The sequence below is a fragment of the Eschrichtius robustus genome, chromosome 7 (genome assembly GCF_028021215.1).
Source record: "Eschrichtius robustus isolate mEscRob2 chromosome 7, mEscRob2.pri, whole genome shotgun sequence".
NCBI classification, from domain to species: Eukaryota; Metazoa; Chordata; class Mammalia; order Artiodactyla; family Eschrichtiidae; genus Eschrichtius; species Eschrichtius robustus.
In genome coordinates, this window is record NC_090830.1 from 93725264 (window position 1) to 93797352 (window position 72089).

Consider the following 72089-nt stretch of genomic DNA (forward strand, 5'->3'; position numbering starts at 1 on the left):
TGGTCACCTCATCCAGGTCGCCTTCCGCGCCCCGGCAGCGCCCAGCGCGCGCCCTGCCGCGGGGGTCCCGTCTGGCGGCCTCTGGGCATGCTCAGTAGCGGCGGCGGCCGCGGGTCGCGCAGTAGGAAGCTCGCGGCGGAGGCGGCGGTGCTGGCGGCGCTGACGCGCGCGCGGCAGCTAAGGGGACTGGAGGACGGCGGGAGGGGGCGGGGGCACGGGAGGTGGGGCCGCCGTCGCCGTCAAGGCCCCAGGGAGCGCGGGGCGCCACCGCCGCCGCCGCTTATCCGCTGGGGTCAGTCTCCTGGGCTGCGCCCGGGTCGGCGGCCGCGGCGGCTGAGCAGCGAGAGCCGGGAGCCGGGAGACGCGCTCCGCCGAGAGTTGGGCAGGGCAGAGCCCGCGCCTTCGCGGCGTCATGGGCCCCCTCCTCGGGCCACAGAGGGCACCAGCCGCAGGAACCCCCGGGCCTCCTCGCGGCCGAGCCTGAGCGACCCCCGGGTTCTCCGGCGTCCCCTCCCTCCGCCTTATTTTCTTCCCTGCTCTCGCTGCTGCTGCCGCTTCAGCTCTCCGTTATGGCAACGGAGCCGCCATCCCCTCTCCGGCTTGAGGCGCCCGGCCCCCCAGAAATGCGGACCCCACCGGCGGGCGAGACCGCCCGCGAGGGCACCCCGAAGCCGGCGGGCGGCAGGCTCCGCTTCCTCAACGGCTGCGTGCCCCTCTCGCATCAGGTGGCCGGGCACATGTACGGGAAGGACAAAGTGGGTAAGTGGGGGTGGCGCGGAGCTCGCCGCACCCCTTCCGCCTTACGCGAGCCCCGGGCCGGTCGAGGTAGCCTGGGGCCCGCTGGCCGGGCCGGACGCCCCTCCGGGTGTGTACGCCGCACCCCCGGTCTCTTCCGCTTTCCCCCAGAGCTTCGCGACCCGTGCAGCAGGGGCTCGAAAAGTGGTACGATTTCTGGGGTGTGGGGCGTCAGGCGGGCAGCAGGAGGTGGCGGGGAGAGGAGTGTCTGGTCTCCGCAGGGAGGGTGGGTATTGATTGAAGACGGCTTTCGTTGTTAGTGAAAATAAGGAACTTCGTTTTTACTGGACGGGGAAGTAAATTCTCCCCTGAGCACAAGGTCTGTTTATTATAGGCGGGCAGCTAGTATTGCAAAAGAAAAGGAATGAAATGCAGATGATGCTAATCTAGTGCTTCTCTTTTGGGTGCAGCTGCATAGCTGGAGGGGAAGAAACAAGTGTTTTTTTGTTTTTTGTTTTAAAATGTTTGTTTGTTTGGGTTTTGGTTTTGGTTTTGGAAGCTTGTCCTGGTTTATCCGGGATCTCTCTGCGCCCCCTTGAGAGGTTTTTCTGATATCTCCTGGATTTCTCCGGGAGGCGTGGTTTCAGGAATGCTGAAACTCGGATTCACGTTAGGAAATACACCCTACTATTGTACTAGGATGGTACACAGATAAGACAAGCAGTTATTCTTGATCATCTTTATAAGATTGTGTCATGGTCTGTGTAGTACATTTTTTGAGTCACGGCGTTTAAAGCACAATCCAGGGCCTTTTTATTCTCTTGGTGATGTAAAAGTTCGGTTTAGAAACTGGAATTCACCTGGCTTACACTGGTTCCTAGGCCATGATTACTTGGGGAATCAGATGGAGGCGTATGTGAGTTACGCGGATCTTAGACCTGGAAACCATTGAGGACAATTTGGTTTGTGCTGATAAGATGATTCCGGTTTAGGCTGGTAAGATAATACTGACATTTTTAGGCGAGGTTACTGAAGCCAAGGCTGGTTAAGTGACAAGCCTAAAGTCACAAAGCTACTGTGTGTAGAATCTGGAAACCAAGGGTCCTGCTTCAGAGCACTGTTTTTTTCCCACCGTGTATTGTGCTTGTAGAAAACCACTCAAACAAGGATTTTTGAAAATGGATGAGATTGAATGTATGTTATTTCCGAAAGAACAACATTTCCCACTACTTTGATCTTTACCTACTCCTTTTCTCTTTTTCAAAATTAGGGGTTAATGATGTGTCAGTTGCGTGCCTTTCTACCCATTAAATTGTTAGTTAACTTGTTCCTTGAAGTTAGCTCTCTCTATATATTGATACATACATAATTTGTTTTTTTCTGAACTATTTGAGAGTAGGTTGTATATATCATGCCCCTTTACACAGTAATACCTCAGCGAGTATTTCCTAAGAATGTACTTTAGTGTGTATTTCTGTACCCACAGCACATTTATCAAATATGGAAAATTTAACCGTGATACAATGCTTTAATCTGTAGTCCATATTCTGATTTTGTCAACTCTTCCAATAATGTCTTTTATCATATTTGGTTTTTTTGGCATAGGAACTAGTCCAGGATCATTTGTTGCATTTAGTTGTCATGTCTCTTGGAATTCTTTAATTTGTAAGTTTCTCAGCCTTTCTTTGTGTTTTTTTTTTTATGATATCAATTTTGAAGAGTACAGGCTAGTTATTTTATAAAATATTGTTTAATTTGGATTTCTGATGGGTTCTTATGATGAGATTCAGGTGATACGTTTCTGGCTGGAACATTATAAAAGCTTGTCCTTCTTAGGGTATCACGTCTAAAGTCCACAGTGTCTATCTGCCCATTATTAGTGATATTAACTTGATCATCTGGTCCAAGTGTGGTCTGGCTTCTCTACTACGTAGTTAATATTTTCCACCTTGCAATAATAAGCTGTCTACGGAGAGATGACTTAAGGTCATGCAGATATTGGGATCCTCATACTTTACCCCTAGATTAGACATCTATTGATGATTCTTGCCTGAAGCAGCCTTTACTCTGATAGTTGAAAAATTGTGATTTTTCCAATTCTACCACTCCCTCTATTTTAACAGTCAGCATTCTGTTGTAAGAAATAGCCCTCAGAGAGGAAGAAAAAAAAAAAAGCCTTCCACTCACAGATACAGAGAACAAACTAATGGTTACTAGAGGGGAGGGGCAGTGGGAGGAGCAAAATAGGTGAAGGGGATTAAGAGGTACAAACTACAAACTATGAGGTATAAAATAAGTTACAAGGATGTTATGTACAACACAGGGAATATAGTCAATATTTTATTTATTGAAGTATAATTGACTTTGTAAGAAAAGGAAAAAAAAAAGAAATAGCTCTCCATTACTACTATGCATATGTGTTCTTTTTTATGATCACTTTGGAGTCGTGGATTCTTATTTTATAAAGTGTCATAACCCATTATAGAGCTTGTTTATTTTGCTGTCCCAATTGTCCTAGATTTGGCCAGTTGGGAGCACTTCCTTCCTTTCTGTCACAAGTTATTTTTGCCTTATCTCGTGCCTTCCCTTCCCAGCTCTGGAACCAGCCATTTTCTCTAAGGAGCCCTGGTTCATTTTTAGTGGGAAATGGTATTTAGAAACCAAGATCTGGGTGCAGGTTTGCTCATTGCCACTAGGGTGTTATTGCTTCCAGGTCTTTTCAATACCCGTAACTAAAAAGTATGTATAAATATTTTAGAAATCGTAAGTACATACTGATACTTCCAGTTTCATTCCAACTCCACAGAGTTGTTTTCCTTTTCCTGATTTCTAAATTTGTTTCCCATTTGCCTCAGTGAGAACCTGGCTCCCATCAATATTAATTTTTTTTTCTTAATCCTATAATCTTCAGGATTTCTATACCCATACTACTCTAGAAAACAAACCTAGAATAAAGAGTGCAAGATGAGATTCCCTTTTACTGAAGGTATGTGGTTGGAAACTCTTCAAAAGTTATTTGGATTAGGATTTTTTTGGTGTGTGTGGTTATTTTTACCCCCTCTTCTCAATGGTAATATTATTCATTTGAAATACAGTTGGATTCATTTGTTTCTGTTTAAATTCAGTTCCCTTCCTTCAGTGATATATCAATATTTTTGAATGGTTATAAAATTACTATGCTTCCAAAAGTCAAAACTTTACAAAAAGGTATATCAGAAGTGTCACTCTATTCCCTATCACTCCATCCCATTTCTCAGCATCCCTTGTAGGTAACCAATTTCATTGTTTTCTGATTTATCCTTTCTGAGTTTCTTGTTGCAGAAATAAGCAGATCTCTGTAAGTTTTCTCATTTTCCCTTCTTTCTGACACAAAAAGTGGTATGCTATATATACTGTTTTGGACGTTGCTTTTTAAACTTACCATCTCCTAGAAATCAGTATTATCAGTTCATAGAGTGCTTCCTCATTGTTTCTTACAGCTCATTTGTACTGTATTGTGCATATACCCCAGTTATTTCAATTTCCTGCGTTTCCTTTTGGACTTTTGTTTCACTGATTTGTTTATCCTAGCAATAATACCTCATTGTCTTAATTTAAGCTGCTGTATAATAAGTATTGATGTATGGTAGAATAAACATCCCACTTTTTTTTTCAAGATTATCTTGACTATTTCTGGCCCTTTGCATTTCTGTATAGATTTTAAATCAACTAGCCATTTTCCCCAAGAAACCTGATAAGATTTTGTGTCTGCTTTTAATCTATAGATTGCTTTGGTGAGATTTGATTTCCTTATAATCCTGAGTCTTCCAGTATTTGAATATGGTCTATCTCTCCATTTATTTAGGCCTTCTTTAATTCTCTTAGACATAGTTTTCAGTGTAAAGGTCTTACACTAGATTTTCTCTAGGTATTTGATGCTACTGTAAATCATGCTTCCTTTTTAAAGAATTTGTGTGTGTGGGAACATTTCAAACTTAGAAAAGTTGCAAGTATAGTACAATGAACTGAATGAATGAATGAATGAATGAATATATTACCATTCATCTAGATTTACCTTTATTAATGTTTTGCCACATTTGCTTTATTACTCTCTGCATATGGTAATGATTTTACAGAACCATTTTAAAAAAATTGCAGGCATCATGACCCCTTTCCTCTAAATAATTGTGTATCTTCTCAAAATAAGAATATTTTCTTACCTAACTATGGTAAAATTATCAATTCCAGAATATTTCCATTTGGCTTTTGCCATTATTCCTATAGTATTCTTTATAGCAATTTTCCCCTAATATTCTTTATAACAGTTTTTCCCCTTCTAAGGCTATATACATTGCATTTAGTTATTATGAGCCTTTAGTTGCCTGTCATATGGAGCAGTTTTTAAATTTTTTCTTTATGTTTCATAACTATGAAATATTTGAAGAGTATAGGCATTTGGCTTTTTAGAATATTCTTTAAGTTTGTCTAATTATTTCCTCATGCTTAGAATCAGATGAATGCATTTTTGGTAAGAATACTTATGAATTATATTGTTTTCTTGAGGCATCATATCATAAAGCACAGGATGTCAGTTGCATTACTGGTGATATATTGGGATGGCCAAAAAGTTCCTTTGGTTTTTAAGGAAAAACAAAAGACACATTTTTCATTTTCACCAAGAACTTTATTGAACATTGTATTCACCATTTTCTTCTAATAACCTTCTGCCATTTTTCAGGCAACTTCTTAATTCCATCTTCCCAAAACTTTTTATCTTTTTGAGCAAAGAACTGTTCCAGGTGCCTTTTACAGTCTTCCAGGGAATTGAAATTTTTCCCATTAAGAGAATTTTGTAAAGACCGAAATAAATGGAAATCCAAAGGTGCAATTTCTGGTGAATATGGCAGATGAATCAGAACTTCCCAGCCAAGCTGTAACAGTTTTTGCCTGGTCATCAAAGAAACATGCGGTTTTGCATTATCCTGATGGAAGATTATGTGTTTTCTGTTGACTAATTCCAGATGCTTTTCGTCGAGTGCTGCTTTCAGTTGGTCTAATTGGGAGCAGTACTTCTTGTGATTAATCGTTTGGTTTTCCGGAAAGAGCTCATAATAGAGGACTCCCTTCCAATCCCACCATATACACAACATCACCTTCTTTGGATGAAGACCAGCCTTTGGTGTGGTTGGTGGTGCTTCATTTCGCTTGCCCCACAGTCTCTTCAGTTACACATTATTGTACAGTATCCATGTTTCATCACCCGTAACAATTTGTTTTAAAAACGGAACGTTTTCGTTATGTTTAAGTAGAGAATCGCATGTGGAAAGAAGGTTTTTTTCGCTTAATTTATGTGGAATCCAAACATCAAAGCGATTAACATAACCAAGCTGGTGCAAATGATTTTCAACCCTTGATTTGTATATTTTGAGTATGTCGGCTATCTACCACGTGGTATAACGTCGATTGTTCTCAATTAATGTCTCGATTTGATTAATCACTATCAATTTCAACTGGTCTGCCTGACCGTGGAGCATCGTCCAGTGAGAAATCGCCAGCACGAAACTTTGCAAACCACTTTTGGCACGTTTGGTCAGTGACAGAACCTTCTCCATACACTGCACAAATCTTTTTTTGCATTTCAGTTGCGTTTTTACCTTTCTTGGAATAATAAAGCATAATATGCCAAAAATGTTGCTTTTTTTCTTCCATCTTCACTATTAAAATGGCTACACAAAAATTCACCAATTTTGATAAGTTTATTTTTAGTCTACGCTGATATGACAGCTGTCACAATATAATCTAACAAAATTGTTTCGAATGAAGTTAAAGACAACTAAGTGCTACTAGAGCCAGCTTACGGAAAAAACCGAACGAACCTTTTGGCCAACCCAATAACTGATCACCTGATTAAATGATATCTGCCAGATTTTTCCACTGTGAAGTTTTATTTTTCCTATTGTAAGTAAATAATTTGAGAGGAATATTTTGAGACTGTTAAAATATCACGTTTCTCATCAAAGTTTTCATCAAATGTTGTAAGCACCCATTGATGGTATTTGACCAACTCACTAATTACTGTTAGTTGGAAAATGGTAATGTTCTAACTCTCTTATTCCTACTACATTTGTTAGTTGTCATTCTTCTTTTTTTTTTTTTGGCCGCACATCATGGCAGGCAGGATCTTGGTTCCGGGACGAGGGATCAAACCTGTGCCCCCTGCAGTGGAAGCGCAGAGTCTTAACCACTGGACTGCCAGGGAAGTCGCTATTTTTTTTTTTTTTTTGGCATTCTTCTATAAGGAATATAGATTTCCCTCCTCTCTGTCTCTGTCTCTGTCTCTCTCTGTCTCTCTCTCTCTTTAATTAGTAGGATGGAGTAATGGATTTTTCAAACTTCAGTGAATGGGTCTTATCCATTATTGTTGCTACTTATTTTGATGCTCACTTGTCCCAGACTTCGGCAGTGGGAGCTTCTTCAAGCTGGCTCCTGTGCCTTTTTTTTTTTTTTTTTAAATAGTTATTTATTTATTTATTTTGGCTGTCTTACCCACTGAATCACCAGGGAAGTCCCTCCTGTGCCTTTTTAACATTTCCATATTTTCTTTTAAAGCATTTTCTCACATTGTGGCATAAAAAGATGTCCCATGTTCATCTTGTACTTTCCCTGTCCCAGTCCTAGAATGAACCACTATCTTCCTCAAGAACCTAGTTACTTTGGGGGTAAATGGTATTGAAAAACCAAGATCTGGGCAACAGGTGTATTCATTGCTCCTTTAGTGTGGTTGCTGTTTGTCCTTTCAGCAATTAAGAAATAAATAATTTCATATTCTTAAAAAATAGAGTTCATATTCATACCTATAATTAAAATCTAATATCACAGGGTTCTTTACCTCCCCCTGTTCTGTATTCATATCTCCCTTTTTTCTCACAGAGAACTGTCTCCCCAGACATGAGTATATTTACTCATTTTGGAATATTTATTTATTTATTATTATTTTTTAAAGGTTATTATTATTTATCTTTATTTTTGGCTGTGTCTGGTCTTAGTTGCGGCACACGGGATCTTCATTGTGGCGGGAGGGTTTCTTTCTAGTTGTGGCGTGTGGGTTTTCTCTCTCCAGTTGTGGCACGCGGGCTCCAGAGCACGGGGGCTCTGTAGTTGTGGCTCGAGGGCTTAGTTGCCCCACGGCATGTGGGATCTTAGTTCCCTGACCAGGGATCGAACCCGCATCCCCTGCATTGGAAGGTGGATTCTTTACCACTAGACCACCAGGGAAGTCCCCTGAAGTGTACTATTTTTTGTTTTGTTTTTGTTTTGTTTTGCTCCACATAGAGTATAAGCCCTTCCCTCTGTTTAGGGTGAGGGGCTGATAAATCATATTCCCCCTTGAATTTAATTGAGCTGGTGTGGGCTGCAGTCTTAGATTCAGTTCATCTGGTATTCGTTCAGCCTTCCAAGATGCTTCCTTTCTTATCATGACTGTTTTTTGGCTGTGAGGTATTTGGCTGCAGTATAAGGTACTATTGGTTTACTTTTAGATCCTGGAATTCATTCACTGGGAGAATGTCTGGTATTACTATCTTCTACTCCATGTCTGCTTTCTCTGAAAACTTGGAGGGGGTGTTTTGCAGAGTGAGTAGTGTGGGAGAATTGCTGGACCAAGCAATCTATTTTTGTGTTAGGACTATTGTCTCTAATCCATCCTGCTACCCCCCACTGTTGTCTACAGTCTGGCTGATTTCTGCTTGCCTGCTAAAATATTTGTCTAATGGCAGGTTCACCTGTCTCTAGATGAGGTGTCTGCCCCAAGGTAGGGAAGCTTCATGGTTCTCTTCTCACTTATGAATGCTCCATCCCCCCCCCCCCACCCCCAACCACAGTTCTGTTCATCAAGGAGTTTTTACATCTACCATTCTTCATTAGCCTATTGAAAATGTCTATTACCATGGGAGTGAAGGCCTTTCTTGTTCTGCATCCCAGCCTTTGGGAATAGAATTTCTCTTTAGTAACTTTTAGCTATATTAGACTGCTTCTTGAAGTCCCAAAAACCCCTACCAACCAATCTTATCCATATGAATTAATGTTTACCTTCCTTCTAGTCTATAACTAGGACTTAAAACAAATAAACTTGATTACTGTTTCTCTTAAGTTGGTACTTTCTGCCTCTGTTGATTAAACTCTGCATTTTTGTCATGATTAAAAATTCCTGGCATTGCCAAAAGAAATAGAAACTTAAGTGGTGTATTTTACCAAAATTGTAAATAGATTTATTTGAGCTATGTTGTGTTCTAACTAGTGTGATTTTATGAAATCTCAATATCTGAAAATTTAAGATTTTAACATATAAACTTGGGAATGAATCTTCATGGCATAGTGACAGGGGCAGTGCTAGTATATATATATGATGACTTTAGAAAAAGTTTTTCCCTTTGAGTGGACATATTATAAAAAGTTACCCCTTCCTGCTCCAGGCTTGGCCCCTGATTTCAGCCCCCACTTTTCCCATTGCCTAGGTGCCCTCATGCTATCTGTACAGCTGTACACAGTGCATCTGAATCAGGAAAAATTTTAGTTGCTTTCTTATAACAGATGAGAGAAACAAAAAGACTACAAAGTAGGAAATTCATATAGAACCATTGTTAACATTTTTTTGTTTGCTTATTAAAAGGGGGATCAATTTATGCTACTGCTTTTAACTTGCTTCTTATTTAACTATAAATTAACATCTCCTGGAAAGTCTATTACTGAAGAATTTCTGTAAAAATTTACATGTGTTCTATTTATTAGAAAGTCTGAGGGGGCTACAAGGGAAACAGTGGTTGGAGACAATAAAACCAAGCTGTTCAGAATTTGTGTTCTGGTGCTTTGCATATAATAAGCACTGAAATATGTTGGTTGAATGTTAAAATTTCTGAAATAAGTATAAGGAATCCCTTAAATTTATGAAAGTGGTTTATCTCTAACTTTAGGAACAAATCTATGATGCAAGATACACTATTATTTAAACCATTTTAAAATATGTGACTTCTGTTCTGTAGGTATACTGCAACATCCAGATGGCACAGTTCTGAAACAGTTGCAGCCACCTCCAAGGGGTCCAAGAGAGCTGGAATTCTATAATATGGTAAGTGAGGTAAGATTTGTTTTGTTGTATTCAGAGTGTTTTTCATAGTCTTCTGGTGATGACTCAGTAAAAAATACATTTGACGGCATGTCTTAGTATACTGTGTATGTGACTGAAACAAAAGCTTCAAGAAATACAATGCTTATCTTTACCGATGCATTCTAGTATTTTCTATTCTTCTTCATTTTTTAAAGATTTGATCTACTAAATTGATTTCAATTGATGGGTTGTGACCTACATTTTGAAAAATGCTTAGCTGAGAGACTGTATTTCTCAGAAATGCTGAGTTTAAATAGGTGTTTTTTTACTACAGGATTTCTTAGAGCCTTGAATGTGCTAATGTGTACTGTGCAACTCCAAAGGAGGGTAGGGGTGAAGGGGGGCACGTAACATCTAATTAACCATATTACTAGGAGTACTTTTTGTTAAACTTATTTATTTATTTAATATCTTTATTGGAGTATAATTGCTTTACAGTGGTGTGCTAGGAGTACTTTTCAGAACATTCACAGTGTTTTGCAACTGCCACTTCTATCAGTTACAGAACATTTTTATCACATGAAAGAAAACCCTGTACCCATTAAGCCATGATGCCCTCTTCCTCCCTCCCCCCAATCCCTGCCAACCACCAATCTGCTTTCTATGGACTTACCTATTCAGGGTATTTTGTATAATTAAGAGTTTCACAACATATGACTTTTTGTGTCTAGCCTCTTTTGTTGAGCATGTTTTTCAGGTTTGTGGTATGCATTAGTACTCTGTTCCTTTTTATGGCTGAGTAATACTCCATTATACTTACATACCACATTTTGTTTATCTATTTACCCACTGAAGGACATTTGGATTGTTTCCATCTTTTGGCTTTCATAGATAGTGCTTTTATGAACATTTATGTATAAGTATTTGTTCGAGTACCTGTTTCCAGTTCTTTTAGATATATACCCAGGAGTGGAATTGCTGGGTCATATAGTAATTCTACACTTAACTACTTGAGGAACTGTCAGAAGTGTTTCCCAAAGTGGCTGCACTATTTTACATTTTCACCACTGATGTATGAGGGTTCCGGTTACTCCATATCCTCACCAACACTTGTTAGTTTTTTGTTTTTTGTTTTTTTTAATGGGCATTCAAGTGAGTATGAAGTGTTAATCTTATTGTGGTTTGTTTTGATTTTCATTTCCCTGATGGCTAATGATGTTGAACATCTTTTCATGTACTTACTGGCCATGTGTGTATCTTCTCTGGAGTAACATCTAGTTAGATCTTTTGCTCATTTTTTCATTGGGTTGTCTTTACCTTTTTTCCATATTTTATATACAAATCCTGTATCAAATATGTGATTTGTAAATATTTCCTCCTGTTCTTTGGGTTATCTTTTCACTTTCTTGTTAGTGTCCTTCGAAGCATAGACTTTGTGTCATATTTAAGGTCATGAAGGTTTATGCTTATATTTTCTTCTAAGAATTTTATAACTTTAGCTCTTAAATTTAGTGCAAGTAAAAAAACGATGCAAACCAAAACAAAAAACAAGTACTGCTATAATGCTTTACCACCATTAGCTCATTTAACAACAACCTGTGAGTTAGGTACTATTCTTATCCTCATTTTATACTAAGGCATAATTAGTTTAAATAATTTGACCAAGATCATTCAAACAATTAATCATGGCCCCTGCATTTGAACATAGGCAGTCTTATCTCTAGAATATGCTTTTAACTGCTAACACTGCTTCTTTTTTGAGGAAAGTATTTTATATTTACTCTGTAAAAGTCTTGCACATAATTTGTTGGATTTATTCTAGGTACCTTATTTTTTGTTTCTATTGTAAATAGTATTTTTTTGAATTAAGTTTTCCAACGATTGCTAATACACAAGAATGAAATAGATATTTGTATAGTGTTCGTATATATAGTAATCTTGCTGAACTCTTTTTTTTTTTTTGCCCGCCCTGCGAGGCATGTGGGATCTTAGTTCCCCGACCAGGGATCAAACCCGCATCCCTTGCAGTCAGGGACTTTAGTTCAGTGCCTAATTGAAGCAATGGTGGGGGCATCTTCCTCTCATTTAGTAGAACTGCTTCTAACATTTCCCCTTTAAAGCATGACTTTCAATCTAAGTTTTTGAGAGGTGCTTCTCCCCAGGTTAAGGAAATTGCTTTCTTTGTGAGTCAAGATTCTGTCAAGGAACAAATGGTGCACTCTGTCAGTTTAATAAAAGGACTGTAGTCAGAGTTTAAGGCCACCTGCAAGAGATAATGCCATACCATCCCTGGGCCTAATCGGCAAGGAGAGGGAGTGCTTGCTGGAACTCAGGGAAGGTAACTTTATGAGAGGACTTGAACTGACAAGGAGGGAACTAGAGAAGTAAATAAGCTGACCTCAAGTCTTCTCCTACCCTCCAGTCTCTTGTACCAGGAAGAGACAATGGCAAGAGGGCAAGGAACCCTCCTTGATGCAGTCGATTCATATGAGCTTCTTGGAGAAGGAGAAGAAGATACATAACATCCTTCCTATTTTTATTTCAAGAAACAATTCAAAATACGAATGGGTATTGAATATTTTTCAGCTGCCTTTCTGTATCTATTGAAAAGGTCATATGAGTTTCCTCTTTTAATCTGTTAACGTGGTAAATGCCATAATAGATTTCTAACATTACACTACCTTTCATTTTTGAAATAAAACCTACTTGGACATGTCTTTTTTAATTTGTTTTTTAATAATATGCGTTACTGGATTTTGTTTGCTAGTGTTTTATTTAAGATTTTTTTTCCAGCTATACTCATAAGTGAGATTGGACTATTATTTCTTCACATATTGTCCTTGCCTGGTTTTGATATCAAGTTTCTTTTAGCGTCATAAAATGAGTTGAGAAGCATTTCTTTCTCTATTTTGTGGAAGAATTTGTATCAGATAAGGATTTTGTTCCTTAAAGGCTTGATAAAACTTAACCTATGAATTCATCAGAGTGGCCTGTTGTCTCTTTTTCTTCCTTTCCTCCTTTCCATCCATCTTTTTTTCTCTCATTCTTTCCTTGGAAGGGATGTGTGTGTGTGTGTGTGTATATATATATATATATATATATTTCTTTTTTTTTAAACATCTTTATTGGAGTATAATTGCTTTACAATATTGAGTTAGTTTCTGCTGTATAACAAAGTGAATCAGCTATATGTATACGTATATCCCCATATCCCCTCCCTCTTGCACCTCCCTCCCACCCTCCCTATCCCACCCCTCTAGGTGGTCACAAAGCACTGAGCTGATCTCCCTGTGCAATGCTGCTGCTTCGATCTACTTTACATCTGGTAGTGCGTATATGTCAGTGCTACTTTCTCACTTAGTCCCAGCTTACCCTTCCCCAAGGGATGTATTTTTAAACTAATGATTCAGTTTCTTAAATGTCTTGATTTTTTCTTTGTTAATGTGATAGTAAAATACAGATTATAGTTTTATATAATTACCCACCTGGCAGAGTTCTTCATAGTATTTTTTAAAATGCTATGCTAGTTTAGTTATGACTCCCTTTTAATTCCTGATATTGTTTACTTGCTGTTTTTCTCTTTTTCTCTATCAGCTTGACCAAAACATTCTTTATTTACTCTCCTTGTTTCAGTATATTAGCTCTATCCTCATCTATGACTAGTCCTTAAGTTCAGCTATCCTTTGGTTCAAGTCTTCAGAGTGGACCTCTGTGAGCCCAACATCACTGCTCAGCTTAGCACTTTGGGTTTCCTCTTTATTTTAGATCCCTATGAATTTCCTTTTTAACCTTGGGAGCTCAGTTATGCGTTTAAGAAAATATTTGTTATATTTTATCCTACATTTCTAGGTAGAAAGCTTTTTAGGTTAATCTTGCTTGACATATTGCAGTAAATACCAGTCTTACTACTTTAAAAAAATATTTAAAGTAAGAAGAGAAAGTTTACCTTTCTACTCATCCAGTTTTTATCTTTTCACTTATATATATATCATAGACTTCTTTAGGTAAGTACATAGAGATATACTTGGCTCCTCCATCTTGTTGTTAGGTCATCATGAACACTCTGTGCCCTCACTCTCATTGTGCCAGGAACAGAGGGATGATAAGGTACACCCTGCTCTTAATTACCTTGGCCCAGAAGTGACTAATATCATTTCTGCTTATATTTCAATAGGGGAACCTGGGAAATACAATGTATCATGTGGATATTTAGTGAGTTTCTGCCATACTTGAGTTTATTCTGTAGAATTACGTTGTATGTAACTACTTGACATAAATGTGGTGTGACACATAGAATTCTGATACTGAGATTTCATGAGCATTTTACATGAGTAAACTTAAGTGGTTTTGGATAATTAGGTAGACCTTATTTGGCAAGAGTTAATGGGATAAGATGTCTTACAAGTTGTTTTTAAAACAAAAATATTTTCTCTCCTTTTCTAGGAAAAAAGTTAAGAATCTAGTTCCAGGATATCTGGATATTTCTAGTCTTTTCTAGAATTATTACTGGTTATAAATCAAAGAATTAAATGAGCAATAATAGTTAGGCTTGCATTGAGTTAAACGATACTTTTTTTTTGAGGTAAAATCACAGTTTCCTTACAGATATAAAATAAATACATGGTAAAGATTTTGTTAAATTCATCATTTAATGAGGGAATTAGGCAGATTTAAAACTGGCTCAAAAGAGAACTCAAAGAAGCACAAATTTATTTGGCATAAAGGGAAGGTGAAATGAGTGTACATAGGAACGCTGTAAACTCTCCCCTTTCAGGGGGGTTGGAGGGAAGTCATTTGACCCTCCTCTGGCCAGAATTTATTTTCATGTCTATGGGCGAGAATTCTTTTGCATTTGCTGAGAGTTATCTACAACTTACTTTGTTGTAAAATAGTTCAAGGACAGTGAAAGGCTAGAATTACATAACCAAGAAGAATGTGCTCTAAACAGTACATGGTTTTTCATTGAAGACAGATAGTAATCTTTTTTTTTTTCCCCAGATTTACTTACAGTTAAAACTCATACCAGATAAATTATGATTCAACAGTAGTGTGTTATTTGAGAAATGTATGGGGCAATTATAAATAAAGCATTATAAGAAACTAACATGAAAATATTATGTTTCTCTTTGTTTCAGGTTTATGCTGCTGATTGTACTGATGGTGTTCTTTTAGAGCTACGAAAATATTTGCCAAAATATTACGGTGTCTGGTCACCTCCCACTGCACCAAATGGTAATCTTTTCTTTAAAATCCATCTTTTAGCCTTAATTCATGAGAGTTGCTTTTTAAAAGGCTTAAATAAGATTAAGCCTAGTATATAAAAACAATATATCCATTTTTCTTACTACTCTTTCTCTTCTTCATTAAAGAAAACTTATTAATATTTTTGCTGTTCATAACCAGTTTCTTAGATAGCATATACAAATTAATGACCAATCTCTTATAATTGAATGAAAATATATATACTAGTATTTAATACTGTATTAATTTACAGATGTTCTTTTTTCCGAACTTTTTTTTTTTATAAATTTATTTATTTATTTATTTATTTTATTTTTGGCTGCATTGGGTCTTTGTTGCTGCACGCGGGCTTTCTCTAGTTGCGGCGAGCGGGGGCTACTCTTCGTTGCAGTGCACAGGCTTCTCATCGTGGTGGCTTCTCTTGTTGCGGAGCACGGGCTCTAGGCCTACGGGCTTCAGTAGTTGTGGCTCGCGGGCTCTAGAGCGCAGACTCAGTAGTTGTGGTGCATGGGCTTAGTTGCTCCGTGGCATGTGGGATCTTCCTGTACCAGGGCTCGAACCCGTGTCCCCTGCATTGGCAGGCAGATTCTTAACGGCTGCGCCACCAGGGAAGCCCCTTCCGAACATATTGAGCAATCTCTTTTCCCATTTTGAAAAAAAGAAAATCAAGAAAAATATTTTCTTTGTGTACCTTCCTCCCTATCTTCTGTCTCACTCCTTCATCCCCCACCTGCATGCTTTAAATAGCAGTCTTTTAAAAAATACTGGTAAGTTTCATAGTTAGAGGACAAAATGATCTATGTAAGGGCATAGCATTTCTTTCTTAATATTAGTTAATACTTGAAGCAGTATTTGCCACATCAAGGCCTTTGACAGCAGACAGAATTCAGTTAAACTGGTAGCATGACTGCTAACGATTGAAGAAGATTCATGAATGAGGGAAGAGTTTCAAACTTGACTGAGTTTAAGAATAACCCATAGGTTTATTAAAATGCAAATTAATAGGCTCAATTCCCAGACATTTTGATTATGCAGATCTGTGTTGGAGTTTAGTGATATGCTTGTTAAATAAAAGCTTCAAGTTTTTTTGATATAGATAGTGCTTGAACCACATTTTGAGAACAGGAAGAGAAGGGGGCTCCTTCTCTCCTTCTCTGAACAGTTTCAGCTTGTTCTTTTCCTCCGTTCTTTGTCTCCCTTCTACTCATTCACTGCTTTTGCGAAGTTTCATTAATAGGGAATCGTGGTATCTCCCTGTGAGTATCCTCTGATAATAGTAAATCACTGGTTCCCCAGGGTATTTAGGATTCTTCTGTATTTCAGTTGTATGGCGGGTGGGTGAGCTTTGCTTTGCTCTCCTCCCCTCTTCTCCTCTCCCCGCCCATCTCCCCTTCTTTCCCTTTCGTTTCCTTTTCTCCCTCCCTGCCTCTTTCTTTCCCCTTCCCTTCCTTTCCCTTATCTAATCTAGCCTCGGGATAGTTAAATGCTCAGTTTAAAAAATTATTTAGAAGGGGTAGAGGGAATTCCCTGGCGGTCCAGTGGTTAGGTTTCCCCGCTTCCACTGCAGGAGGCATGGGTTCAGTCTCTGGTTGGGGAACCACATGCTGTGCAGTGCAGCCAAACCAAAAAAAAAAAAAAAAAAAAAAAAAAGAAGGGGTAGAATAACTGACCAAACAGCATCATTATTTGGAAAAGTAGAGTAAACTGAAAGAATTTGGGTAAGAGAAGAAATATTTTAATTGAAAGTAACATTTTATAGTTTAGGATTACTGGCACGTGATTTAAAAATCAAAGACTTACTAGCAATCAACAGCCTTTTTGGTCTTCAATACCAAATAATCTTGAGGGACATCTCTGCTAATGTATTGTAGAGCAGTAACTTTGAAGTCAGAAGACTTGGCTTCTACATTAGTTATTTCCAAATTTTGTGAACTTTGCTAACTCATTAACCTTTTGAGCTCCACTTTTCTTCTATAAATGGAAAATAATATCACATAGAGTTGTGAAGATCACGTTATGTGAGAATGCTTTGTAAACGCTAATACTCTTATTTTAATATAAATGGAGATATTGGTGCTACTGAGATGAAAAGATGAGGTGAGGAAAATGAGAAAAGAGAGGAGAAAATGTCAATAGAAGTATACATATTTAGAGTGGTCCTGTAATACCAACAATTGTCTCAGGGAATTTCCCATTCTTTTCCAATTAAAAAAATATATTTTAATTTATTTTTAAAAATAAAAACAAACAAACAAACAGTTTTTTTTGGCTGTGCCTCGTGGCTTGGGGGAGTTCCCCGACCAGAGATTGAACCCGGGCGATAGCAGTGAAAGCGCCGAGTTCTAACCACTGGACCACCAGGGAACTCCCGTCCTTTCCAATTTTTTTTTTTTTTTTTTAAATTTAGTTACTTTTAGCTGCATGGGGTCTTTGTTGCTGTGCACGGTCTTTCTCTAGTTGCGGCGAGCGGGGGCTACTCTTTGTTGTGGTGCGCGGGCTTCTCATTGCGGTGGCTTCTCTTGTTGCAGAGCACGGGCTCTAGGCGTGCAGGCTTCAGTAGTTGTGGCTTTAGGGCTCTAGAGTGCAGGCTCAGTAGTTGTGGTGTACAGGCTTATTTGCTCCACGGCATGTGGAATCTTCCCAGCCCAGGGCTCGAACCCGTGTCCCCTGCATTGGCAGGCAGATTCTTAACCACTACACCACCAGGGAAGTCCCCTTTCCAGTTTTTTAGCTCTGGAAGGAGTTAGATAAAACTGTTGCACCATACAGATTGTTCAGCTTTGATTTTGCTAGAGAGTTCATGGAATCATCTTTCTGTTTTTATCATTTTGATTGTAAATGAAATAAATATAAGATAGGAAACTTTTTGACATCTTTAGCCCACGGGATCATGAAAACAAATATTTTCTTAAATTTTAGTAGAAAACTGGTTTGTATTACTGAACTTTACATAGTATTAAATTAATGACATAATTTATTTCTTGACTTTTTTTTCCCTCTTTTTATTTGAGCATCTTTTCTTATGTGCTCAAGGTAGAGTTTTATACAGCTTTGTATAATTCTTATAATCCAAAGTTGTAAAATGTGGAAAGTACTGCCAGTTTGCTCAGCAAATTATTGTCACTTAAGAGAAGCATAAGGATGTGCTGACCAATAGGGTGTTTTTTCTTTTAAATTTTGTACGGCAGTTTTATTGAGATATAATTTATGTACCATAAAACTCACCCATTTAAAGTGTACAGTTCAGTAGTTTTTTGTTATAGAGTTATACAGTCATCACCATTAGCAAACCTTAGAACATGACCAGTGGGTTTTGTTTTCTTTTTGTTTTTTAAGGTAAAACATTTGTTAGTAATTACATTTGAAGATTTGGAGCTATTTATACATATTAAATCTCATTTTACTTGTGTGTAAGTACATAGATACCTAGTACAAGTACTATCAAAAGCCTTTTATTGTTAGTTATTTGGAGGAATGGAAAAGTGTATCTTCAGGTAGGCTTGAGCAAATTGAGAGTTCTCAAATGTAATCTCCAGTCTCATTGATTGGTAGGTTTCTGGATCTAGCTACTAGTCAAGTTTCAGGAAACATGGACTGAAATTAGCTGTTCCCTTTATCCCACATTTGGAGGCTCAAGGTCTCTTCTATTTATAATTCCTTTTACTTTCAGCTTCTGTTACTCTTAGAAATAGCTGAAGATTGATGTGAAAAACAGAAATTTGGCTTCATAGATGGGCAGGGATTCACCACCAGGCCTTTTCTCCTTTTTGGGAGGTTCAGAAATGAAGATGGTAGCCAGTACCTAGATATGGTGGGGAAGAATGTGATGAAACTTGGAACCCATATTCTAATGATTTATACAATCAATAATATTCATTAAGGGGATCTGAATAAGTCTTCCTTCAACTCTCTAAATGTCTTCACCCTTGTCTTTCCTTTAAAAGAACTAGTTATCTCATCTTGACTGTTTAGTTTTTTGTAGGTCTTTCAATTTTTCCACAGTATTTCAAATGTTTTTATTTTTTTCTCCTTTGATACTGGGGAATTTTCTGCCTTTTTTTTTCTTAGAGTGTCAGGACTATATTCCGTCAGTAGAATTTTTTTTATGCTTAATGTATTAGAAAACAATGTAAGTATTTAATTTATATTAATATTTAAGATAATTATATTTAATTGTATATATTTAAATAGAAAATATATTTAAAATAGAAAAACTTTTTCATTTATAGTAACCTTGTGTAATCTTATACATACTATCATCAACAGCATGAAATATATAAATATTTTGAGCATGTTAACTATGCCATTGGTATAGCCACTGAGAAGTCTTACTTAATAGTCTGCTTATAACAGCATGAAGTGGTGTATTTTAGAATACCTGGTAGTTATTTTCATGATTTTTACCTCAAAAAATTAAGGAACTATGGAAATTCTATATATATTTTCCATAAATTAATATGTAAATAACAGATATATCCCTTATGGCCACAGCCCGTTAAACTAAACTATACTTCTAGTCAGTGTGACCTCTTGTAATGAGATCCATGTATTTATGAAAAATAGATGTCCTATTATTTATTATACAAATACCAAGACTAAGCTTAATAGAATATCTTTTAGCTCCGAGGTTCACATATGCCAGTCCTTAGACCTCTGACAGACTGGCTTCATCAGAATCTGTTGTCCTAAATAGAGCTTTTAAGAATTTAAAAAAGTAAATGTAGTTATTTTGCTATCTTTATGATTTATACACACATGCATATATATGTGTATATATGAAAAAATCAGCTCCCTTCAGTTTTTAATATTCAAAAATCTGTCTTTACTTACAAGTTACATCATATCAAATAGTCATAATTATTTTCCAAACATCATATTAATATAGTTTAATTTATTTCTTTGACCTTGGTTACAATGAACCTAAACTATTCCAGATAGAACATTATCTTATTCTTAGTTCATCAGATTTTGGCAGTGGAGTTTTAGAACATATTTTCTGCATACCTAAAGATTGAAAAATATTGTTCCACTATACCCAGAGGGGCTTAGCTGAAAAAGTGTCCTTTGTTATCCAGTCTGTAGCATTGCCTTATAAATGAGACTCCCCTGTTGTAAAATGCCTTTGGTCATTTAAGTTATTAAGTCTTGAGATTGACCTACTTTGAGTTGAACTGTCTTCTACTGAAATAATTTGCTAATAGCATTTTTTCAGAGGGAATTAGTATTCAGATTAATTTCTAGTGATAATAACCTGTAAAAAAAAAAATCAGCTTAAATCTCATTGCTCAGATCATGCCTCATTTTCCTATTTACCTATTTTATTCAAAAGCAGTTGTGGCAAGCTGCTAGATATATAACATCATATTCTGTTTTTAAAACTCTACATCTCTAAAGCAGGTTTTGTGTTTTTTTTTTAATAACTTAGAGAGAAAGAGAAATGAGAATTTCAAAATCTTTTCACTTAAAAAAAATCAAGGCCAGAGAACTGAAAGAATACACTAAACCAACTCTCAGTAGGCCTTAATTTAAGGATTATTAACTTAACACTAATAATCAATAATTTAGCAGTTATTTGGTAATTCCAATCATATAAAACATATCAAGAACCCGAAAGTAAGATAATGACAAACATTTGCCTAGTCAAAATAAATGTCAAATAAAATCGATGATACTTAAGCCTGTTTACTGAAGGAATGGCTCAACTTATTACAGGATGAGGAAGGCCAAACCCAAAGTTCCCCTGGGCAGTAAGAATGAGAAGGGCAAACATTGATTCTTTCAGCAAACATTTATTGTATTCCCACTATAAAGAAAGTTTGCATTTGTATTTTTCTCCTTCGCAAGAGAAGGAAAAAATGGGGATTTTATATGCAGTTTGCAAAGTCTCTACTCTAGCTTCTGATGTTTCTATCTTATTACAACAAACAGGTTATTTTTTGTTTTTAATCACTACCAAATTGGCAAGTAGAAAATAATAACCCTACACTGAACTATAGATGCTGTGATAGCTAGGTTTACACACTATCTTTATACTCCCATACATAGCCTCACCTCAGTAAGGCTTTTAGGGTTTCTTGAGTTATGGAAATTAATGATGATAAATTTGTGAATGCTAATGATTTACTGTATTAGGATCTAATTAGTCTTTTCTGATACTTGAAATATCAGCCTAGTTACTGAAATTTTTATACAACTTTAGGGAGAGGATGGATTGGTTTCCTTCTGTTTTGCTCAAGGTAGCTGAAATTGGGAAGAGAGAATCTGAAGGGGCCTGTCCTGTGCTACCTCCTTTCTATTCTCATCCGCCCCCGTGGTTATCTTTTAAAGCACAGAAATGGGTTGGTTCCAGTTTCTTGATAAGGATATTCCTACTTGTCTCATTACCTTTCACTGTCGGCAGGTTCATGTGTGTGTGTCCAGACTTTTTACTTTCTCTTATCCTGTTGAAGATGTCCATTTGTTAGAAACTTTCTTAAAATGTGGCATGCTCCTTCTTGTTTCTGCCAGTGCTGGTCTCTTAGTCTGCAGTTCCTTTTTTGTCACTTGACTTCACCTAGTTCTACAAGGTTATAATCCTCCCTCTCGCCATTTTCCTTTCACTAAGAGATAAAATTTTAAAAAATAAATTTATTTACTTATATTTTATTTACTTTAAAGAAGTAAAACCTTGTTACTTTGATAAAAAGAAAATATAATCACTTCTGTCTTTGAGGAAAAGTTTTTACGAGAAGTGCTTCCTATTACGTTCGTAACTGAAAATTACGATCTCATTCAGAACTTTATTTGGGAAGATTCATTCACCGAGGAAGTGGGGGAAGAATTTCTTTCCTTACTTCTTTCCCTCAGTGCACCTGGACTCTTATTCAAGCTAAAACTATAAGATCAGCTACCGTGTGTGATAACTGGGATGTTTATTTTTTTACTTGAATCTCCATTTATAATAGTTTTCTGAGGAAAGATGTATACAGGATGCCAAAGTTATTTACAAATGAACTTTTGAGGATTTCTTGTGTTCTAAAAAGCAAGATATTTGTTTTTCCTTTGGGACTAGTAACACTAGAAGGTATATTTGGCAGTGACCATCATTTGGATTGATTTACCTTTCTTAACCTTATACCTGTTGTGTCCTCTGTGGGAAGGATTTATTCCTATTACTAATTTTAAATGAAGACTTAAAAATTATTAAAATACTGATATCTGCTGAGGCATATATGATATAAACTATATTCAAAAGGAGAATGTATTCTGGGACAACTTTTAAAATAATCTCATTGCCTTTTTAATGTCCTTGGAAGCCTTATATCTAATTCATACCTTTTGTTTATGGTTGAATATTATTTATTCCATCTCCTGCAAGAGTTTCCCTGTGACATTTATACCTGTTGTAAATTTGTTGGTCAGTCTTTTTTTTTTTTTTTTTTTTCTCTCTCTTCAGGTGGAGTAATAATAATTGTTGACTCTGGACTTGTTTTAACTTTTTTCTCAGTTTTAAGATTTCCTCATTTTTGTTTTTCCTTGAGTAGTAATATGTTTTCCTATTACTAATTAGGGTTTTTCTTTAATAACAGATTTATACCTAAAACTGGAAGATGTGACCCATAAATTTAATAAGCCCTGTATAATGGATGTAAAGATAGGGCGGAAAAGCTATGATCCTTTTGCTTCATCTGAGAAGATTCAGCAACAGGTCAGCAAGTACCCATTAATGGAAGAGATTGGGTTCTTGGTGCTTGGCATGAGGGTAAGAGTGATTTTTAGTGTAATACACACGTTTCTTGTTACGTATTCTTCCCTTGAAAATTATGTCACATATATTTTGGAATTAGGTTATCCATAACTCCCCAGTGTGGGCAGAGATTTTTACCTCTTCTGTTCACTGGTATGTGGGCAGTGTCAGGAATTATTCTGGTATACAGTACATGATTAATAAGTAAATGAATAGCTAAACCTCAAGGCTCTGACTCTGATAATTTTGTATTAAAGAAGTCTTAAGTTTAGGTGCAAAATAAATAACATGATAAGTGAATGTGATATTATATATGATTTTCCCACGAGAAAAGTGCTAAGTTTATATATTCAGTAATTTTTCTGTATATTTAAAACAGAAGAGTGAAATTAAAAATTAGGATATTGTTTCAGACTGTGATTTAAAGCTGTTGTTTTCTTTGCTCATGTTTCTCTGGATTGGCAATTTGAGTTGGGCTCAGGTGGTCAGTTCTTCTGATCTCATCCAGGTTCCCTCTTGTGGCTGCACTCATCTGATGGCTCAGCTGGGGCTTGGTGGTCTAAATGACCTCACTCTTATGTCTACAAATTGATACTAACTGTTGGCTGAGCCTTTTCCCATGAGGTTCCTCATCTTCCAGAAGGCTAAGTGGAGCTTCTTCATGTGCTACATTCCAGGAAGGCAAGAGTGAGAGCTACAAGAGCTGTTAAAATCTAGGTTTGGAAGTCACTTTCTGTCATTTCTATGGAGTTTTATAGGTCAAAGTACATCACAGGGCCAGTCCATGTTGATAGGGAGAAGAAGACCCCACTTTTGATGGTGGGAATAGGGGAGTCAAAATACAAATGGCAGTGTGCACAAGGATGTTGAGGCCATCTTCGCAAACAATATGCCACAGTTAAGAATGTGGAATAAAATCCTCTAAATAAATGGTATGTCTAGATGTCTGGAGGTAAAATTTGTATATATGATAAATTATTGCTTCTATAAAAACATAATGGGTCATTTTGAAATTCATCATGTAAGATGATATACAGTCTTCCTTTTGAGTTTTAAACAGGAGAGTTAATAGGAAGCATTATAAATGAATTGTTACTGTGATAGTTAAAACAGCACAGTTGAATTTGGTAGTCTGTAAATAAAACCAAAGAAATTATTGACACAGTTATTTCATTTTAGAAAACTCTAAATGTGGGTATATAGTAAAGGGGAAAAGGGTAGTGGAATAATGGTAAAACAAACAAGGAATAAACATCTCAAAGAAATCTGACTGGGCAGTTATTTAAACCTTCCCTGTTTTCAGATCTCTCACCCTCCTGCTTTCCTTCTCTTTTAGCAGATAACTTTGCCTTCTGCTTCAGAAAAAATAAGCCATCACACAGGATTTCCTTTAATTTCCTGCTAACAGATGTACATACCTAACCTGCAAGTGCTTTCATTTCCTCCTTATTCCTTCCTGTCACGTTGAAGAATTTTCCATCTTCCTAAGGACAGCCCTTCCCTGTGTCCTCTGGATCTCATTGTCTCCTGCCTCTTCAGGAGCCTAATACTGTTGATTCTCTCTTGTCCTTTTTATATCTTCAACTTCTGTCTCTCTTTACTCTTTTTTCCTTTTGTTTTAAATATGTTCAAATCACGCTCAAAAAAAAAATCAGAACCCATCTTTATCCTGTTCTGCTCTCCAGCAATGGGTTTAAATTGTTTCCACTTTGCACCCAAACTAGTTATATTTGTTTCTGTTGCCTTACTTCCCACTCAGTATTCTTCAGCCCATTCCAGTCTGACTTTGGCTACATCATGCCACTAGATTGGTGTCTCATGAAGGTCTCTAATGACGTCTCCATGTCACTAAATCCAAATGGCATTTTTCATTACTCATCTTACTTTACTTTGAAAAGCAACCTTCAACACTGACTAGGTCCTCCTTGAAACATTCCTTTTTGTGTCCATAACACTACACTCTCTCTTGTTTTTTTCCTAAGACCACTTGGCAGTCTTCTTTGCCAGCTCATTTCTTTCTGTTTGTTCTTTAAATATTGAGGTATTCCGCTTAGTTCCATTTTACTGCCTCCCTCTCTTTTTTATTTCTTCCTAGGTGGCATCCTTTGTTCTCATTGGTTCAGTTTCACTTACACTGATAACTCCCAAACATATATTTTCAGCTTCTGGTTTTTCTTTGATCTCCTAATCTATATAGCTAACAGCCTATTAGATATTTTACTCGGATAACTTAAAGACATCTAGGACTAATATGTAAAAAACTGACATAGATCTGTCTTGCAAAATATCAACCACAATAGTAGCAGCAAACCTGTTATTCTCTGTCTCAGTAAATGGCATCACCATACATCCAGTTTTACGAGGGAGAAACCTCATAGTACCATCACCTCTCAGATCCATCCATCAATCCTGTTGATCTTAATTCCCAAGCACCTGAGTCCCATTGTCAAAATTATTCCTCTCTAGACTAGTGAACTCTCAATTTCAGTTTTGCTGAAATTTACTGAACTCTCAATTTACTGAACTCTCAATTTCAGTTTTGCTCTCTTCCAGTCTGTTCTCCAAACATTGCAAAATGTATATCTAATTGTGACATTCCCCAGCTTAAAAACTCTTCAGTGGGTTTCCATTGCCTTTAAGATATGATTTTGCTCTCCTGTGTTGTGTTATTTCCCCAGACAAATGAGGTTCCTCTGTTTATATTTTTTAATAACATTTTTATTGAGATATAATTTATATACCATTCAATTCACTCATTTAAGGTATACAGTTGATTGGTTTTAGTATATTCGTAGAGTTGGGCAGCCATCATCATATTCAATTGTAGAACGTTTTCATCACCCCAAAAGAAATGCCGTACCTATTAGCAATCACTCCTCATTTCCTTCCAACTTCCAACCCCCTAGCCATAGACAATTCTAATCTACTTTCTGACTCTATAGCTTTGCGCCTTCTGGACGTTTCATATAAACGGAATCATGTAATACAATAGGTGGTCTTTTGTGACTGGCTTCTTTCAATAATGTTTTCAGAGTTTGTCTATGTTAGCATAAATCAGTATTTTATTCCTTTTTATTGTTGTACGGATATAACACATTTTGTTTATCCATTTGTTCGCTGGTCAACTTTGTGTTGTTTCCACTTTTGGGCTATTATTAATAATGCTATCGTGAACATTCATGTACAAGTCGTTACATTTTTATTTGGGGGGGGGTAGTTCCTGAATTTGAAATTGGTGTGTGCTATGATTAAGTTTAACTTTTTCAGAAACTGCCAAAGTGTTTTTCCAAAGTTCCTGCACCATTTTACATTTCTACCGGTGATATATAGGAGTTCCAGTTTCTCCACATCCTCACCCAAAACCCAAACCTTGTTATTGTCTCTCTCTCTTTTTCTTTTTTTAACTATAAGCCATCCTAGTGGATGTGAAGTGGTATCTCATTGTGGTTTTTATTTGCATTTCCCTAATGGCTCATGGTATTGAGCCTCTTTTCATGTGCTGTTGACCATGTGTATATCTTCTTTGGAGAAATGTCTATTCCAATCCTTTGCCCATTTTTAATTTGGGTTGTTTTTTCTGTGGATTGTTTTTCCACTTTCTTTATAATGGCTTTGGAGTACAAAAGTTTTAAATTTTGAAGTCTAATTTTTTTTTTGTCTTTTGTTACTTGTGCTCTTGGTGTCATAGTTAAGAAACCATTGCCTAAACTAAAGTCATGAAGATTTACTCCTATTTTTCTTCTATAGTTTTAACTCTTACATTGAGATATGTGTACATTTTAAGTTAGTTTTTTGGGTGTGCTTTGAGGAAGAGGTCAAACTTCTTCTTTTGCATATGGATATTCAGTTGTCCTAGCACCATTTATTGAAAAGACCATTCTTTCCCCCACTGGATGCTCTTGACACCCTTGCTGAAAATAAACTGACCATAAATGTAAGAGTTTATTTCTGGACTCTCAGTTCTCTTCTGTTGATCCATATTGTCTATCTTTATGCCAGAACCACACTGTCTTTTTTTTTTCCCCCAGCTTTATTGAGGTATAATTGACGTAAAGATATTTAAAGTATACATTGTGGTGATTTGATATGCATACACATTGTGAAAGGATTCACTCATCTAGTTAATTAACATATCCATCACCTCACATATTTATCTTTTATTTGTGTATGTGAGAACATTTAAGTTCTAAGTTCTACCCTCTTAGCAAATTTCAGTTATGCAATACAGTGTTATCAATTTAGTCACCATGTTTTACATTAGATCCTCAGACTTTATTCATCTTATAACTGAATGATGAATACCAACCTCTTCCTATTTCCCCCACCTCCTCCCAGTCCTTGGTAACCACTTTCTACTCTCTCTTTCTATAAGTTTGGTTTGTTTTTTTGGATTCCATGTATAAGTGATGCTGTGCAGTATTTGTCTTTCTCTATCTGGCTTATTTCACTTAGCATAATGCCCTTAAGGTCCATCTATGTTGTTGCAAATGGCAGGATTGCCTTCTTTTTCATGACTGAATAATATTCCGTTGTTTATTTGCAGGCGTACTTGGAGGTATTGTGGGTTCAGCTCCAGACCACTGCAATAAAGCAGATATCACAATAAAACAAGTCACAAGAATTTTTTGGTTTCCCAATGCATATAAAAGTTATGTTTACACTATACTGTAATCTGTTAAGTATGCAATAGCATTATGTCTAAACAAACAATGGGCATACCTTAATTTAAAAATACTTTATTGCTAAAAAAGTGCCAAAACAATTATAATAGTAACATCAAAATTCACTGATCACATAACATAACAATATAATAATAATGAAAAAGTTTGAAATATTGCGAGAATTACCAAATGTGACACAGAGACATGAACTGAGCAAATGCTGTTGGAAAAATGGTGCTGATAGACTTGTTTAATGGAGGCTTGCCATAAACCTTCAATTTGTGAAAAACACAGTATCTGTGAAGTGCAGTAAAACGAGGTATGTGTGTACACACCACATCTTTATCCATTCATTCATTGATGTACACTTAGATTGTTTCCACATCTTGGCTATTGTGAATAATGCTGCAATGAACAGGGAGTGCATATAGCACCATGATATCCTATTTTCTTTTTCTTGGGTGTATACCCAGAAGTAGAATTGCTGGATCATAATGGTAGTTCTATTTTTAAGTTTTTGAGGAGCTTTCATACTGTTTTCCATAGTGGCTGCACCAGTTTACATTCCTGCCAGTAGTACTCAAGTGTTGCCTTTTCTCTATATTCTCACTAACACTTGTTATTTGTTGTCTTTTTGATGATAACCATTCTAACAGGTGTGAAGTGTATCTTGTGATTTTTCTTTTTGCACTTTTTTTTTTTTAAATTAATTAATTTATTTATTTTTGGCTGTGTTGGGTCTTCGTTTCTGTGCGAGGGCCCTCTCCAGCTGCGGCAAGTGGGGGCCACTCTTCATTGCGGTGCGCGGGCCTCTCACCATCGCGGCCTCTCCCGTTGTGGAGCACAGGCTCCAGACGCGCAGGCCCAGCAGTTGTGGCTCATGGGCCTAGCCGCTCCGCGGCATGTGGGATCCTCCCAGACCAGGGCCCAAACCCGTGTCTCTTGCACTGGCAGGCAGACTCTCAACCACTGCGCCACCAGGGAAGCCCCTATCTTGTGATTTTGATTTGCATTTCCCTGATGATTAGTTATGTTGAGCACCTTTTGATGTTACTGTTGGCCATTTGGATGTTGTCTTTGGCAAAATATCTATTCAGTTCCTCTGTCCATTTTTGAATCAAAAAATTTTCCCATCAAATTGTCTGACTTCTTTATATATTTGGAATATTAACGCCTTATCAGATATATTATTTGCAGATATTTTCTCAGAACCACACTGTCTTTTTTTTTTTTTTTTTTTTGGCTGTGCTGTGCAGCTTGCCGGATCTTAGTTCCCTGACCAGGTGTTGAACCCAGGCCCACGGCAGTGAAAGCACTTAGTCCTAACCACTGGACCACCAGGGAACTCCCAAGAACTACACTGTCTTGATTAGTGTAGCTTTGGAGTAAGTTTTGAAACCAGGAATTGTTAGACTTTCAACTTTGTTCTTCTTTTCCAAGATTGTTTTGGCTGTTCTGGGTCCCTTCAACTTCCACGCGAATTTTAGAATCAACTTGTCATTTCTGCAAAGAGGTGTTGGCTGGGATTTTGGTGTAAGGAATAGTTTTGGATCTGTAGATCAATTTGGGTTCCCCTATTTTTGTTTTCATGGCTTCCTTTATATAGTAGTTAGCAGTTTATAATTACATATTGTTTACTTATCTGAGAAAGGATATGATTGAAGTGTGAAATAATAAATGAGAATGAGAATGTGAATATAAATTTAATTATGTTATTCTAGAATGTTAAAATTGGGAGACATACCTTGAATTTAGTAGGAGTTATGTTAGGATTTTTTTCAAATAGTTATTTCTTTAGTAGGTGGTAAATTCATTAAACTTTTTAATCACAGTGGGTTTATAGACTAATAATAAAGATAGACTTGAATAATTTTAGAATGAATATTCCAAATTTTAAAAATTCTCCTCCAAGACAGTCCTGCCTTTAAATTAAAAAAAAAAACCAAACCAAAAACAACCCTTAATATAACTGAATAGACTGAAATTTACCAAATATATCAGTTTTAACATACTTTTCTGTTATGTTTAACCAGTAGTAGGAAGACGTTTGGTGGGTAGAAGAACATGCCAATTTAGGAATTCCTTATTTTTAAATGACTGTCAGCAATTATACTGTTATTTCCTTGATCCCAAGATGGTGTAGATGATAAGACTCACTTTGATTTAACAAGATTTATTAAGATATGTGTAACAAAAGAGATAGAAACTGAATAGGAACTATCTGAACGAGGGAGTCACAAAAGGAGGAGTATAGAGTGCCTTTGGAAAAGGTGGTATTTTGAACTGGCAACGGGGAAAATAATAGGTAGAAAACCAAGAAGCAGAGCATATTGTGAAATAGGAGTTTATGTAAGGTGACTGGAGCATACTATATGTAGGAAGGTGGGGTGTATTTTAGTTTAAAGTATCAAACTTGAGAGAAGTTAATATATCAGCAGCTTGCTTTGGGACTTACTGGCTTTTTGACATAGCATCCTTTTGGGTTAACTATTTGAATGGTTGTTTAATTTTCCAGTTTTGTATTGACTCGGAAAACACATGCTGTATAACTGTAGGGGTTTATTATATTTATTAACCACAAGTAATTGAAATACAATTTGTAGAAATTTACCTGAAATTTCTTTAGAACTTGTGATTCAAGATTTTAGATGATTTAATTTTGGATGTTCTGGTATATTTTTGGCAATAACTTAAATTTTTGACAAAGAAATAAATATTTGCACTTAAGAGAGAAGTCACGTTTCTTAATCACTGATTCCTAATTACTGGGGGAAAAGATTCTTTTGATCTTTATTTATCACATTGTCTAAAAATCAGACTCTTTTTTTGTATACCTTTTTTTCCTCTATAATACTGGATAACAGTAACCCTTCAAATTTCTTTTTTCCATTAATAGGATTTGATTTAATAGGAAATGTGTTTTGCTAAAGATATTTGAATTGGTTTGCTCCTGACATGAGTTCCTGTAAAATAAGCAACTCATATGATCCAGGAAGTGCTGGAGCTTTTTTTTTGCTTGTTATTCTGTCCTACTCATGTCTTCCAACTTACCACTCCGTTAAAAATATTTTCAAGGTGGTACTGTAACTTTTGATTTATAGATATCTTTGTGACTGACCAAGACTGGACAGTGGGTAGAGACTGAAGAAGTTCTCAGACCTCTTGATATTCTAGCTTTAACTAGTAAAGTAGAAGTAAATAAAGATGCCTGAAATTAATACAGCATTGTAAATCAATTATACTCCAATAAAAAAATAAATGAATAAATAAAAATAAGTAAATAGAGGAAGAGAGAATATCAATAAAGGAGTCTCACTGAAACTAATTAGCTTTAGTCTATTTGTGAAATTTAGATTTTTCATATGTGAAATCTAACTTAGCTCAGAAAATACATCCCTGAATAGTATTTGAAAATTCTTCTCCTTTGTTTTTTGTGTTTATTTAATATATTTCCTCTGATTATTAATTTCTCAATTTCATCCTTTTTTATTGCAACATAAATGATATATAACATTGTGTATGTTTGAGTTGTACAACATATTGATTTGTTACATTTGTATGTTGCCATATGATTGCCACATAGCATTAGTTAATACCTCTGTCACTTTGAAAATCCTCTTTTACACATATTTCTGTGCGTAGAGAACATGAGTATATTTTTTTTAAACACATTTTGGTTATGATTAACTGTTCTTATAAAAATATTTTTTCCTGTAGTCAAATGTAATTTTGGTATTTATGAAATGCTTTCTTCTATTCATAGTAACACTTTGTTCAAGATAAATTATCTTTCTTTAATAGGCTGTAAGAACACGGTTCTAATTTAACTCTTTGAATAAAGTGAAGCATTTGAGATAGATGGTAATTAGCCATATCAGACTGAAAGTTATAAAATATCAGTTTCTAAAGCAATGTATTCTTTTTTTTCTTTTTTAGAATATTTATTTCTTTATTTGGCTTTGCCGGGTCTTAGTTGCGGCACACACGGGATCTTTAGTTGTGGCATGTGGGATCTAATTCCCTGACCAGGGATCAAATTCGGGTCCCCTGCATGGGAGTGTGTGGACCACCAGGGAAGTCCCTAAAGCAATGTCTTCTTAATGCTTCTTAAAAATATGTAATTAAAATTTGATGAGATACATTGTTATATGGCTCAAACTCCAAAAAGTATAGAAATACATACAGTGAGAAGTCACTCTCCACACAGGATACTATATTATAGTGATTTTTTTCTCCAGTGTATCCTTCCAGAAGTATTTTAAACATATACAAGTAAATGCTGCATATATGTATTCCTTTATTGCAAAACCTACCTACTTTGAACACTGTTCTGTATCTTGCTTTTTTTTTTTGTTTAACGTATCATGAAGATTTTTCCATAGTGGCACAGTATTATAGTTTAACCAGCTTACTTTGATGGATCCTTTGACTTGTTTCCAGTCTTTTGCTCTTACAAGTAATGTTACAAATGACTAACCGGAGACCTACCTCATTCCACCAGTGTGCTAGGGTATTTATGGGATAAGCTTCCAGAGGGGAATTGCTGAGCTTGTATGCGTTTATAATTGTGGTAGATATTGGCAGTCTGCCTGATATCTAGAGCAGTGGTTTTGAACCAGGGGCCGTTTTATTCCCCAGGGAGTCTTTTGGCAGTGTCTGGAGGCATTTTTGGTTGCCACAATTTTGGGGTAGGCTGTGTTCCTGGTATGTTTGAGAGCTGTTTGATTTCAGTGAACTCTTCAGATATGTTGTTCATTTTCCCATAAGAGTAAACATGCCCTTTGTTCATCATATAAATTTCAAATACCTTTTCTCTGTTTGTCTTTTGATTTCTGAATGGCAAAAACACTATGAACATTTTAAAAAACATATTGTATGTGGTAGAAATTTTTGAGTTTTAGTTGGAAATGCCTTCCCTAGTTATCAGTTATTGAAGGATTCTTCTATCTTCGGGTGGGGAGGCATTTTATTTTGCTCATTTTGATTTTTGATGTATTTAGAATTTATCCTGGTATAAGTTATAAATACAACTTATTTTTTCCAGATCACTAGTTAATCATACTAACACCATTTAATAATAATCCATCTTTTTCTACTGGTTTAAAATACCATTATCACATACAAGCTTCTCATGTTTTTGATTTTGAAGTATGTTTTAATGGAATTACTATCCCAAAGAGATATCTGCACTCCTATATTCATTGCAGCAATATTCACGATAGCCAAGATATGGGAACAACCTAAGTGTTTGTCTACAGATAAATGGATAAAGAAGATGTGCCTCTTTAAACAATGGAATATCATTCAGCCATGAGAAAGAAGGAAATATGGATGAAACTAGAGGGCATTTTGCTAAATGCAATAAGCCAGCCAAAGAAAGACAGATACTGTGTAGTAGCACTTATATATTGAGTCAAAAAAAGAAACCCAAAAGACAAAGCTGATCTCATAGAAACAGAGAATAGAATGGGGGTTTCCAGGGATTTAGGGAAGGGGGAAATGGGGAGATGTAGGTCAGAGGGTACAAACTTTCAGTTATAAGATGAATAAGTTCTGAGGAGCTAATGTATAGCATGGTGACTATAGTTAATAATACGATATTGTATACTTGAAATTGGCTGAGAGTAGATTTTAAGCATTCTCACTGCATACATACACTAAAAATGAGTTAACTGTATGAGGTGATGCATGTGTTTATTTTCTTGATCTTAGTAATCATTCCACAATGTAATATATATACCAAATAATCACATTGTATACTTTAAATATATACAATTACATTTGTCATTTATTCCTCAATAAAGTTGGAAAAAGTATAAATAAAATATGTTTTAATATCTAGTAGGATGGCAAGGTTAGTCCCTCCTTACTGATCTTATTTGGATTTTCCTTAGCAATTCTTGATTTTCTATATGAACTTTAAAATAAGCTTATATGATTAAAATAATTGTTGGTGTTTTATTATAATCTGATTTTACTCCTAGATTAATTGTATCTTTTATGATGTTGAATCTTCCTTTCTGAGAACATGGGTATGTGTTTATGTGTATATCTTAGGAGTGTTTTAAAGACGTCTTTCTGTAGATCTTAGGCTTTTTTAGTTTATTCCTATGTTTTATTTCTTTTTTATTTGATTTGTAAGTAGGGTCTTCCATTACATTTTCTAGCCAGTTGTTTGTATATATGAAAGCTTATTTTCTGTTTACTAATTTGTTCTGTCACCATTTCAAGTTTTTATTGTTTTTGTTAGTTTTTAAATTGATTTTCCAATATACAACCATTATCTACAAAGAGTAATATTTTTGTTGCCGCCTTTTCAAATTATTATGCCTCTTATTTCTTTCTCTTATCTATTTGCATTTGCTAAAAACTCCAGAACAATATTAGGTAATAATGATGGTAAAACACATTGTGGTTGAGTACTTTTTGTGGAAGTTTCTTGTATTTTAGGACAGATGCTTCCTTATTTCTACTTTGAACTTGAGGCTAACTTTTGGTGGATTGAGATGGATAATTCTTTTCATATTGGAAGTACTCATCTGTCTTTTTAAAGAGTTTTCATTGATAGTAGATGTAAATTTGCTAAATGCCTTTTCAGCATAATAAGACAATATGATTTTTTTTTTTTCATCTTAACTCCATTAGAATGAATTATATGAGTAGATCTTCCCATCTTTAACCATCCGTGCATTGCTGGGATTCCCCCCACTGCTCCTCACTCCCAGCCCTGGGTCAAGGAGTATTAGTGTTTAATATTCAGTGCTTTTTTCTGACAGGTTTATCATGTTCATTCTGATAGCTATGAGACACAAAACCAGCACTATGGAAGAAGCTTAACAAAAGAAACTCTAAAGGATGGTAAGGATTGAAAAACCATACTTCAATGCTTTTATTACTACACAGTTATCAAAATAATTCTAAAGTGATTTCAGTTTTAATTCTCCTTTGGTATAATGATTCAGTTCACAATAAAGTCTTAACATATATGCTTCTAAAATATTTATGGCCAAGATATTATAAAAGCAGTGATAGCACAGATTTCCAGAAATAATATTCTTTTAAAGTTTATTATTAGCTCTATCCAAGATGGGGCAAAACTTAAGAGTGATGTAAATAGTTTGAAGAATTTTTATTTTATGTATACAGAATAATCATCTATAGTGTGCCCTTAACAATTAGTATTTGCCTTGGTATACTTAACCAATAGCAAGCTAATATTCAGATTGGCTGTTGTTTTTGGCCATGCTGTGCAGCTTGCGGGATCTTAGTTCCCTGACCAGGAATCAAACCCATGTCCCCTGCAGTGGAAGCATGGAGCCCTAACCACTGGATTGCCAGGGAAATCCCCAGATTGGCTCTTTATTAAAATATTTCTCAGGCTAATATGACTATTTTTAGCAGTTTCTGTCCCGAAGTAGGGGAACAGCAAAATTTAATTACATATATCCATAAATTCCCAAATATGATAAAATATGCATAAATAATTTTATAAGAGGCCTAATCTGATAGGTTAAAACATGTAAAAGTCTCAATTTTGAGTAACATACTCAACTTGGAGTAGTACTAGTCCCCAAAGTGAGCTCAACTTTTGTGAAAAGACTGATTTAATAAATATTTTCGAGAACATAAATTAAGTACAGTTATGGTTTGGTATTTTGGTAATGGGCTGTTGACATCATTAAAAATGGTTATGATTTGACTCTAGGTTCTAGATTAGTTCGTGAATGTGATTCTAACAAATATGTAATCTTACTGTAAAATTCCTCATAATAGCAAATGAAGCAAATCTTGGAATCCTGTTCCTTAAGAGAATGTATAGAGAGAGCACTAAACTAGCAGTCTACCTGTAGTAAATTTTTTGTCTAAATAAGGTACTTCACGTTACATAAGTGTCATTTATATGTTTTCTAGCGAGAATATCTTCACCAGAAGTTAAGTTGAGCTCCAAGATTCTGTGTTTGACTGGAATTCTTATCTGTTCACTTAATTGCAGGGGCTGATGGGAGAAAATTAAAGAATTGTATCTAAGATGAGATTACTTCCCAAGTGATAGTTATTTCATAATTTCATTATAATCCTAGTATTTTCCTTTTTATAGGAGTCTCCCGTTTTTTTCATAATGGATTCTGCTTAAGAAAAGATGCTATTGCTGCCAGTATTCAGAAGATTGAGAATATTCTGCAGTGGTTTGAAAGCCAGGAGCAGCTTAACTTTTATGCAAGTTCATTACTGTTTGTTTATGAAGGTTCATCTCAGCCAACTACTGCAAAATTGAATGACAGAACTTTAGCAGAAAAGTTTTTGTCCAAAGGACAGCTCTCAGACACAGATGTACTAGAGTACAATAATAACTTTCATGTATTAAGTTCCACAGCAAATGGAAAAATAGAGGCTTCAGTGGGCAAAAGCTTGTCCAAAATGTATGCTCGTCACAGAAAAATGTATTCAAAAAAGCATCACAGTCAGACTTCGTTGAAAGTTGAAAATATAGAGCAAGACAATGGGTGGAAAAGCATGTCACAGGAACATTTAAACGGAAACGTACTTTCCCAACTGGAAAAAGTCTTCTACCATCTTCCCACTGGTTGTCAAGAGATTGCGGAAGTAGAAGTGCGAATGATAGACTTTGCTCATGTGTTCCCTAGCAACACAGTAGATGAGGGATATGTTTATGGGCTGAAGCATTTAATTACTGTACTGCAGAGTATTTTAGACAATTGAATCCTTTGCTGCAATCTTTTAAAGGGGTGGGGCAATCATAATGAAGAGTGGCAGTTAATAACTCTGCACTTGTAATGCTGTGTAAAAAATTTGTATTGTGAGTCTACATTTTATTTGTCTTTATACTTTTGGTAGAAGGGTTAACTTTTTTATAATCTTACTCAGGAAAACTAATTATTTGTTCTTTAGAAAACTATAAAGAATAAAGAAACTTAGGAATGTTAAGCAGGGAATGTGGTGGTACGTGGCTTAAACATCTATTTGGCTTAAGCAAAATGCAAACCATTATTCAGTCATTACGAGTTTAGTTAGCTTTCTGTAGCCAATTTATTGTGAAATCTCTGTCCACCCACCCTTGACAATGAGCCATATCTAAACTCATTACATTATTAGAACACTTTCAAAAATCTAGATCAAAAATCTAGAAAGCACAGGTTGATATCCTTAGTATTGCTACGTATGAAGTTATTAAAACTGGAGAAAATTCTACAGAAATAAGTACTGTTTAGGTTTTATATTAAAAGTTCAGACCAGCATATCAAAAGGTGCTTCTTAGAAGTAAAATGATTTAGAATTATTGTATTCCAAAAGCAGATTTTCCCTTTAATTTCCATTTATATGCGTATTTCAAAATACTTCTTGAAAAAGATCATTGAAATGGACAACAACAACAAAAGTCTGACATTAAGGGCACTAATAATTAGTCTCGCCAAGTTTAGGGAAGAGAGAAGTTATTTGCAAGGAACAAAATTTTTTCTTTTAAAATCTTTATGGGAAAATTGGAATTTTACTACATTGTGACAAGTATTATAAACCATATAATACCTTTTACTGCAGCTTCAAAAAGGTGGATGATTGAAGCTCTTCTTATTTCTCCTTTAAATAACTTGAGAGTTTTTTTCTTTTACAATTCTTGTAATTACATGTCCCCATTTAGTTAAGCAGTGGTATGAATATATGTTGCTAAAAAGTGTTTCTCAGAATTCTAATAAGCAGTGAAAGACAACATCCAGTATTGTAAGTGTTAGCAAAAATACTGTGTGTAAATTAGTATGTCATACAGAGTTTGGTACATGTCTAAATTCATGCTCCTGTTTCATTCTTACTTAAAACAGTTGTATATCATATTCAAGAGAGAAATTATAATTTAACTTCATGGGGGGGCAGTACTATTTTTCTTGGAAAAATTAGATTTGTAAGTATTATCTCTGTTTCACATCCACCCCTTTTAAAAAATAACTAGTTATTTGTTATTGGAAACATTTAGAACTTTGAAATTAAATTTGCAAATATGTTAAATGTTTATGTTTTCATTACTTGCACTTTGATTCACTAATAAAACATCTAAGTAGTCAATAGTCTTGCCATATTCCTGGAAATTGTTTTAGACTTGTGAACTGTTAGACTGTTTTCCCCCCAAAATTACAAATTAAACTTTTAAATTCAAGAGCCTTTTTTTAGTGTGAAGGAAAGTATCACAATTTTATGTTTATCTCACCTTCCCAGCCCTCTCTGAGTGTACTTTTGCAAGTATCTGAGCACAAAGAAAAGTAACAAATGCCCTATGGATTCTGTGCTTAGTAAATATATTAGGCCTGAATACCTTTAAAATTCATATGCATTTGTTATAGCAAAATTTGATTATTTAAAATTTTTTATTTAGAGTCAGTGTAGGTATTTTCCATAAGGACTTCATATTTTTCTCTGCTGCCTAAATGGGTATTGCCATAGCTTTTTTTGTGGGGATGAAGTTCAAGTCATAGTTAATAGAAATTTTTTAGTTTTACTTTTTTTGTCCCACAGCATAGACTTTTGTTGTTGTTGTTATTTGGATAATGGTTCAATAAATCTTAAGCTCATATAATTTAAACACTATTTTGAATCTTAACAAAACGAGACTTTTTTTTTGTATGGGGTGGTATCAACCTATATGTACAATGAAGTTAATAAATTTAAGTATTAACAGATTTTTTGCGCATTTTAGCTCAATAAAGTGTGAATCAGTTCCATATTTTCTTTATCCATATTTGGAAATTTAGTTTTGTATAATCAGTGTCTTACCTTTTTGATACAATAGATAATGTTTTGTTTTAATAAAACAAGAAACACTTTTATCTTTTGTTCTTCAGGGAAGGGATTCACATTTAATTCTGTTTGTTTACATTTTTTTTATCACTGTTATCCAATGCCCATTTTATGTTACTTTATAAGTAAGCTTACATGTAACAGAACAAGCATCTATTTGTGTTACCTACATGTGACTATTTTACTGTCTAGTCCAGTCATTTAACATTATGCTGAAATTTACCACTGTGGGGATGAGTGATCACTTTTCACCAAGCATATTTAAACATTTAAATGTTCAAGAAATAATAATAAGGATATAGTTTGGGTTAATAGGATTACTGTAGTTTTTTCCCCCTAGGAAATATAAATGATTTTAGTGTATTTCTTATGGAATGCACTCATGAAAAGGACTTTAAAAAATTGTGGATAATCAATAATACATTTCTCTAATAAAAATTTAAATTGTATAATAGTTTTATAATAAAGTATTTACATTAATTGATATTTTAATATGGATGAAGTTACATAGATTCAAATAAATTAAAATTGATACATGCTAAATATTTTATCTGAATAGTTTTTCAAGAAACAGTTGTGAAAATGTGTGTATTAAATGACTGTAACATGGAGCATGTCGTATTTTCAACTCAGTATTCGTTATTTGTTTTATGTGTCTGGAAATTGTACTTACTATGCCTCTTTACACTACAATTTGCTGTTGTGGGGCTTCAGATTGTGTTCAACTGAATAAGATCTTTTTTTATGATTTTAGTTGAGTATAATTTACCATTTTATGATTTCCAAGATGATGTTCTTCATATCTCTATACCGTATACACATCAAATTTATAATTAACTTGAGAAGATAGAATTCATTTTCAGAGATATCTCAGTTGCGATTTTCTTGTTTCATGCAACTGGAAACATATTTGTTTCTAGGACTTGGAATATTAAAGATGATGTAGGATGAAAAAATGGTAGAACAATGAAAGAATTTTATTTGTGAAATTACAGAAATTTTGTCCACTATTTTAAAGCATTGTCATCATTTTAGTACCATTTGCTCTTAGTAGTTTGGCATTTGATACTTTAAAACTTGATTTGCTTTAAAAATTGTTTACAATGCTTTGTAATAATCTTCCTTATCCAGTGCCTTTAACCTTGATTTGATATATTTGTAGCCTTGGTTATCCTTCCATTACATCCTGTAATGTCTTCATAGCCTAGACTTCAATTAAAAAAAGTCAATTTGGTCATGTAAAGAGGTTGCAATTGTCTATTAATGCTTTAGGAAAACAAGTAATGTTGTGTATGGAGGCCAGGCATCTTATTAGTTCATTCAGAAATATAAATGTGACAAACATTTTTAACCCCTGAATATATAGTTGTGATCCAATCAGACAAAGCCCTAACCATTTCCAGCATTCTCTCTAGATGGGGGTGGGTTGGGGGCTAAATTAAAATATAGTTATGGAGAAATGCTTATTTAAAGATAATAAAGTTAACTACCATTCAACTTTGTGTAAAGATAAGGTAATAATTGAATTGAGGTGAAGCAACTAACAATATGTTAAAGAGGTTAAAAATAATACTTTGCAGCATTGTAACCTCTATTTGACATTTGAGTTCAGGTAATAATTATAGATAGCATTAGAAGGCCTTAATTTTTCACTTTTGCTGGTAAAGGTACGTTTACTTAGACCGTTCATGTAGAATAGTGTTTTAACATAACATTGCTGTGAAAAACATTCCATTACATATTCACAAGCAAATTACTGCACATTTTAAAAATTGTACCTTACAATTTACTGCAAATATTTTAGGGCTCAATCTTCAAATCATTTGTATTTTAAATTTGGCAATGAATATGAAATTACTTTTTTGACTTACAGAATGATTGTATTGTTACTTAAAGTGCTCGTTAATATTTTAAGAAGGTTGGAGTCTCCATGTTTCTGGAGTTAATATTTAAATTCTTATTATTTTGATAGTGTTTAGTAAGAGGAAATAGTACTCATGCGATTAAACAAATTAGAATATACTGTAAAGAATATTTTTAATTGTTAAATTTGTCATCACTGAGGTTAAATTTTGGCCTGGTATTCACTTACAATATATATTAACATGTTTAATTATGAAGTGAAATAGTCTTAAGTATGATGTATGATGCACCTGCATATAAATGGATATGGTGTGCACAAAGACACTTTACTGTGGGAATTGAACTGGAAGATATATGAAAGCATGTGAAATTGCGCCTAAAATTGTGTTATTAGTGACTATGCTAAATTTATTGTACTTGATGAATGAATGTATTTAGTCAAAGTTACTTTGGTTTAAATGTCTAAACAATGTCTTTTTTAAAAATGTGTTTGTAATTTGTACTATTGATGGGGGTGGTTCTTGGACTGCAGGGGTTGTTGTCAATGTGTGATTTGTGTTTTTATTTTATAGAATCATCTAATGTGATACACCGATTTTTATATAAGTGATATTTAGATAATTCTAATTACTGTATATTTGACAGCCTATTAAAATGTTTTGCATTGGAGGTTTTTTCATTAATTGTAATATGCTAACAAACTCACAGTAGTTTGAAAATAACTTGTTCATTCAACAAATATTTGAGTACATGTTATATACCAAAAACTATAGGGATCATTAGAGATTCAAAGATGATTAAGACAGGATGTTAATGGAAAGAAGCATATGCATTGGAAATGAAGAAATATATAAACTATTTTGTATGAATATTTATTTTTTCTATCATAGTCTAAAATCTTTGGAATCAATCTAGTAGGAGAAGTAGACTATAGGAGAAACAAGTTGACTTGGCTGTGAAAATATATACTGTAATTTTAAAACACCAGAAATAGGTAAGATATTTTTGTTTGTATTTTACATGAATCAGTTACTTAATTAGTGACCAAGTTGTTGTTGTTGTTGTTTTTTTCCATTCATTAATTAAAAAGAGAGAGCACAGTCCAATACCTACCTATGCCTTATCAGGCAGTGTATTTGGCCTTGGAGATTTTAAAAAGTTGAATAAGGGATCTAGTACTTGTCCTCGAGATATGTGCTGTCCAGTAGAAGAATACCATGTAAATGTGGGAAAAATGTTATTGGGGCTATATTGTATACTTACCAATATCCAGCAGGGATGGAGAGGGGAATCAGTTTTGAATAGCATGTAAGAGGGTGAACAATTCACAGCCTCACAGCAATTGTGAGTCAAAGCTCTCAAAGGTGGTATGGCATTACTCTTATGTGCTGCTGTGAACTGTGGGGAGGAGCAGTTGTGTGTGAAGTACACTCCCTCAGTATCCACAGGGGATGAGTTCCAGGGGCCCCCACCTATACCAAAATCCATGGGTGCTCAAGTCCCTCATATAAGATAGCTAGTACAGTCAGCAGTCCGTATCCATGGGTTTCAAATCTGCAGATACAGAGGGCCTACTGTATATCTAAAAACCATATATAAGTGGACTCACCCACTTGAAACCCATGTTGTTCAAGGGTCAACTGTAGTTTCTTCCTTTTTAAGACAGGCTGCCTAAGGAAGAAAAAAAAAAAAGACTGGCTGCCTAACTGCTGAAAATAACAGGGAATCCCATTGCCATAGTCTCCAAGTTAGCGCTAAGTATAGGAACTAAATAAAACCTGAAATGAAATAATAAGTGAAAATAATAGTATAATTAAGAGTGAAAGTAATCACTTGGGGATCTTGTTAAAAATGCAGATTCTGATTCTGCAGGCTTGGGAGGGGTCTGTCATGCTCGTGGTTCATGGACCACACTTTGAATAGCAAGGTTTTCTAAAAGATTTTTTGGGGGGTGGAGTGTGTAGTGGAACTTGGATTACTTTGGTCCAAGGAACAGAGCTGTTTGAAAGCCAGGAGAGTGCTGAGAAAGAAGTGGGTTTACAATGTGCAAAAATACAGCCAGCAATGGTTCAAGGTAATATGGCCATTCTCAATTGGAAGAAAAGTTCATTAGCTATGCTAGACAGACCATTAAACCTTCCTTTGGTAACAGGTGTTAAGAATTCTGTAATAATAGACTTGTCATTTTCTATTACTTGTACGTGAATGTTGACTACTTTGCCAACTGAAGGAAACATTTCTGCATATGCTTGTTAATTATGTTGTACTTGCCATCTAACAACATTCTAGAGATGCTTTAGGCATAAATGACATTATACGATTGGTTTAGATACTCTGAAATATTTTAAGTCAGATCTGTGTGTTTCTAAGAGAAGTTAGTTTAAATTGTTATTAAGTTAATATAATTTGACAAACTACTTTGGGATGGGCGCAAAAAAGGTGATGAATGTGGAAGCACCATGTGGACACATGTTAGTCTGTGGAAGAATAAAGAGTATCACATACATTTTGAAGAATATAAACTTAAGTTAAATGTATAGGCTTAACTTACAGCTTATAATTCAAAGAATATCCTTGTTTTTTTTAATTTGTAAAGAAACCATAATATCATAACTTTTAGTTGTCATCAGTCTTAACTTCCATTTTTCACTCCCTAGTATGGTTGACCCTAATCCATCTAGGTTACGCCTGAGGCAGTAAGTTTTGGTAGCCTGACCACTCTGTCAGCAATTATTTCTGCATAACACCTCAAAATGTAAGTGGCTTAAACAATCGACCCTTCTTTAGTATTTGTATGGATTTGCGAGTCAGTTGAGTGTTGCTGCTGATATTTGCTGGACTTAGGTTTCTATCGAAAAATCAGCTGGCAGGTCACCTGAGTGGAGGCTAGTGAGGATGGGTTGTGAGCTAGTCTAGTCAGGCTAGCCCAGGCATTTTCTCTTAATGGTAGTAGGGGTCCAAGAGAAGATGATGAAACATACTAACAGGTTTCAAGCTTGTTTGAGTCAAGGTTGCTACTATTGCCAAATCCTGAGTCAGTGTGGGAGGATACTACAGAAGGACGTGATGCTGGGAGGTCACAATGCAAACAATAGCATACTCCAATCTCAGGCCAGCTCACACAGGGCACCAGGACACTGAGTCTTAACATGCCATGGTCCATGGTTTCATCAGGAAGCAATATTGAATCAAGTTAGACAATGGATATTTAATTCTGGTGATGAAATCAGGCAGAAGGGCAAGGAGCATATGCAAATTTTAAAATCTCTTGTTCCTTTTTTTTGATTTCACTGAAGCTTCCACCCATGACCTCCCCTAGGTAGAACCCACTGGGCAGTTTCACAGTGTTGCCATCCTCAATTTATGTATATATATATATATATATATTTTTTTTTTAATTTGAATTTTATTTATTTTTATACATCAGGTTCTTATTAGTTATCTATTTTATACTTATTAGTGTATATATGTCAATCCCAATCTCCCAATTCACCCCCCCGCCCCCGCTTTCTCCCCTTGTCATCCACACGTTTGTTCTCTACATCTGTGTCTCCACTTCTGCCATGCAAACTAGTTCATCTGTACCATTTTTCTAGATTTCACATATATGTGTTAATGTACGATATTTGTTTTTCTCTTTCTGACTTCACTCTGTATGACAGTCTCTAGGTCCATCCACGTCTCTACAAATGACCCAATTTCGTTCCTTTTTATGGCTGAGTAATATTCCATTGTATGTGTGTACCACATCTTCTTTATCCATTCATCTGTTGATGGGCATTTAGGTTGCTTCCATGACCTGGCTATTGTAAATAGTGCTGCAATGAACATTGGGGTGCATGTGTCTGTTTGAATTATGGTTTTCTCTGGGTATATGCCCAGTAGTGGGATTGCTGGGTCATATGGTAATTCTATTTTTAGTTTTTTAAGGAACCTCCATACTGTTCTCCATAGTGGCTGTATCAATTTACATTCCCACCAACAATGCAAGAGGGTTCCCTTCCTCCACACCCTCTCCAGCATTTGTTGTTTGTAGATTTTCTGATGACATCCTCAATTTATATTACCATGTGGTTATAATTTGGGGAGTGGTTTGGTATCCTCGGCAATCTTGTCTTATTCATGAGTTTCTTTGGTAATAGCTTGAATGTCAGTTGATTTTCTTCCAGTTGTGTGCAAACTCTTATGTTTCTATGCAAAAATTATGCAAAAAAGTACTTTCTATTACATATTATAGACACCAGTTCACCAGTTGATATTAAAACTATTTTTTAAAATGGAACTAGTAGTTTGGGTTCAGTTTTTAGGTACAGAGGCTGTTTAATTCTAAAATAGTATTTGAACTTGAATGTGCTGTTTTTTTGTCTGTTTAGCTGGATTTTAGTTTCCCTAAGTCAGAATTTCACATCAATTCATTAATTGTCATTTTCTCCCTACTGTTTTTTTCCTGTTATTAGTATGTAATATAACAGCAAGGGTGAAAATTCTTAGAATGAATGTCTGTTTACTTCCCTATTTCCCTTTCCTATGCATTTCCTATTCATTTTCCCCAGAGGAGATACCATTATGGTTCTTACCCTTTAAATTTGTTCTGAGTATATTTCTTGGAGAAAATAAAATTAATGCCTTTTTAAAAGAATGACACATCTAGTGTCATTCTTAACCTATCTAAAGCAGTCAGTGGTTTTATCCCTAATTTCTAGTTTCTAGGTCTATGATAATTCTGTATAACCTTAAGTGGGATGATTAATCAGACTTGTGCTCAGTAACTACGCAAATATATGCTATGTAGCTTTTCCTAGCTGTTTAATTTTTATTTTTTATAGCTTTTGTAGAGACCTTGCTTTTACAAAGGGTTCAAGTATCTCACTCTTTGAAATATGATTTTTATATTACACCATAAATAGCAGATAACATATCAGAAGCTTCCACACAACAAATCTACAAATAACTTCAAGTATCACAATGTTCTTAAACTATTTATAGTAATTCTTCCAAAAGGCTTTGTACAATTTCTTTCATTTACAGAAGAAGATATTGAAGGTACATGGCGACTGTTTTTCTTCCCCACATCTAAATAAGTTTAGGCCAGGAGGTACTAGGTGTTCTGTAGTCATTTCCAGAATCATTGTTATTTCTGCCTCTTTCCTTGAACAAAACAAAAAATATCTATAATCAAATCAAATGCTGAAAATATCATCCAAATTCAAAATGTGGGTTTATGGGCTCTTACTCTTTTTTTAAATTGAAATATGATTGACATACAACATTATATTAGTTTTAGGTGTATAGCATAATGATTTGTATACGCATATATTTTGAAGTGATCATCACAATAAGTTTAGTTAGTATCCCTCACCACACATAATTACACAAATTTTTTCTGTGTATGATGAGAACTTTTTATGATCTACTCCCAGGCAATACTTATTTCAAATATCCAATGCATATAGTATTATCAACTATAGTCGCCATGCTGTACATTACATCCCCATGAATGACTTATTTTATGACTGGAAGTTTGTACTTTTTGACCCCCCTCACCCATTTTGCGCCCCCGACCCCCCACCTCTGACAATCACCAATCTGTTCTCTGTGTCTATGAGGTCTTTTTTTTTTTTAATCCCACATACAAGTAAGATCAGGTGGTATTTGTTTTCTCTGTCTGACTTATTTCACTCAGCATAATGCCTTCAAGGTCCATTAGGGGCAACATGCAGATACTCTGCATGTTAAAGATGTTGAAAGCCAGAACTAAATATCGGGTCATTTCTATTTGCGACTACTACATAACACAGGAAAAGAGAGTTTAAATATATACTTAATTACATTGGATCAGATTATAGAAATGAATTAAAAATTTTAACTTGTAGCTAAGCAGAGAGCTTTCTTATGAATATACAAAGTATATGAATGCTCTCGATATGCCATGTATAGAAATGTTTATTTTTGCTTTTTTTTCCTTTTTACCATTTTATTGAGGTACAATTCAAGCCGTTTTGGTAAATTTGTGATTTAAATTTGTCAGCCATCACCACAATCCAGTTTTAGAACTTTTTAATTGCCCCTCAAATTTCCCTCAAGCGCATTGCACTCTTATCACTGTTCTTAATGAGACAGAGGAAACACACACACACACACACACACACACACACACACACACACACACACAATCATCTTATCTTAAAGGGAAAAGAAAAATCACCCAGTACCACCTAGTGGTGTGTAAGTAGATAGCAAGTTGTTATTCGAGTTCTTGAAATCCTCAGATTCACGTTTCCTTGTTTTCTTCTATGGGATCACTAAATCAGCTAAAAATATTTGTGGTTTATAGTTGAAAGTCATCTTAAAAATTTATACAAGATTATCTAAAACCCTTACTAGATAAATTTTTTAAAGTTTAATGAAAATTAATGACATTCTTTCTTAAAATGAGAGTTTAACTGGAGCCTCAATATGTTTAGCTGTTAAATGCTTAACAAGTTTGATTGAAGCAGGGATGGGGGGCCACTTGTTCCCCCACTTGCTGAAATTAACTTTATAAAGAAAAGACTGTGGAGAAATACACAAAAAATAGAAAGAATGGTTACCTTTGAGTATTGGAAAATGAGTGAATTTTTCCTTTTGGTTTTATTTTTCTCTTGAGTATGTATTTATAATTAAAAACTTTATTTTTGAAGGTGAACATCGAATTTCAAAATATTGCAAAAATGTTCAGCAAAATCCGTGAAAGATAGTAATTTTCCATGACTATCCCCCATCTGGATTCTTCCCTCTTGGTGGCAGTAAGTACATCACTCATAGCATAAGATTGAAGGCAGTGGCTAACTGAAGGGGCTCCTGCCCCAGCCTCACAGTCTGACTCTTTTGCTGGGGATTCCACCTGTTACCTGACTTCACTGGTGCTCAATGTCCCAAGATTAATTAAATTGTGATCTACAGTGTAAGATTCATATGGTGAAATGCACGTAATTCTGATAGCATTCCTAGAAAACAGTGCTTTAGTACAGAAAAATTATTCAGGGAAACAATACTTTCAATTATATAATTAGAGACATCAAATTAATAATAATGAATACCTAATATAGATTCCAGTTCTGGCTCTAATTCTTACTATCTGTGTGGCCTTGGGCAAGCCACTTGACCTCCTTTTGTTGAATTTATTTCTCAGCTATAAGCTGGAGATAATAACCTACCTTATAGGGTTCTTAAGGTATTAGGTGAAATAATACATGTATACCATATATTAAGAACACAATAAATGTTAGATATTGTTACTATTATTTTACTATTAGTATTATTTTCTTAGAGTGGTGTGTGAGATCTGGCTTAACCTGTGACTGTAGAGTAAATCTGATCACACCAGTCCCATAGGTGTAGATAGAAAACTAAAAGTATGGAAAGGTAGGATTCAGGTGCTGTCCTTGGTTCTGAAACCACCATCACTCAGCAGGGCAAGATTGTTGTGAAACCTTAGGATACTGGTGATTCCCAAGTGAAGGGAAATGTACACATACACAGAGAGAGAGAGAGAGAGGGAGAGGGTGAGGGAGAGCGAAGTATAGCTCCTGAGAATTTACCAGGATGTTTGGTGGGAAAAAAGTGCTTGCTGTTTTCAAATTACATTGCTTGCTATCATCAAGACAGAAACAAACAAACAAATCCCTTGCTTTTGGCAGAGAGCTTTGGGCTGGTATCTGGTGGAAGTTTGTATATTTCTTCCCTCAAGCTATCTTTGGTGTATTTCCTTATCACAGTAGCTAATCACCTTGAGATTAGTATCTAATCACTAAGCTGCAAGTTCCCCGAGGGCAGGGACTGGGTCTTGTGCACCCTTGTGAGGACAAAGAATAATGCCTGTTTCTTAGTCAGCTCGAGCTGCCTTAACAAAATACTGTAAACCAACTGGCTTAAACAAAAAGAATTTATTTCTCACAGCTCTGGAGGCTAGAACTGTGAGATCATGGTGTCAGCATGGTTGGCCTTCCTGCTGTGTCCTGATATGGTAGGAAAAGAAAGAGAGAGAGGGAGAGAGAGAGATTGAGAGGATAGAGAGTTCTCTGATATCTCTTCTTATAATGGCACAAATCCCATCCCACCTACCCTTATGACCTCATCTAACCCTAATTACCTCCCAAAGGCCCCATCTTCAGACACCATCATATTGGGGATTAGGGCTTCAAAATATGAATTTTGGGGGAACAAAAACATTCAGTCCATAACAGCCCGGAAAGTGGGAAGCACACAGTGCCTGTCGTACTGAAGGCCCTCAAGAAATTGTAGTTATATATAAAAGGGAAGCTGCAACCTGGGCCTCAGTGTTTTGGTTTCACTGTATAATTCTTTTCCATGTTACAGATCACATAAGATGAACTGGGTAGTAGCACATACAACTTTGTCATTGTCTTTGTTTCCTTAGCCACATGCACCTGCTTAGCATAGAAGATGTTCAGATTGACTGTGCTGGGAGAGGCGATGAGCTGGAGATGTGAAACACATCAGGATGGAGCCTTAGTGCCGGAAAAGGCCCTAGCTACACTCAGCGGAACACTGTTGGTTGGAGCCTATGTGGACTGCATTCTAAAGGTAGTTTAATGTAGCCTGCAGTCATAGCTAAGACTTACATAGCAGTTATTAATGTGCCAGCTGTTCTAAGCACTTACATATGTTGACTCATTTTAATTATTACAAAAACCCTAAGGGATTAAAAGTATTATTATTGCAATTTAACAGATGAGGAAACTGAGGCAAAAATATGTAAAGGACCTTGACTAAGGTCACACAGTGAGTGTCACAGGGGAGGTTTGAATTCAGGCAGTCTAGCACTAGTGCCTGTGCTCATAACCGCCATGATATAGTATCTTCCCTGAAATTTAAGCAACATACTAAAATTACCCCTTTTCCTCTTGGGTTTAAGTCCCTCGGCATATACTCGTCTTCTTCCTGTTAATATTCAAAGACTGTGAGGAGTGGTGGAAGGAAAGACTGGGGATGGGCATTGAGAAGTGACTTCCTTTGGCAAAGGGATTCACTCATGTAAAGGAATTACAGTGTCTTTAAGAAGGTGGGGACCAGCCTCATCAGGCAGGGGCAGAGAGGCTGGTTCAATTGTCTGAGAAGGTTCATTTGGGGTGGGATGTTGGAGGCTTAGGGTAGTCCAAATCTTCTAAAACCTGCCATATATCCTTAGTCAGATTCTTGGTATCCCACTCCTTTATGACCGATGCTGTAACTGCCACGTAAGAAATCATGAAACTGTCAACTCAGCAACCTGAAGGAGTTTGGTCCCCAGCTATCTTCTTCTCAGCCTTGGTTCTAAGTAATAACAGTCTCTAGTTGATCCTGGTCCAAAGAATTTAAGGATTTGAACTTCTCTTTGTTTAAACTTTCTGGTTTTGTTAGAAGCATCCACCCCACAATTTTGAACATCTTTTTTTTTTTTTTTTTTTTAAATTTATTATTTATTTATTATTTTTATTTTTGGCTGTGTTGGGTCTTCGTTTCTGTGCGAGGGCTTTCTCCAGTTGCGGCGAGTGGGGGCCACTCTTCATCGCGGTGCGCGGGCCTCTCACTATCGTGGCCTCTCTTGTTGCGGAGCAGAGGCTCCAGACGCTCAGGCTCAGTAGTTGTGGCTCACGGGCCCAGTTGCTCTGCGGCATGTGGGATCCTCCCAGACCAGGGGTCGAACCTGTGTCCCCTGCATTGGCAGGCAGACTCTCAACCACTGCGCCACCAGGGAAGCCCCCACCCCCACAATTTTGGATTCCTCATGGTCTTCATACTATTCTATGGCCAGAGAGCAGTTCAGTTCAGTTCCTCTAAACCTCCCTCAAAAGTCAATTCATTCCAGGTGATACCAAGAATTAGTTTAATTAGGTGATTCACCACAGCATGCTATGAGTTGCTAAAGTTTCATTTCTAAGCATTAACATGGTTTTCACTGCCTTCAGGCCAAATAACCAATGCCAGATTTTCCCATTTCCCTGAGGGTCTATTGCCTGCAACTAGCTCCTGATGATGTAATATATTAGGAAACTAATCCATCTGGATTAGTTTCCTAAGGCTGCTGTAACAAATTAGGAACTGGGTGGCTTAAAAAAACAGATATTTACTCTCTCACAGTTCTGGAGGCTAGAAGTCTGAAATCAAGGTGTTTGGCAGGGCCATGCTCCTACTAAAGGCTCATGGAATCCTTCCTTGCCTTTTTCCAGGTTCTCTTAGTTGCTGGGCCACGGCATTCTTTGGCTTGTAGCTGTGTGACTCCAATCTCTGCCCCTTTCTTCACATGGCTTTTCCTGCCTATGTATGTCTGTGTCTCTGTGTCTCCAAATCTCCCTCTCCTTATAAGGACAGGAGTCATTGGATTTAGGGCCCACCCTAATCCATATGACCTCATTTTAACTTGATTACTTCTGCAAAGAACCTATTTCCAAGTAAGGTCCCATATACAGGTACTAGGAGTTAGGACTTGAAACTCTCTCTCTGTCTCTCTGGGTCTCTCAGCTGTTTAATGGTTTAACGTTTACTTTTAAATCAAATTATACATTCACCGTGTATGGAAAAACCTAGTTTTTTCCACCTGTGTAGGGAAAAACTCAGTTCTTCCCTACTGTGTCTCTCTTTTTCCGGTGTTTCTTTCCTCTGTGTCTGCTTTACCTTCACAGAGAGCACTTCACGTCTAGTCACCAAAGGTGTGAAAGAAGCACACATTGCTTGTTGGCGTGGGGAAATGTGTTTTCCTCACGCCAACAAGCAATTATTGGATACCAACAGAATGCCCAAGAATTCAGCTCAATTCTGACACTATCTACCTAGAGATAGTATTAGATTCCATAGGTTAAGGGCTCAGTCCCACAAGAACGTTCCTCCCCACCTGCCTTCAGATGCTTCTGACCAACCAGCTATAGACTGGAGGCTCCAATGACTCCCTCCTTGAGTTCAATTAATTTGCTAGTGCAGCTCACAGAACTCAGGGAAATGCTTACATACATTTACCAGTTTATGAAATTATATGATAAAGGATATAGATGAACATCCAGATGGAAGAGATGCACAGGGCAAGGTAGGTGGGAAGGGGCATGGAGCTTCCATGCTCTCTCCGAGCACCTACACATGCTCCCAGCCTGGAAGTTCCCTGAACCCCTGCTATTGGGACATTATGGCAGTTTCCTCACATTGGCATGATCAATTATTAATTCCATTCCCAGCTGCTCTCCTCTCTGGAGGATGTGGGGTGGGGCTGAAAATCCCAAGCTTCTAATCATGGCTTAGTCTTTCTGGTGACCAGCCCCCACTGAGGACCCCACCCAGAGTCACATCCTTAGGACAAGAGATGCTCCTAGTGTTCTTATCACTTAGGAAATTAAAGAGTTTTACGAGCTCTGTGCCGGGAACTGGGGGCTAGACCAATATACATATTTTGTATACTCTCACACACATAAAGTGCTAAATCATTCTGGAAATCTCACTTTTTAAAAAAGCCCTTGTATACCCTCCATCCCATTTCTTTTTCTCACAGAAAATCCTTTGGTCACAGAAAGCTGCTTTAAAATTTTTTTTAGTTTTCATTTCCTGAACACTGCTACCTGTGTTTCAGCTCCCTCGGAAGTCTTGCCCTCTTTGTGAGGCCTGATGAGCATTCCTTTTTGTGGGACATAATTCAACTCACAACACTGTCCTTGCCCAACATTGGTGTTTATAGCTCCTCTTAATCATTTTCCATTTTTGCATATCTTGTACCTGCACATTCCTGCCAAACCTCTCCCAAGACTTGACTTCTGAAGTAAGCGTGAGGACCAGTAATGGGAAATGCCTCTGCGCAAACACATTTCAGAACTCAGGACACAGGAAAATGTATGTGTCATGTAAAAGAAGCTGATTTCCACTGGCTACAATTAGATCCATGCCTAGGGTATCATGAATTCCTTACCTGGTACTGGGCACTGACTGGTAGGCAGCTAGTGGTACCCCCAGTAAAGAGACAGTGGTGCCACTTCCTACATTCTTCTCCCTTTTATGTACTTTTTTGGAACAAATGTAAATGTTAGATGGATTTTAGTTGTGTATCTACATTTCTTTGAGTGATATGGGAGACAGCAGAGAAGAGATAAAATAAAAAGTGGTATTTCATCCCTGTTCAGTCAATGGAGTGAGATCTTGGTTCTGCTGAACTTTGATGTAATTACAGTGATCTTGAACTCTAGTACTGGCACCTTGCTTTGTATCACAACCCTCCATCTCTTGGTTTTTACTTTTCTCCCCATTCATTCTCATTTTCCTGCTTGCTTCTATCATGAGTCATAGGTGCCAATAGGTCTCTTGAGTCTTTCTGTGTGTGACAGAATCTTAAGATTTTGCCTTGAAGGTTGGAACCTAAAATGTGTCTATGTAAAGAAATTAGGCTTTTATAAATTGATAAGCCTTGGCTATCTTTTTTCTTGGGAAATAACTGGAAGGGGTTGGTGAGAAGAAATTATGGCTTTTCAAATTAATTGGGAGGAGTCAGTTATTCCAAAGAAAATATTCTGCTCTGTATTCAATTAAACAACTAATTGATTTGTCAAATGCCCATTCATTTAACAGAGATACAAAAGAGATATTAAAAGTTCTTGTCATATTCAGACTATACTACAAAGCTACAGTAATCAAGACAGTATGGTACTGGCACAAAAACTGAAATATAGATCAATGGAACAGGATGGATAGAAAGCCCAGAGATAAACCCATGCACATATGGTCACCTTATTTTTGATAAAGGAGGCAAGAATATACAATGGAGAAAAGACAGCCTCTTCAGTAAGTGCTGCTGGGAAAACTGGACAGCTACCTGTAAAAGAATGAAATTAGAACACTCCCTAACACTATACACAAAAATAAGCTCAAAATGGATTAAAGACCTAAATGTAAGGCCAGACACTATCAAACTCTTAGAGGAAAACATAGGCAGAACACTCTATGACATAAATCACAGCAAGATCCTTTTTGACCCACCTCCTAGAGAAATGGAAATAAAAACAAAAATAAACAAATGGGACCTAATGAAACTTCAAAGCTTTTGCACAGCAAAGGAAAACATAAACAAGACGAAAAGACAACCCTCAGAATGGGAGAAAATATTTGCTAATGAAGCAACTGACAAAGGATTAATCTCCAAAGTTTATAAGCAGCTCATGCAGCTCAGTATCAAAAAAACAAACAACCCAATCCAAAAATGGGCAGAAGACCTAAGTAGACATTTCTCCAAAGAAGATATACAGATTGCCAACAAACACATGAAAGGATGCTCAACATCACTAATCATTAGAGAAATGCAAATCAAAACTGCAATTAGGTATCACCTCACACCAGTCAGAATGGCCATCATCAAAAAATCTACAAACAATAAATGCTGGAGAGGGTGTGGAGAAAAGGGAACCCTCTTGCACTGTTGGTGGGAATGTAAATTGATACAGCCACTATGGAGAACAGTATGGAGGTTCCTTAAAAAACTAAAAATAGAACTACCATACGACCCAGCAATCCCGCTACTGGGCATATACCCTGAGAAAACCATAATTCAAAAAGAGTCATGTACCACAATGTTCATTGCAGCTCTATTTACAACAGCCAGGGCATGGACGCAACCTAAGTGTCCATTGACAGATGAATAGATAAAGAAGATGTGGCACATACATACAATGGAATATTACTCAGCCATAAAAAGAAGCGAAATTGAGTTATTTGTAGTAAGGTGGATGGACCTAGAGTCTGTCAATCAACAATCAATTTCCTAACACATATATATGGAATCTAAAAAAAAATGGTTCTGACGAACCTAGGGGCAGGACAAGAATAAAGACGCAGATGTAGAGAATGGACTTGAGCACATGGGGAGGGGGAAGGGTAAGCTGGGAGGAAGTGAGGGAGTGGCATGGACATATATACACTACCAAATGTAAAATAGATAGCTAGTGGGAAGCAGCCACATAGCATAGGGAGATCAGCTCAGTGCTTTGTGACCACCTAGAGGGGTGGGATAGGGAGGGTGGGAGGGAGATGCAAGAGGGAGGAGGTATGGGGATATATGTATATATATAGCTGATTCACTTTGTTATACAGCAGAAACTAACACAACATTGTAAAGCAATTATACTCCAATAAAGATGTTAAAAAATTTTTTAAGAAGAAAGTTCTTGTCATAGCATGCAAGGAGGTTTATACTTCTTTTTTCAGAGTGAAAAGATTTGAAAAGATAAAAACATCAGTGAATCATGGAATATCATAAACAGAAATGCAAAATAGCCTGATTTTAACTATATGTAGTTGACTGCCATCAATCCCCAGGGTTTGAACTATCTGTCAGTTCCACTTTATAAGACCACAGATAGCATTAATTCGAACATTCCATGAAAGGCACATGCTTAAAAACTCCAAGTAATTAAATACTGGACTAAAAAAAGTTAAGAGTTTCCTAGAGGAAACTCCATACTTTTTTTTTCTTTCTAAAGCTACTTTTGGCATGTTTTTGAAAGCCAAATCTGAGAAGCAAAGACTGTTTTACAACTAAATGAATTATCTGACACCATCACAAGGGAGCTGGATTCCTCATAGAAGTCCAAGAGTTAAAAAAAATTTCACTTCAGCGTGTTACCTGTGACAGAGCATGCCAGCTCTCTACCCAGTATCCATTCTCTGCTCCTTCAACAGTAATAGAAACCCCAGTTAACATGGAAGTCTTACAATAAAGTATACGTATCCCAGACCTTCAGAAAGCTCTGAGGTGTCATGTGTAGTCATGTGACAAAGTTCTGGTCTGTGGGTTGTGAGTTGTGGTCATGTGTGCATCTTTCAGGCCATGTGCTTTTATTTATTTATTTATTTATAAAATTTTAGCATTATTCTGGTTTAATTAAATAAGACAATTTGGCAATCATTAATGAAGTTATCAACTTTCTACATCATCACCATACTGGGAGGAGTAGCATAATTCTAGAAACTATCACATAATTATATTAAATTTCACAAGTGTTTTCTGTATTTATACTTTGAAAATGTTGTTTAAAAATGTGGTCTTCTAAAAAAAAAAATATGGTCTTCTTACTCTACTATGTGCATACAAGAATCTGCTGTCCTATTTGATTTTTATTTCTCATAAAAATGAAACTGAATTGTGTAAGCTACTATGTTTTCTTTCTTTTTTTTTTTCCCCTTGTTGGTTATTTATTTTAAATATAGCATTGTGTACATTGTCAATCCCAAACTCCCTAACTATCCCTCTCCCACCACCCTTTCCCCCTGGTAACCATAAATTCGTTCTCTAAGTCTGTGAGTCTCTTTCTGTTTTGTAAATAATTTCATTTGTATCTTTTCTTTTTTTTAATTCCACATATAAGCGATATCATGCGATACTTCTCTTTGTCTGACTTACTTCACTCAGTATGACAATCTCTAGGGAAGGGATTTCCCATTCCCCTCCATTTCCTTCTTTTTCTGATGTCTGGAATGCAAATATGGACTATGCAGATGTGTGTAACAAACCAGCCTGTATCTCATTGTTTTCATTTGCTTATCTCTGAATATTAATGAGGCTGAGCGTCTTTTTTCATACACATATTAGTCATTCAAGCACTGCATTTAACTCAATGAATTGGAAAAGGGTAACTAAGCACATCCATAGAGGTAAGAAGAAAAGAAGTAATAAAGATTTCTATTTTTAGCCTTCTTAATTTCTGAGTGCATGTAGAACAATCAATTTCCTTCTAAGTACTGCCTTAGCTATGTCAAACAATTTTTTACATGAGTGGTGTTTCGTTTGAATTCAGTTCTAAATAGATCTTCATTTCCTTTGGGTTTTTTTTTTTTTTTAACCCCATAGGGTGCTTGGTCTTATGTTATTTATGTTATTTAGTTCCCAAACATTTGAAATGTCTTAATTGCTATATTTTTGGCATTAATTTCTAACTTTATTGCACTATGGTTGAAGTAGTCTGAATTGTATATTGACCATTTGGGATTTATTAAGATTATTTCAAAGGCCTAAAACGGTTTACTTTTATAAATGTTGTGTGTGTCCAAAAAGTGTATATTGTTCATTGGCTGTATGTATGTGTGCGTGTGTGTGTGTGTGTGTGTATTCCAATATTTATTTTATACATTTAATATATTTCATAAATCCAGTACAGTATTAATTGTTCATATCTTTGATATTGTCACTTATTCTTGTCTGCTTGTTATATCAGTTTCTGAGAGGATTATGTTATAAATCTATAACATAATTTTAGAATTATATCAATAGTTGTTCTTAGAATAATGCTTTTTGCAATTATTTTGATGAGCATCTTACGCTTATTCTGGTCTTTGTCAAACAATTACAGAAGTTGATTGTATTTATATCTTGGCTTGATTGGATTTTTTCAATTATTTTGGCATTTGGAGTGCATTCTTATTTTGAGAGGGGAATTTTATTTTAGTTATTATTTCTCTCTCTCCTGCTGTGCTCATCCACTCTTCTTGAATGGTTTTGCAACTGTAAAAAGAAGGGTGGAATTTCAACAAGAAGGAATGTTTTCAGGGAGTTTTACCCAGAGTGCCTAACATCATGAAAAGATTCAGCTGAAAATGTGGGGACCATGCAGAATGAATGAATAGTTATGTTTAGCACTGGCGGTGTTGTGCATCTCTGGGAGGGGAGTCTGGAAATGGATGCTGGATCCATGACAGTGAGAATCTTTGAAACAAGGCTCTTCACTTTATTCTGCAGAATTTGTACAGTTCTTAAATACTCTGTTGTCTTGGCTTTGATTCTGATTTCTTAGTAATAGAACAGGGAAAAGATTTACTTAATATTATTCTCAGCATTGTCATGTGACTATTTGTGACATTATTTGAAGATCTGAAATGATAAACTCCCAATGGCTGAAAAATTATCTCATTATTATTCTCAAAACAATGTCTTCAGTGAATGTCTAAAGCTATATGTGATGTGCCTGAAGTCTCTGGCTGCCACAATTTGCCTTTTATTATTATTTAGTATTCTTTTGGATCAATGATTTCCCAATTTGGCAGTGTTATCAGGAAACCAATTTGAATTATAGCTGCTTAGCTTTCCAGAAATATAAAGCCAAATACATTATTCCCTTATTTTGTCTTATTAACACTTACTAGCTTGTATTGCACTATAAGTAATTATTTAAATCTGTGTGTTAAAAACTTATAGTTTTTCCCCAGTATTCATTGTTCTCATCCCCAATTTTTAAACCCCAATTTTTGGTTCTGTGCATGGTTACTCACAGATTTCCCAGCCTCCTTTGTAGCTAGATGTGGCCAAATGACTCTGTTCCACTCAATGGGATGTATCTAGAAGTAATGTTTAAAGGCAGAATGCATCTGCCTTCTTTATACTTCCTTATATTTCTTGGCCAGAAAAAGATGTAATAGCTGGAGTTGCAGTGTTTATCTTGGACAATGAGGTGACCTTTAGAATGGAAATCCTGCAGGGAGCAAAAACAAGATAATGAGCCTGATCTTTTACACCTTTGAGTGCTTTAACAGTTCTGATCTGACTACCATTGGGCTTCTTGAATATGAGAGAGAAATAAACTTCTATTTTTGTTTAAACAAAAATTTTGTTTAAGTCTGCTAAGTCTGGAAAGAAAGAGGCTCAGGGGTAGAAGTGGCAGAGGGTGTATTAGAAAGCAAATGAACTTTTAATAAGTTTTGTTAAAACTCATTAAAATATACCAAATAGGCATTATTAATTCCAGTTTACCTAAGAGAAGTTGTATAAATGGCCTGAGGATTCACAGTCCATGTAGCCAGGGCCAGGACCCAATCCCAGATTTGTCTCACTCCAAAAACTGTGACTTTTCCTTTCCACCAGTTTGCCTTCTTAAGGCTGACTTTATTTGGTGAGACCGGGCACGTTCACGGTGGTATGGCCGTAGACAAGGCTTACTTTATTTGGAATAAAAACTCCTATAAAGCACACAGACTTACTTCCTCTTGAGTTTTGTCATATAAGTGTCATGCCATAGGGTAGAGATAAACACCTCTAGTGGCACAAGGGGTAAGTGTAAAGTGAGGGTTATTGGGGAAGATTTAAAGAAGGTCAGCCCATCATGTGTAGGGTGCTTAGTTTAGGCCCACCTGGATGCATTGTCAAAAGTGGTCCATGAGAATAATCCTGCCTTGGTACCTCTTTAGATATAAATGGAGAATGCTGTGGTCTGAATGTTCGTGTCCCTCCAAAGTTCACAAGTTGAAAACCTAATGTCCAAGGTGATGGTATTAGGAGGTGAGGCTTCTGGGAGGCAATTAGGTCCTAAGGGTTGAGTCCTTGTGACTGGGATTAGAGCCCTTATGAAAGAGGCTCCAGAGGGCTAGCTTGTCCCTTTCATCACGTGAGGACACAGTGAGAAGTTAGCAGTCTGCAACCTGGAAGAGGGCCCTCACCAGAACCCGACCGTGCTGGCACCTTGATCTCAGACAAACAGCCTTGAGAGCTGTGAGAAATATGTTTCTGTTGTTTATAAGCTACCCAAGCTGTGGTATTTTGTTACAGAAGCCTGAAAGGACTAAGAAAACAAGGGAGGGGAGCAGGAAACACTTGTCTGATCACGTACAGTGAGAGTTTTCTGATGGTAAGAAGTGGCCCTGTTGAAAAAAGGGAGTGTCTGGAGCCCAGGTGTCAATAGTTTAGGGGGTTCACATGCAGGTGCTGGTAGGAGCTACTTACCTTGTAGGGCTTCAGCTGAGCCAGCTCCCTCCTGCTGAGTGAACTCTTTGGCAGACCACTCAAAGGGTGGGCAGTGATAAGGGGGACAGGAAGGGACCAGATGTAGGTGGAGCCACCAGGGCCATCCAGCAGGTTTATGGTTTGTCTTTTTTCAGCAAGTGTGTAGTTTCCTGACATGACTATTTTATTTGAATGGATATGTTTGTTTGTTTGTTTTGGTCTCGTTCATTTTCATCTTATCTCCTCTTATTACTTTACTCCTTATTGCATATTTCTAGAGTGTGCCTCCAAATGGTAAGGGATGCAATTCTCTTTTGAAAATGAGCTGCTGGAGAGTATATCTTGGGCATATACTACCCAGGACTCTCAGTTTGCTGTCTATTTGAAAGAAAGTCTCCCAGGAGCTTCAACAGAGAAGACGAGTATCTCACAGTTATCTTGAGCATGTATGGTGATAATCACTAGCCAGAACATCCCAGGGTAACAAAAAGGTCCAAGGCTCTCTGATAGTATCATATTTTCTCTATCTGATCTTTTGAACCTAATCCAGAGACTGGAATAGAGGCAATGAGTCAGCTGTCTTGATGGACACACATGTTGTTGTCTAAAGATAGAGGTTGTTGTTATTTTTAAAAAGGTCATCTAAGCCTTTGGGCAGGAGGCTTTTGTTTTACCTGCTTCTTCTCTAACCACTCAACAACATCAGTTTCCAGTGGTGACTGTGGAGTGGAGCACTGTTCCATTCTGTAACTCTGTGTGTTGCCTGTTCAAGAAGTGGCTGGAAATTTTCTGCGATTGCAGCATGTAAAAGACAGCTCTGCTGTGGTGCCTTTTATAAAGAAAAGGATGGGGACTTCCCTGGTGGTGCAGTGGTTAAGAATCCGCCTGCCAATACAGGGGACATGGGTTTGATCCCTTGTCTGGGAAGATCCCACATACTGTGGAGCAACTAAGCCTGTGTGCCACAACTACTGAGCCTGGGCTCTAGAGCCCATGCGCTGCAACTACTGAGCCCATGTGCCGCAACTACTGAGCCCATGCGCTGCAACTACTGAAGCCCACGCGCCTAGAGCCCATGCTCCGCAACAAGAGAAGCCACCACAGTGAGAAGCCCACGCACTGCAAGGAAGAGTAGCCCCCGTTCACCGCAACTAGAGAAAGCCCACGCGCAGCAAGAAGACCCAATACAGCCAAAAAAAAGAAAAAAAGAAAAAAGAAAAGAAAAGGATGGGCCAAGCTGCTTCTGCCTTTTAATGGGGACCACAGAAAACAATACCAGGAGCAAAATGAGGGGAGGGTTCTAGAAGCAGATAGCTGGGTGATAAAGGGAAGTCAAGTGTGATCTGCTAACAGGCACAACTCCTCTTGATTCCATCATTTCTGGGCTGTGTGATTCTGCACAAATGACTGAACCTCCCTCTGCCTCATATCCATCTGAAAATGGGAATAATAATAATACCTTGTTAGTTTGCAACCTTGGGAGTTCCCTGAGTGAACTTTAGAACTGGTCCCCATACACGGAGGGTAGGGGGAGACTGAAGAAAGAGGCTGACCCCTACAGATTGGTAGGTGGCAGGTTTAATAAGCAAGAAAACTTACATATGAGCCTTGTCTTGGGCAACCACAAGATGAGTAGAGCTCTGCACCTGCCCACCAGAATCTTAAAAGTTTTCTATAGAGGCCTTAAGGAGTTCAGTGATATAGACCATCCAGATGGTCTCTTAAGGCTGTGTCCTTGGATCTGCTGCTGGTGTGGGAATAGTAGGCAGAAGTACATTCCAGGGACGGGGAGGGGGTGAGGAGCCTCCCACTGCCGGGGTCCAGCTGAAGGACCCACCTGCAGCCACGTGGTCTCAGTGACCTCCTCCAGCACATCTACCCCATAAAACTGTTGGGGAGATTAAATGATTGAAACATACTTCTAGAATGTCTGCTGTGTACAGGCATCAAAGTAAGCAATAAAAGTGTTCATTTTTGTTATGATGATGATGATGACAATAATTATAATTATTGAGGACATCATGGGAGAGGATGGGCATTTTGGTGGCATCTGGCAGGGTATATCAGTCTGCATCCAATCAGGTGACAGAAACCACAAAATAATTTAAACGGGGCTGTGTAATGTAAAGAATTATTAAATGTGGAGAAAAGAGTAACTGTAGGATAAAAGAAGATTTTACAGGGTACCTTAGGACTGAGGGGGAGTACACAGGAAAGACACACCTGGAAGAGGGGCTCACCCTTAAGGCTGGGGTTCACATTTTGTTGGAGAAGTTGTAGTTAGAGCCAGCCGGATGGCAAAAATTTTTGCTGGTTTTCATGGGCCAGAGGTGGTTTGCGTATTCTGGGCAAGCCGGAAACAACTCTCCAGGAACACTTGGGGGCACAGGAGGAGCTGCAGGGCTGGCACACGGCTGTGCAGAAGGAGTGGGAGCGCCAGTGCAGGTTGCCGTCGGTGTTGAGAGGGTTCTGGGAAGGTGGCTGCTAGGCTAGGCCGGAGCTGCAAGGTTGTCAAGGGACTGTGCCTTCTGGGCACCTTTTGCTCTCACACCAACAACACGACTGACCCTGAAGTCACGGGAAACAGACCTCCTTCCTTTTGGATTTTCCTGCAGCGCCCTATACTGAAAACGTTTAAGATTGCACTCACTGTTGAGGAGAAATGAGTAAGAAAATCCACCCCTTGTTGCGCAGAGTGTGTCTCAGGGGGGCATTTACAGCTGAGAGGCACTAAGTGGATAACTGGCACACAGGTTTTCCTTGTAGCTCATAGTAAGTGCTCAATAAATATTGGCTTGATCCTTTGCCCCAAGCCAGCTGGATGAGCTGGTAGATATTTGACTTAGAAAGAGCACTGGCTTGAAAACCCGAAGACAGACGTGGAGTTTTAGTCCCCCCTGTAGCATTACTTTTGTAACCTTGAACAAGTCACTTATCTTCCCTAGGCCTTAGCTTCCTCATCTAGAAAACAAAAGGGGTGGACTAGATGCAGAGCCTCCAATATCCACCTTTAAGATATAAAAATTTTAAAATACAAGCCCCTTGGCCTCCAGAACCAGGCAATCAAGGGGTGACTGGGTGGCAGCTGCAAAAACCAGGGCATGAGATATGTGTAGAAGCTCCTCTCTGGGAGATGCTGGTGCTCAGGATCTCAGCAGAGGGAGAGCAGGAAAGTGCCATCCACCAACCTCGGTCCCCTGAGTGCCCCAGCAGGCCCCTGCCCCTCAGTCCAATGCTTTTAAAATAGCAAATGAGCCCCTTTCACAGGAAATCTGGGCACTTTTCAAAGAGCTGCTTCTGTGCTGAGCCCTAAGGTGAGTAAGTTGTGTGGGAGCCCGTGAAGAGCTATTTCTCAGTCCTCCACAGCCCCGTGGGTCTTGTGGATGTGGAGCCCCATTGGTTTTCAAAGCTACATGTTTTGGGGGATTGTCTCTCAGGTACAGGTCTTAAATGTGGGGTATGAACCTTTCCTTCCTCAGGGAGAAGCTCCAGGTTTCCAGTTCCCTTCTGATTGTGGTTCACCTCACAATGGATGTGGTGTATAACGAGATTGTGTCCCAGCCTCTCCTACACCTTCAGTGTGGTTTTTTTTTCCCTTATTTGACAGCTATCTTTAAAGTTTTTTCCCAGCGTTTCCCAATAACAAGTGTTATTGGGAAGAGGTGAGTTCAGAATCTTCCTATCTTGAACTAGAACCCCTGAAATACAATGTAATTTAAATAGCACAGTTCCTTTAATGTTGCTGTGATATGATGGTATATCAATTGTCTTATCGAATGTCATCTTGCAAAGGATGAGGATGCTGATTTATAGATGTCCTTCAGTATCTGTGGGGCATTGGTTCCATGACCTCTGTGGATACCAAAAATCTGCGGATGCTAAAGTCCCTTATATAAAATGGTGTAGTATTTGCATATAACCTACACATATTCTCCCCTAGACTTTAAATCATCTCCAGATTACTTATAATACCTAATACAACCTAAATGCTATGTAAATGGTTGTAAATACAATGTAAAAGCTATGTAAATAGTTGCTGGTGTGTGGCAAATTCAAGTCTACCTTTTGGAACTTTCAAAAAAAAATTTTTTTTTCCAAGTAGTTTTGATCCACAGGTTGGTTGAATCCATGGATGTGGAAACTGCGAACATGGAGGGCCAACTGTATTACCTTTAACATTTAACATTCCAAGGAGTTCCTTTCACATGTAACACTGCTAGGATAGTTGTAATCTTATTTCTTGTGATTATGGAATAAGAATTTTATTCTTTCCTTTTATCCTTTTTCACATGAGTCATGCAGAAAAAGCATAAGGATACAATATATTTTTTCTTGTCACCATCACTCAACTATTGGCTTTTTCTCTAGGAAGAAAGATGTAACAAACAGCAAAAGTTCTTGAGAAGGATTCCTTTTTTGACACTTTCATAAGAAAATAGCAAGTTAGTTAAATTTCTCTCCCTCTAGATGTGACTAAATGTTCCTTATGGTTTCCAGTCCATTTTTTGATTAAAAAGATATCAAAGAGGTAATCCATTTCCTGCTATCTTATAAAGGCATCTAGCAATATATTTTTGTGCTCAAGTGGGAAAATCACACAGAGGAATAAATTTTTATCGCAAGAGGAATAAATTTGGAACTTGTTGGAAGGATTTAACTTGCAAATGTTTGAAATTATAGTGCAATATAGACCCAAAGGGTCCAAATGATATATTTCTGCTGGTAAGATAAATCAATGATCTTTCATTCATATGACCAAATCAATATTCCTATAGATGAAAATACATTTTCTTTGCCAGTTCATGTGTTTTCTTTCCCTCACTTTTATGTGAACTTGGATGATTTCCAAATATCTGATGAAATAATATCTTGCTTAGGTTGTCATCTTGCTGGATAACTTAAGATTGTCAATGCCTTTGATGTGAGGCATATTAAAAAATGACAGAATTGAATCTTTAGTGACCCTTGGTAAATATTCTATGTGTACATATAATGTATTGAGGTCACTTATTTCTAAATACTAGCTGCAAGGTGGACGATATATGATCGTTCTTAGTTAAAGAAAAGCACAGAAGAGCCCTGTTATAATTTATCTCATTATTGGAAAGCATTTTATAGAGCACACATCAGGTGAATTCTTCAGAACTCAATACTATAGCTCTTTGTCACTAATTTGGATGAACTGGGTAGAAATTTCTATGTAAATTGAATAAACTTGAAAAAAATTTGTAAATGAATTCAGTTGACTTTTTCCAAGTGCTTGCTGGCACTCAAAGCCTCCTAGAAGGCTTACTTTAATGAATAGATAAGTTCACGAAACCACCAGCTTAAGTATATTATGGTTACATTACACAGACACAGAAAGACACACACACACACACACAATAAAGTGATAAACAGTGAGGTTTGTTAGAACCATGTTTCAGTTCTGACTAGGACTACATATCAACCAAATCAAGGACACAGGACCATCTCCATGTTGTTCACTTAATTTTACTCTGTGTTTCCTTGTAGATGAGCCCTGCTGGTGAGTAGGAGGTTCATGGAAGAAAATGAGGATGAATGACAGCATATTCACTACGGTGGGAGAAACTCTGGATGACATATCAGTACTTTCCTTATCTTCTCCTACTAAAGAACAGCATATAGATGTTTATATGTAATGAGGCAAAAGTGTTTGCTTCTTAAGTGAATATTAATTTTTGCAAAAGAATTCTATAAAGTGTTTAAACACTTTTTATTTTTCAAGTTAAGAATCACTTTCCCATATGTACTATCAACATCACGGATTTTCTTCATAAACCCTTTCTTGCCATAGATAAGAAAATTTAAAAAACCAATCACTGTGTGAATTATAATCGATTTCAGGTTGGTAAAGTTAAGTTCGATGCATGTTGATTGTATGTCTGTTAGTTAAAGTCTGATGGAAGATAATTTGTAACAAAGCAGGAGCAGATTGGAGGAGATGCTCCTGCTTTGGCCTGCTTGGGAGACAGCAACAACCAGAGCCCGGAGGACAGGCTGTGCAAGCACGGTGATCTTCCCTCAACTTCCCCGATCCAGGCAGGTCATTCCTCTCCTCAGGTGGGAGCAAGTGAGGGGAAGAGGAACCAAGTGCTGACAGAAACTTTCCCCTTAACATTTAGGGGAAAATTCATGGTGGAAGTTCCCATTCAATGAGCCAGTGTAGGAACAAAGAGAAATAAAGAGAAGGGTTCCTCCTGCTGTCTGGAGCAGAGCGTCTCAAACCTGGCTGACCATCAGAATCACTGGGAGTTTTAAAAAGTTGTACAATAAATTTGGGGGCCTCAGCAGAATCAGATTCAGATGCTCCAAGATGGAGCCGGGGAGCCTGTATTTTTGAAAATCTGAGCAGGAAGTTCTGATCATTAGTCAGGTCTTGAACTACTGACTTAAACCCTGGGAGCTCTCCTTTCCTAAAGCTTTTTCACAAGCCAGAAATACATTTTGTCTACTGGGAGGAAATATTCCAACACATATGAGTAAAAAAACCCAGTACAAGAAATTAAAACCATAGAAAATACTCACTGATTTAGATTGTCTTTAAAATTTTTGTCTTAAATTACCTGGCAAACTGTAAATGTTTGCAAATGTTTTAAATGTTTGTAAATAATGTGGATGCATAATTACCGATATTGTCCAACCTAGTAGAAAGGAACTTCAATTATTATGCGATGGTCATGTTGTGCAACCAGGAAAAGGACTGAGGTGGTGAGACAATGATGTACACCATTGTTAGAGCCATGACAGCCATCCTGGGCTTGCTGCTGTCAGAGATGGTGGTCCAGGAATGGTTTTGTGGTTTCCTTCTTCATCATGACACTGAGCCATGCTTTCAGGAACCAGCTGTCAGAAATATTTACCACTGGGAAAGAATTAGACATTTCAATAATGGTTTTCTTTCCTTCCTTTCTTCCTTCCTTTCTTTCTTTCTTTCTTCTTTCTCTCTCTTTTTTTTTTTGGAAAAGTGAAGTTGTTCAGTTTCTGATTTAAGTTTAAATGGCATCACATTGAGATATTTCTCTTTTGTTTTTATTGGGCTGAGAATAAGCTGTCAAGCAAGAATGTATAATATTGTGCTGCAGCGGACAGTGTAGTGCAGCGTTTAAGAGCCCAGATTCTAGAGCCAGTTGCCCATCGCCTGGGTTCTTTAAAAACTGACATGCTTAAAAACTTTTTTCCCCTAGTTCCTAGAGCCCACTGGCTTGTGATACCAAGGATAAATGGAATGCAGGGATTCCCTGGATGTAGGGAGGACCCCTAGTTCTTCCAGTCTGATTGGCACAGGGTATCGACAGTTGACTGTATCTCCATGGAGTAGTAATGTAGGTGAAGCACAGTGCCTGGTACATCATGAGTGCTTGATTGATGCCCATTAATTTCAGTGGTGCCTGGATAAATTCCCCTGATAACTGTTAGTCCTTTATTTGCTCCCAGAGGGCCATATATATTTTATCTTCAGCCTGGAAGAGGGCGAAGAGGATTGACTGCACTGTAGAGGTGGAACCATGAGGAAGAAAGGGCTGGTTATCCCTGTAGGTTCCTCTCTCTGAATCCATTGCCTGGTGATCCATCCCTACTCACATTAGCCACAGGACAGCTCTTACTCTGGCTGGGGAAAGGGCATGAAACCACATAAAGTACACCTGCATCTTTGCTTCGACAAGAGCTTTTACCCCTGCATGTAATAGCTATTCCTCAACACTTCCCTGTAAGTTCAGGTTTATTTTATTTAGTGTCTTTATCACCATCACCTGGGGAGATAGGGCTGTTTAGTCTGGCCCCAGGCATTTCCTAGGGACAGAACATTTTGATGTGAATTATATGTTGTGAAATGTAAATTTCAGCACCAAAATACTACAGTCCTCACTGTTAACTTGCTGTTACGCTCTTGTTGAAATTTAAATTACTGTAATTGGACAGACTACCTCCAGCCAATGAAGAGCAAAGCTTCTCAAGATTAGAGGTGTGCATGTAGAAACCACCTATCTGACTACAGGATCTGCTCTGCAAACATGTGTTGTTCCAACTGCCAGTTTTGTGGACCCAATTTAATGAGAATGAGGGTCACGCAGACGGATCACTACTTTTTGGACTGATTTTCATAGTCTTCAGTGAGTGAGTGAGTAATGAGTGCAAGTTTTTGTGTTTTTATAGGTTTTACCCAGAAATAATACCTCCCACTATTACCCCCAAGCATTCCAGAATTGACCTTAGCTAAAGAAAGCAAAACTGAAGAAGGCCTGAGATAAAGCAGCTGCTTCTCTCTGAAGATTGACAGATGTTATGCTGACTTTGAACACTAGGTGGCAGACGTGCTCTTGTTAAGTTTTGACGATTGCGTTGGGAGAGCGACTTTGTCCTGACAGAGACGATGCTCTTTCTTAATTAGTCACCTCCTCACACACAAAGGACACACAGGATGTTCCTATCGAAATAGACATCTCTTTTGCAATCCACGGGGACCATGTTTTTGCATTATTGATGGCTTGGCTGGGGATGCTTTTTGAGGCCTTTCGATTCATTTTAGTAATGGAATGGAGTCACGCAGACCTCAAACTCTCCTTCATCAGTGGTGAGTAGGAGGAGAAAAATGAAATCTGATTTAAAACCTGGATGTCATGCTTAGTACTAAAAATCTTGGGGCTCTAGAAGAGGCTAACAGAACAGACGGTGGGACGTAATTTTCCCTCATGATTGTGGAGAAAGAAAAGTTTCATTGCATATCACAGAACTTCAGAGGCAGGATGGCCCTCAGTGATCATCTGATGACTAGAATCTCTTTGAGAGGGAGTCAACCCTGACTGTGACTGAAACTCACCTGGGTACTTTCAAAAAGTACAGGTGCCTGGATGCTAGAGACGGCATCCCTGGAGGTGGGATACAGGCCTGAGCATCTTCCATTTGAGAAGGTGCATGGGTGATTCTGGAGTGAAATCTCCACCCTGGAGTAACATTTGTAATTTCTTTTTCTTTTTTTAAATTAGTTAATTTATTTGTTTATTTTTGTCTGCATTGGGTCTTCATTGCTGCATGCGGGCTTTCTCTAGTTGTGGTGAGCCGGGGCTACTCTTCCTTGTGGTGCACGGGCTTCTCTTTGCAGTGGCTTCTCTTGTTACGAAGAACAGACTCTAGGTGCACGGGCTTCAGTAGTTGTGGCACGTGGGCTCAGTAGTTGTGGCTCTCAGGCTCTAGAGCACAGGCTCAGTAGTTGTGGCGCACGGGCTTAATTGCTCCGCGGCATGTGGGATCTTCCTGGACCAAGGATCGAACCCGTGTCCTCTGCAGGTGGATTCTTAACCACTGCACCACCAGGGGCGTCCCAACATTTGTAATTTCTTAAGCATAAAGTAAACACATTCTCAGGATCAACTTACCAGGGTGACAGACCACAACGGTGGTTTCAGGAACGCAGAAAAACCCAGGGGCCCCAAATCCATTCTCCCCTTTAACCTATAGGAGGTTTGAGTCTTCTCACTGGTTCCTCCTTTGTGTCTCTTAGGCTGAAGTGCAACAGTAATATGGGGTGTCATTCATCATCAGCCTTTAGTTTTATAGTTCTGAGTTGTTTATTTTATTATCAAAAACAGTCAGTAAAGCACTGGGCATTAAGCACTAGGTTGATCAGAACTGAGAAAGGTTTAGGATTTTGCTGTCTTCTTGGGAAGGGCAGGCTTAGCTCTGGGGAGGCACAGAAATTCACTGGTCACCAGACCATAGCAAGGCAGGAGAAGGATTCAGAGAAGTGGATTTGGAGGTTCCCCAAAGCAGACTTGGTATGTTTTCCAATTTTTGCAGTGCACTGTCTAGGGACACTGCTTCGTATGGAGGAGTCAAGTGTATGGTGTAATTCGTCCTTGGGCAGGAATGAAGCAGCTAAGTCCGGTGGTGTTAAAGGCATGTTTTAATCTCTGAGCTGTGATGGAGATGAGGTCAGATCTCCTGGTCATGAGCACAGGGCTTCTCTCTGTGGACGTCTTAGGGTTCAATAGAATTACTACTGAATCTATGTCTCTAAGACACCGCAACGGTAGATTAAAAAGTACAACTGTTGCCCTTCAGCCAAAAGTATGAGAGCATACTCGTTTATTGTTGTTCCTCTGGATCTGTTACTATAGTGTTATATAAGCACATCCTGAATAGTCAATTTGAGTCAGTTTTGTCAAAAACTAGTCAGTTCAGTGAAAAGGAAAATCAGTTGAACATTTCATTTGGCATAAACATAGCCTAAACCTAAAGGAATTTTGATTGATCATAGCTTTCACTTTTAGCATTGGAATGGCATGGTAGTCAATCTAGCCTTTAAAATACCTAGAAAGATGATCATGTATTATTCATTTTAAAATGGTTAATTTTAAGTTATATGAATTTCACTTAAATAAAACAGACACATACACACACACACGATAACTAGAAAGAGCAACGTTTCCCACTTGGGGAAAAAGTTTCTACTTATCAATTCTAAATTAGCCATCTGCCACATTAGTTTTTATTATAAATCGCTAGAGTTTTCCTCTGTATTGGTCTTTATTACACTCAGGGAAAGCAAACATAGAATTCAGGATATAGAATGAACTGTGTGCTAGTGACATTTGGTAGTCTCTGGCTGTCCATGTGGTTAATCAATCTCAGAAATATGTGCTTTGGAAACTGATTTGCTTAGCCTTCCAATATTTATAGTGATCTTGTCCCAGTTCCTAATTAATGGGCAGGTTGCAGCACAGTAAAAAGAATCAGGATCTACCAGAGAGGTCTTCAGCCAGGGCAGCCTACACAAGCACTCAGAACAGCCCAAGCCTCTTAGGTTTTGCATATGGCACCCAGGCAGCACTCAGGGTTGGAGAGATGCGCCCTAGTGCCTCTTGTACCATGGATTCTGAAGTTCTGTGAACCCAGAAAGAAACATACATTTCCCAAACTGGTTATATATTGTTTTACAACAGACATTTTTTGAGATTGCAATTCTTTCTCAGGGGAAAAACATCTCATAAATATTCCTTTGGAATTTAGTCAAGTATTTATAACTTCAGCTCCGAGATGGAATTGTTGGCAACTGTAAATATTTCTGACATTATGCCTTAAATGCTTCTCCTCTTCAAAGTCACAGGAAGCATGGTCTAGGGCTTGCCATTCTCTTTGGAAAGAGTAGTACACAGAGTTCACAGGAGTGCAATGGGATGATATGAAAAACTTCTCACTCTACCAGGCTGAACTCTATTTAAAATCAGGGCGTCAATAGTCATATACAAGATGAACCAGATGCCTGAAGGATCCTCCTCTTAAAAAAATAACATAAAAGTGATTTACTTTATTCACGGAGAAAACAAATTTCTCTCCTCTTTTTGATTTTCAGTGACTAATCAGTTATAAATAAATTAGATAATGTGAGTACTATCTATTTTCTCATGATTGATTGGATAAAAAGAGCTTTGCTTGGCTTTAGGCCTTCACAGTCAGACACCTTTGTTTAATGAAGGGTGCTTTCAATGATGAACTGACTGAAACACCGCCAATGACAGAAAAGGTTGAGGTATTTGCATAGTGCCTCTGTGGCTTTGCCTGATAAATGTGAACCGCTTTATCTAGGTTTCCAATAAATAATTTGCCTGCATTGTAATGAAAATGATAATGGAGTATCCTGAATGCTATGCAAACGCCCTGTTCATCATGAATTGTCCAGGTAATTGCTGCAGTTTTTTGCATTGTGTGAACTGTAGCTATCAGGCCAACAGGTGCTTTGCAAAACAGAAATTTGCTAATGTAATTTGCCTGAGAAGTTGGAAAGCTGATGATAAATAGTGAAAAGATCTCTCTCACTTAAATACCCCATAAATCATAAAGCACATTCAAGCCTGAGATTAATTTGAGCTTAGTTTTGAAGTGAGCCAGAAAGTTTCATATGTTTTACGTTATTTTATTAATTTCATATAGTTGCAAGTTGATGTTATATATACCCAAATCATCCTACAGATGTGTTCTGTTTAGCCTTCATGTTGTGGCCCCCTAAAGTTTCCATTTATTATCATCTTGTTTTTCTTACAGTAGAATAAAAAGGAAAAGGCAATTATGTCTTAAGAATATTTTTCCATTAAAAGTAGAAAAGTAAAATCCAGACCGAGAAGGTCATGGCTTTCCTAGAAGGATCAAAGAATGATTGTGTGCGTGTATGTGTGTAACTGGAGAGTAGTCTATATGCAAAGGGGGTCTTTGTCAAAAGAGTAAACTTAAACCACCATTACATAACAAACCTTGCCTCTGTTTCATTTATTTATTTATTTATTATTGGCTGTGTTGGGTCTTCATTGCTCTGTATGGGCTTTCTCTAGTTGTGGCAAGTGGGGGCTATCCTTTGTTGCGGTGCATGGGCTTCTCATTGCGGTGGCTTCTCTTGTTGCGGAGAATGGGCTCTAGAGCGCAGGCTCAGTAGTTGTGGCACACGGGCTTAGTTGCTCCGCTGCATGTGGGATCTTCCTGGACCAGGGCTCGAACCCGTGTCCCCTGCATTGACAGGCGGAGTCTTAACCACTGCGCCACCAGGGAAGTCCCTGTTTCTTTTCTTAACATCTTCTACCTGGACCCTATAAGTCATTTTGGTTTGAGAACACTATTTTAAACAAGAATGGGGTTTTCTCTTGATATCCTGTGCTTTTTTTTTCAAATTACATGGATTCTTTTGTTGTTTTATTTTGATTTGAGGTATAGTTACCATTGCACAAAGAGGAAAGCCTGAAGGTATTAATCACAGTGGATTTTATGAACAGAGCATTTTTTTTTTAAACTTTTTATTTTATATTGGAGTATAACAACTAACAATGCTGTGATAGTTTCAGGTGCACAGCAAAGTGACTCAGCCGTACGTATACATGTATCCATTCTCCCCCAGACTCCCCTCCCATCCAGGTAGCCCCATAACTTTGAGCAGAGTTCCCTGTGCTATACAGTAGGTCCTTGTTGGTTATCTTTTTAAAATATAGCAGTGTGTACATGTCAATCCTAAAGTCCCTAACTATCCCTTCCCTCCACCCTCCACCCCACCCCCCCAGTAACCATAAGTTTATTCTCTAAGTCTGTGAGTCTGTTTCTGTTTTGTAAATATGTTCATTTGTATCATTTCTTTTTAGAGTCCACATATAAGCAATATCATATGATATTTCTCTTTGTCCAACTTACTTCACTCAGTATGACAATCTCTAGGTCCATCCATGTTGCTGCAAATGGCATTATTTCATTCTTTTTTATGGC

General features: G+C 37.1%; 1 protein-coding gene across 2 annotated transcripts; it reads left to right on the forward strand.

The window, feature by feature from the left end:
* The first annotated feature begins 244 nt into the window (after positions 1 to 244).
* IPMK (inositol polyphosphate multikinase) lies at positions 245 to 38214 on the forward strand. Of its 2 annotated transcripts, none has more exons than XM_068548107.1 (6): positions 245 to 759; positions 9753 to 9847; positions 14953 to 15049; positions 22627 to 22799; positions 34222 to 34303; positions 35544 to 38214. In XM_068548107.1, the coding sequence occupies exons 1-6, from the start codon at positions 570 to 572 to the stop codon at positions 36164 to 36166; spliced, it is 1260 nt and encodes a 419-aa protein (XP_068404208.1). In that variant the 5' UTR covers positions 245 to 569; the 3' UTR covers positions 36167 to 38214. The 2 variants fall into 2 exon arrangements, with proteins under 2 accessions (XP_068404208.1, XP_068404210.1); XM_068548109.1 differs by having other exon boundaries at positions 9753 to 9838.
* The last annotated feature ends 33875 nt before the right edge of the window (positions 38215 to 72089 follow it).

Coding starts and splice junctions, on each gene's coding strand:
- IPMK (XM_068548107.1), top strand. CDS start 570: ATGGCAACGGAGCCGCCATCCCCTCTCCGGCTTGAGGCGCCCGGCCCC. Junction 15,050..22,626: donor ACCTCCCACTGCACCAAATG/GTAATCTTTTCT, acceptor CTTTAATAACAG/ATTTATACCTAAAACTGGAA. Junction 34,304..35,543: donor AAAAGAAACTCTAAAGGATG/GTAAGGATTGAA, acceptor TCCTTTTTATAG/GAGTCTCCCGTTTTTTTCAT.